At 36.6% G+C, this 60,948-nt stretch overlaps 2 protein-coding genes across 2 annotated transcripts; both read right to left on the bottom strand.

Moving 5' to 3' along the window:
• Window positions 1–1,687: 1,687 nt before the first annotated feature.
• LOC140144340 (growth hormone secretagogue receptor type 1-like) lies at window positions 1,688–2,848 on the bottom strand. Its single transcript, XM_072166165.1, has one exon. The coding sequence runs from the start codon at window positions 2,846–2,848 to the stop codon at window positions 1,688–1,690; it is 1,161 nt and encodes a 386-aa protein (XP_072022266.1).
• A 9,492-nt stretch (window positions 2,849–12,340) lies between these two features.
• LOC140144339 (uncharacterized) lies at window positions 12,341–45,233 on the bottom strand. Its single transcript, XM_072166164.1, has 4 exons — window positions 45,201–45,233; window positions 43,912–43,992; window positions 24,537–24,695; window positions 12,341–14,760 (listed from the first exon to the last, which is right to left on the bottom strand). Exons 1-4 carry the CDS (start codon window positions 45,231–45,233, stop codon window positions 14,659–14,661), a joined length of 375 nt encoding a protein of 124 aa, XP_072022265.1. The 3' UTR covers window positions 12,341–14,658.
• Between the last annotated feature and the right edge of the window lie 15,715 nt (window positions 45,234–60,948).

Here is a 60,948-nt window from a genome sequence, read left to right as displayed (position 1 = left end):
AAGAAGACTTAGTCCCCCGAACTTCGTGTTGCACAGTCTGGAACCCTCGCATATATGTACCAGGTATACCTGAACACTCATGAGCATTGTCTTGTTGCATTTGGATAAAAGATTTTAATCTTAACACGAGTAGGGAAGATGCTGTGGGACAATAACACATATTTAAGTGGACTCATTTATATAGAACATATACCACCTTCATAAACGATTCACTGATTGGTCTCGATCATTTACTACCATTAAATCAATCACGTCATTTATCTGATGCTTGCATAAGAGACATAAATGCATTAACAATTGCAACAAACTAAATATCGACACAATAGAAAGAAATGCATTTTTAAGTGGGGCTCGCAACAACATCAATTATACAAACGTCCATGTCACAAATTTCATTTCAGAGTGATTGTTAAACCAACCATCCTTTCCAAGATCATATGAATTACTCAATAGCTTTATCCAACATTTTATTCACGGATATCTGTAAGTTGATAGACCGGTTGAAGAAACATGTGAAGCACTTAAGTCCAAGGTCTATGGTGCTAATTCATACAATGTACGACAATTTAAGATTTCATCAATCAGCCATATCGTAACCTTCATGGAAAATTTGTTTAACATTGTCTCATTATATTACGATAGTTACCTATAAGCAAGCATACATTTAGTGTTTATTCAAATCCCCGGAAAGTGCCATTTAAAACTTGCCAATAATCATCGTACATTGTTGCTGCTAAATAACCAAAATATTCTTAAATAATCGCATATATTTTACAGATGAGCTGGCTGGAAATAAAGCGTTCATTTGTGCCGTTTGTCTATATGTAATCATTGTTCCAAGGCTGCGGATGGGTAAGAGGTATGGTAATGAACACATTCGTCCTTCTGTGACAACTTAGTAAAAAGCTGTAAAATAAACACCAGCTTATTTAAAAGCGTATTCGCCACAACAGAATGGCGATGCATCTTGCTTTCTTTTTCTTGCTGCTACTGACAGGAAGGGAAAAGCTTTTTTTACTTGGGTGCGAAAAGTTTGAAGTTTGGAGTGGTTTCAGCGTGCATCTCATATTTTCAACATACATGTAATGGTTTTTGAATGTGTATTACTAAGCCCTGGCATCAAAAAGGTGCAATCAATTCAACACCAAACATATATTTTCATTTCCTACAATTGATCAATTGACGAGATGTGTGCGTTAGGCTTCTAGGCCGAAAAGAAATTTCATGTCCATAAGATATAATGCTCTGGTTTGTTCACGGAAGATACGCGAAGCGACTGAAACTACCTCCTGGGTTTTTGCGCGCCTTCTTTACACACGCGATCAAATTTTAACGCACTCCGCACACTTTCTTCGCTCTAAAGTTTTGGTGCTCTCCTCGTCTTTGTTCCGGAAATGAATAATTTATCTTGAGCCTGTGGAGGGGGTGGGGGGGGGTCATAAAATTTCGACCCAAGATAGGGGGTCGTAAAAAATTTGCCCGCGGTAGGTGGGGTCATAAAAAATTTACTCCGGTCACCGACATATTCATGACCCTTTCCCTGCCGAAGAAAATTATATCCCTCTTAAATTAAAATACCAAATCCAAAACTGTTTTCTGCAAATAAATATGATATCATGTCTACCGAAAATTTCTTCACATCCGTGTTGCGTTGTTGGCAGTTACCGCCGATGCGGACGTTGTCATTTCACTGACATTGCGCCTTTTTGGGAGTACAACCAATGGCAGTTATAAATGCTTGTCGATATCGCGCATTGGTAGCGCTGTAAATGAATGGATTGATGGCTGAATTGAACACGGTAAAACACCGCCCAACCCATGCTATAATGTAAACATGTCTGTCATCAAGTACCTTTACGTTTGTGTTTCTTACAGCCAAGTAGTACACATTATAAAACTGAAAAGGCGTCAAACACAAGAAAAAGGCAATGCCATTGATAACCAACATACGCGCCACTGCGTTACGAACCTTTTGTGCTTGATTCTGTGCTTGGTTGTCTCCCTTATTGCGCGTATCACTTACGTCGCGCTGACTAAGACGTCGGACAATCAGACAATACAGTGTGGTATTCAGAAGAAGGGCGATGATAAATGGCACAAATTGAGCAACACTGGAAATGTCAAAGAATTCTGTTTTCACTGAGTAACAGCGAGAACAAACAGCCGGTAAGCGATGTTGCCATTTTACAGGCCACACAATGCAGAACCTGTAGAATACCGACGATTGTGGGGCTACGATAGCTGCAAGTGCAAATGCTATCAACCATGTGACAAATACCATCTTGATAGTACGGGATTTATTGTTCATCATTCGGTGTTTTAATGGGAAACAGATAGCAAGAAAACGCTCTACACTGACCAACGTAACCAGGCATATAGACGCAAAATATGGCACATATGTGGCAATTGCAAGTATCGCACATGACGGGGCATACTTCCAAGGAGTGCCGCTCATGAATTCTGACGACCAAATAAATCTATAGAAGTAGTTTGCTGCGGTGACAATCACAAGAAAGAGATCGGCAAAAGCTAAATTGGCCAAGTAAAAGTTTGTAAGAGTCCGCATTTGACGAACTCGAATCAGCGTCAGCAGGAAAGCAGAATTGCCCAATAAACCGATTGCGATGATGATAGGGAAAACCTTGCTGATCATGATTTTGTCGGTTGTTGAATACAAAAGAAGATCCATCTCTTGTTCTGGGTAATACAAGAGATTGACTTGTACTGCATCTGCCGGGCATTGTAGACTGTCAAAAGGTGTGCCTTTTTCGCTAATAGAAGACTCATTCATATAATCCTCATACGAGTTGTTGCTGAGCATTTCCCCGAATCTTCCAATGTCATCCATATCTGTTGACTTGCTTTCCCGATTTTTGGCTAATCTTGGAAGTACATTCGATATAAGAGTGATATTTATACGATATTTGTTACCTGCAAGTACTGTAGCGACTTCATGGGAGCAAATCTTGTAGAAATTTGTAATTGATATTGAGCAAGAACCATAAATATTTACGTGTCCAGCACTTGACAGCTAAAAGCATAATATGAATTTAATACCTATATGAAATATCTTGATCAAATTAAAAGTACCATTTACGGAAATAACCACTGATCCATGAATTGCGTGGATGTGTACACCATGGTACGACTTTTATATTGTATAAATATGAGTATCCTTATCTGCAAGTAGCAATTTTATGGCATGATTATATCAAATTGAAAATGACTCTTTGAAATCTTATCTTAAATCAATCAAATTCAATTATTCTATATATGTATTGATCTTTAAGTGGTCCAAATATTTAGATAACGTACAAGGAGGAAATTGATGAAACGTGATACGTTAAGGTGAATTTATACTGATCGCTGCTGAAAATGAATTGCATGCTCAGTGTGTGAAGGTGATGTCGTGTTGCAAACTGAGCATGCGTGAAATTTGCTTTTCTGCAAAAGCGATCGAGTATAAATTGTGTGATCTATTTTATTATTTTATACTTTGAAGATGTCGTGACAGTAAAGTGCTAGTGGATAAGCCTTTTATCTTGTTTATGAACAAATAATAAGTATACGTGTTTTATGTTTGTCTGTCTGTTTCTTTCTTTTGTTTTGTGCAAATTATATTATTACGATCTCTTTCTTCAAATCTGAAAGCATATATTGCATATTATTATTGCATTTTAAACTGTATATATGGACGCGTTGGAAGACGCACATTGGACTATTACAGTTGAAATGCATAAACCCTTATAGAGACTAGAATTTGGTATCAGACCTTAATCTTCCACACTGTGGGTGTAGAGTTCAAATGGAGTCACCCATTCATGTAACCTCATTTGATTTGAAATTCACATTCCCTGTATGAAATGAATAGGGGTGCATAGATTTGAATTGGAATAGCCCAAATTTATTATCTATTTTCTTATACAACTAATATTGAAGTGATCTATATATTGAACATATATATGTTTCACCCAAACTGAGCGTATGACGCATGCCGCTGAGCAACGTGACGCACGCGCATTGCCGACAAACAGACATCAAGGCTTGTGATTGGCTGATACGTCATGCCGCTTGCCGTAGCGGCATGAATGCACGACAAGGGCATGAGACAATGAGCGACATAATTAATATGATATAACTTAAATTCCGAAATAAAAAAGTAAACTCAAAATGGAAGAGGAATTGCGGAGAGGTAAAGGATTTGTGGGATCGCATACATGGAGGAAACCAAAGGGGTAAGAGCAGTGACATATCTAGGGGTTGTGGCGCCTGGGACAAGGATATAAAATAGAGCCCAAACCTGTGAATGTACCTATCGAAATGGGTAAAAGATTATGACAAGAATGGGAGAAATAACTGATGAAAACTAAAATATAAATTACCAATTCAATGTATCAGAATAAACATTTAGTGTTTCTAGATTTTGACCGGAGGCACAATATCAATGATTAGACGATTTCTCGTTGCCTAAAATTATATCAATGCGATGATTGGAAATTAAAGAAGGAATCCCATGAAATTATGATTTACATGAATTTGAAGCTTAGCCAAACTGACATAATAAACTGCGAGAGCGAAAGATGTCATCATGACTCGGAGAGATTTTTCGCTTTCTAATAATAATAATAATAATAATAATTATTATTATTATTATTATTATTATTATTATTATTATTATTATTATTATTATTATTATTATTATTATTATTATTATTATTATTATTATTATTATTATTATTATTATTATTAGTGTTATTATTATTATTATTATTATTATTATTATTATTATTTTTACTATTATTAAAGCTTAAAAAGTTACCTTTTCAGAGTCTGAATAGAGCAGCGACGTTGCTTGCGACGCCGTATAGAGATGGATAAAGTTTAAATACTTTAAATACACTAGTAGACCTAGAATTTAATATTTAATTCTCGAATTTAACATTGAATTCGCAGATTTAATATTTAATTCACCGATTTAATATCTAATTCACCGATTTGATATTTTATTCACCGATTTAATATTAAATCGGCTAATTTTAAATTGATAATTAATTATATAATTAATTCACAGATTTAATATTAAATTGGCAGATTTAAAATTTGTTAAATTTAAATGTTATATTTAATTCGAAATTTCCATATTTAATATTTAAATTTACAGATTTATTAATATTCGTATATTTTAATATTATATTAGCATTTGAATTCGCAGATTTAATATTTAATTCGCAAATATTAAATGTGTAGATGCAATGTATAATTCGCAGATTTAATATCAAATCTGCGAATTTAATATTAAATTCAAGAATTAAATATAAAATTTGTAAATTAAATATCAAATCTGCGAATTAAATATAAAATCCGTGAATTTAATATAAATTTCGCGAATTAAATTTCAAATCTGTGAATTCAATATTATATCTGTGAATGTAATATTGAATAAATTAAATATTAAATCTACGAATTTAATATTAAATCTGCGAATTATATATTATTATATTAGATTCGTTAATTAAATATTAAATTTGTGAATTAAATTAATAAGTTGTATCATCCGGGGTGGGGGTCTCCCATTCACATGACTTGCCTTTCGGGGTGCTTTTTCGCCAATTTTTGTAAGCGATGGGTGGGTTTTCACCGCAGACGAAAGCGCCCAGTATGTCATTGAGTATTTTGATAAACATGTTGGTAAAAGTACCCAATTTGGGCAAAATCGGTTGCTTTTTCAAGGAAATTGGTATATAGTGATGGGTTGAAAATTAGGGCCAGAATTACGTTTCAGATAATGGCGACGTTTTGGAGTCGGGCAGGAAGAATCACGTACAAATTTTGTGAGTCTGGCTGGTTGTATTAGAAATATTAGTATTAAAAAATGCCGTCAGTTAATTTCGCAGTCCGTATAACCTTGAGTATGCTATTTGATAATACTTTTCCAACCGGACATTTGAATTACTATTGTAAGAGTAATTAGCCAATCACGGTTCGGTATTTTAATGACGTCATATGCTTTGGAAAAAAAGCTCTATTGGATTCCGCAGTCCTTAAAACCCCCGATTTGAAAGTTTTTATAATAATTCTTACACGGGCATTTGAATAACTGTGGGAGGAATAATTGACCAATCACATATCAGCATATTGATGAAGTCATACGCTTTCCAAAATGTCATCACTGAATTTCCCACCCCTTGGAACCCCTATTTTGCTTTTTCAATTAAAATTTTAACATATGTCATTTGAAATACTGTTGTTAAAATAATCAACCAATATTTCATTTGAAATCCTGTTGTTAAAATAATCAACCAATCACCGTTCAGCAGTTTGATGACGTCATACATTTTTGAAAATGCCTTCATTGAATTCTGCAGCCTCAAAAACCCCTAATATAGTCATTTTACCGTGTTTTTATGCTTTTGATTGTCCGTTTATAATTTTGGCACACTTTGAGGCGATTCTGGCCCACTGTGCGACGCCACCACGGCGTCGTCATTCAGCGTAGTGATTACATTCCTCCGGTGGGTGGTCAAGTGACAGCAGATCGTCATGTTGGGCAGGTCATATCCGGCATCCGGAGGAGAGTAATCACTACGCTGAATGAAGACGTCGTGATGGCGTCGCAAGATACGTCGCTGCTCTATTCAGACTCTGAAAAGGTAACTTTTTAGGCTTATGTCAATATGACAGAGTCCAATATCAGTCTACATGCTGCCTCTATTTTATTATTATTCTTGCAAAACTATATCAATCAACACCTGCCAAGAAATCTTATTTGTGACTGTACACTACGAATCAGCCGAAAAGTCGGCCCCGAATTTTGTTTTATTTCGTGTTTAATAGTAAATAATATCATAAGTTTTAAAATGGTATATCATTTGACTTCAGAAGCGGGTTTATGGTTTGTTGAACTCTGCTCCTTCAACAAAATGGTACTTTTTTCGGTTCTACGTGTGTCTCTTTTTCCACATTGCTGGTAATAAATATCAAACAGTCGTAATTGGCGATCATTTCAAATCATCCCCAAGTCAACGAGCTTCAGGAATGTCCTCTCATTGTTACATACCTAGACAAAATACAATGCTTTGTAACCCACCACTTGAACAGGATTTAGCCAAAGCAAACGAAGACTAAAGCTATTTAGAGATTCTATAGAAATAGGTAGAAGACTATTATCCTCTTCAGCAACAGGAAATGAGAAACATATCGCGACAAATTGAGGTACCTATGAATACGACCTTCACGCACATTTTACACTGTAAGTCAGAACACAATTTGCCGACTTTACGGCTCATTCGTAGTGTACGGCCACATTTTACACAAATATTACACTGAAGCTCTGAACTCAGACCCTAGCTCGCACATGCATTGGCATGTTAGGCCACAGAGAGCTACTCCAAATGGTTACCCTTTGCTCTCCATTTCCTCTACGACTCATAACGAGTATAATACGAATTTGATTAATAAAACCTTCAATTACTATCGATATTGGATATATTTGACAATAGGTTTAATCAAATTATTGTATTTTTACAAACTCCATTTCCTTATTGGATTAATACTGCGTGCTTTACTAACCATGATATTATGAGCTGCATCACTGATAATTGTGTTCGAAGCAAAATTATTATTTGCCGATGACACAGTACAATTTTTTTCCTTCAAAATTTCTATTTTTACACGAATGTTTAAAGAACTTCATTTCTTGCAAAATGCAAGGCTTTATCACATAACTCGTTGGCTGAAATGTCTCCAATAGACCAATTGTGTACAATAATATTGTTTTGATATTTAGTAACAAAATAATTGAATGAACGTCTAATATTTAAGTCCTTAATTTTAAATGTTTTACATGCAGTTGTGAGTGTCCAAAACTGTAGCGCAACTTTTGGGACACCCTATAAAATGTTTCCTTGAGGTTTCATTGTTAAAGCATTATCGTTTATCCACAAAATCGGATACGTACCTTTAACTTTGCGCTCGGACGAATGACCTAAAGCAAAAAATATAGGCTTATATCTTAAGGCAATAATAGATGGTTTGCATAAAGAAACATTGTTCCCCTTTTTATTTAGAGCCAAACAATGATGTAAAACGAAGAAAATTGTAATTTCATTCCCGCGCTTAGGCCAAAAAAATAAAGGTTTGTCTCAAAGCTCACGAGTGTTTTTCTTCTTCTTCATCTTCATCTTCATCTTCATCTTCATCTTCATCTTCATCTTCATCTTCATCTTCATCTTCTTCTTCTTCTTCTTCTTCTTCTTCTTTTACTGCCAGATATGCCCCCTTTTAATTTTGAGCCAAACAACTGAGGTAAAGCAAAGGAAATTGGAATTTATTATCAGTGCCGTTATCGCAAATTGATGATGTGTGTGCGACCGTCCCACGCGCCTGTGTTACAAACATCGCGTACGCGTTCGACTAATATTTCCATCGTAATAATAAACCGTCTTGTTCAGACGGTTTATTTGAAATCTCGGATTTTGACAGGGTATCTTAGTTAACTAAAGTACATTACAAATGTTACAATATGGCTTTAATGCTCACTGGGCACATAAAGCAATATAACAAACGGTTAATTGCTCTATGCTCTCCATTTCCTTTACGACTCGTGGAATACAAGTATACCGATAATGCGAATTGGATTAATAGTGTATTTTTAAAAAGAACCTTAAATTAGTATCGATATTATATATTTGAAAATAAGTTTAATTAAATAATTGTATATTTACAAACTCCATTTCATTATTAAATTAATATTGCTTGCCTTACCGTGGATATGAGCTGCGTCTCTGAAAAACTGTTCGTATCAATGTTGTAACATTTGCTGAGGACGCCTTACATATTTTTTCAGCCTTCAAAATTTTGGATTTTTACACTAATGTACTTAACATATTCTACAATATGTTAAGTACATTTCTTGTCAAATTCAAGGCTTAATCACGGAACTCACTGACTGAAATGTCTCAAATAATTTTGGTTAAATATTTCGTAACAAAATAATCATACTAATGTTAATTATTATTTCAAACCCGAGACTCCTTGCATGCCAAGCAGTAGGTCGGCGACACTGAGCCACTGGTCTTTCGCTGGCAAAGATCTTCAATGTTTTAATCATTGGCTCATTGATAATCACGCATTTGGCTTGAATAGGAGCTAAGTGCAACTTTCAAAATCCGACTTGAAGCCACTCAAGCGTCCATAACTCGACCAAATGATATCGTAGAGCAGCAGAAGAGGTATCAAAATGCACAACAAATTTACTATGGCAGTAAAATGTCATGATCAATCGTGTCAAAGGCTTTTGATAAATCCATGAAAATATCAAATGTATTCATGCATTTATCAATCGCTTCACCGATATCATTAACAAAAATCCATCACAGCCATGTATTAAAGTTGAGTGATTTGCTGGGAACCATATTGTTTCTTTAAAAGTATATTGTTTTTACCCAATAAGTCATATGATCGATTGCACACAATACGTTCAAGTATTTTTGAAAGAAATGGTAAGTCAGATACCCAATCTACATCACTCAGCTCTCTCTCTTTTTCCCTGATAGAAAGAAGGGACTAGCTGTATTAAAGTTGAAATCCATACACCATGTATTGATCTGTAAACTGTCGTACTTCAATGTCATTTCTGTTCATGAATGTTAGTCATATACACATTAAGATTGGTAGTTACGAACATCGGCAAATGATCACTTAAGTTTTTCATCACAATACAGAAGATTGCAGTGCTTTAGAATGTGTAAAAATATTATCTATAAGAGTAGTTATGTAGCGTGCCGCTCCGCTTGTATGAAAGTATGAAACCAGCATAATCCACACCATTTTCTTTTTGTCCTCTTTTAACAGTTTTTTGCGTCTTACGTAAAATGACAAAATCGTTAAAGGTTTGTGTAACGGGGCCCGCTGGACGGTTTTGTATTATTGTATTAGAGATTATTATATAATATGAAGCTTTTAGCTATACCTCAAGTTTTCAATACTGCACAGTAATACTGTGCAAGATATTTTAATACTGAACGGGCGCAAACATTTGCGTTGGCGCTCGCAATTCGTAGCGCGTTACGCTGCATACATATGCGCGCGGAGAGACCAAAGTAGGCGTAATTGATTGAGTTACGCAGTTTGTTGTTTAGTACCGCCGGCAAACATTATGAAAATGATAACTGGTTTCCACAATGGCTCCGGTATGTTTATTTTGATACTTTGGCAAAATGGTATTCAAAAAGCATCGAAAAAGCTTCATATTATATAACAATAATAATATTGGATGGCTTTTTCATGTGATACGAGAATATACCGCACTCGCCATGAAAATACCAAACTCGTCCTTCGGACTAACACAGGTGCATCTCATCGGACCAATAGGCCTATTTTAAAGACATGATTAACATAAATATCATCAGTTATGGCAAGGCCTATATAACCCGTTTGCGTTCACATTTCTCCCGATTAAATTGACGGCCTACATCCAGACACTACTAGACTTTCGGGGTATTTTGGGGTCCTCCAATGTGGTAGCTAAGCAGGACAGGGCTTGGAAGACGCGAACGATGGGTTTTCAGATCATGGGTTCCGAAGTAAGCGTCACGGCTACAAAACAGAATTGGTAGTTGTGTCTTAATCATTGAGCCCGGGTCATTGAGAGACGTATATGGTAGTAGTTTGAAAGGTCAGGACAAGTATTATGGGTAACGGGTGTTGGGTAATTAGAGATAGGCCTATCACGAGAACCGCCCAACCCGAGAACCGCGAAATCTAGTTTAATATATTATCTAAAGCAAAACGTGGTTTTTCTTGATACAGCTTTAAGCTTCCATCTGTCACTAAGGGAACCAGGTGAAGTGCATTATGATACAGGTATGAAATCAGTTGAAAAGATAATAAGCAGCCTGGATGTGACTTTAGACTTGGGCAATCAATAATTAAATGTATACTGCCGGTTACAAGTTTTATGCTAGGGGAACGAACTGATTGATGGAATGAGTTTTGACTCTAAGAATTGTTTTAAAGGGGTACTACACCCGTGTGGTAAATTCGTGACTATTTTTGCATACTTCTCAAAAACTAATAACACACTGGTAACAAAAGTTATGTATATTATTGGGGCAAGGAATCCAATTACTACACTGAAATTTCAGTGACTCAAGACAAGCGGTTCAGTAATGATAGGAAATGAGGTACATTCTAGCGGTACCTCTTTTCTTATCATAAATAACGTACCGCTTGTCTTGGGTCACTGAAATTCCAGTGTAGTAATTGGATTCCTTGCCCCTATAATATACATAACTTTTGTTACCACTGTGTTATTATTTTTTGAAAAAAATGTAAAATTAAGCACAAATTTATCGAGGGGTGTAGTACCCCCTTAAAGTCATTGTATGTGACATGTTTAGATATTCAGACATAGCAGCATACCAATTAAAGACCGAGATAAAAAGTATTTATCGCGTCTGACGTCATCTGTCAATCAAATTCGAGCACGGTTTGTTTACAAGTGTCGTGATGATGACTTGCTGAACGCGGATTTATAACCGGGCGCCTTTTTGTTAATTTTGTACCTTTCGACATGCAAACCATCTCAAAAGTTAGGTCTTCATAGTAGGAAACTTTCTTAACCGAAGGCACCATGTCCACAATGCCTAGAAAAACTGCTTTTTGCCTTGTAAAAGTACGGAATTTTTCGCCATTTGCTGCTATTCCTTTTCTCCGATCAGCACCAGATAGATCGGTCTTCCTTTACGCGCTGATTAACCTGTGTTAACCAATCAAGGATCGTAATTGACAGTGACATCAGACGCGATAAATTCTTTTTATCTCTGTCTTTAATTATAGCGTGAATTTGTTAGATGGAATAACTGATGATATAAGATAAGAACACCTGATAAGCTAATTGATTGTGTCAGTGATACATGCCCGGGTACACATGATGGCAGACATATGTGGCTGGCACCTATACATTTCCCAGCCTCTTGCCATGCTACGGAAGGTGCCGGATTATTATATACATAGGTATATATCAAGAGAAGCATGTTCTGTCAATCAAGCTTCAGTTTTGTTTTTAAGCTAAAATGATCATAAATAAATAAATCATATCTAAAAGAATACACTCAAATAAACTCAAATAAGACAAAGACAACTATTCTTGGATGTTTTATATTTACCGTTTATTTATAGCTCGTATATCATAAAGTTTAATAACTAAGTTTAACCAAATATACTGGGTAATGATATAAAGACTGTACACTACACTACAACTACATATAAATCATATAAATGATTATATAATAATATCCAATGACCAAACCATGTTTTTGATATTTGTAAGTGGCACAAAAGGAAATTGATTTTTAAAGGGCAGGTCTATAGCAAAAACAAGTTCATCTCTATTTGAAGAGAATAATTATTACATTTCAAGTTGACACTTGTTGCATTTTTTTTGTGCGTATTTCTCCTGAAAAGGGAGAAATTGTGTGGGTAAAGTTCAGCCTCGTACGTGTTCTTCCCCCGTTTGAAGCGTCCGTGTTCTCCCCCGTTTGACTGATGCCGTAGGTAAATGAAGCGGACACTTTATCGTGCTCTCATCATACAATCACAATCACTTTGACAAGTTTTACATTAGCAACAATGAGTTGTACTATCACTTACCATAACAATGCTGCATAACAATATGCACGCTATTGTTCTCTTTCGGGAACAAAGCCCACACAGTAATTGTTAGTATGCGTTTGCTTTATAATATTTCATCCAACTGAAACTATAAATCAGATACATGAGTTTGTGGACTAACACGGTTTATATGCTAGTCTCAGATAAAATTCTAAGCTCAAATTATGTATTTAATTTCTAGGCCTAATATTTCTCATGATATTGATATACATATGAATTGTAATATCACAATTGTCTAATATATAAAAAAAGAAGCGGCTGATTTTATCCATATGTTTAAAAACCATGAAATTTGTAATACTTAATTTGGATTTTTTTCTGTGAACAGCAATAGTATACGTTCTGTCCATTGAGAGCGTTTATAGTTCCTTTTCTCACAGCGGGCACATCTCATTTCATGACGTCACCGGTTTTCTAGGCCAAATCTGTCTCGTTCGAAGGAACTCACCGCTTAAGTTGGTTTTTGCGGAATATCAATTTTAAACGTCTTATTTTCTCAAAAAAGGAGTCATTTTCATTGTCCTCATAATATTAGCTTGCCAATGATATGATGTTGTTTTCGCTATAGAACAATAGTGGTTTCAATATTGTTGAAGTGTAATTGCTTTGTATCATGTATGGGTACAACAGAGACCATCTGTGGGTTGGTTTTTCTGAAAAAGGAAATGTAATGTATACTGATTTTGATACTTATTTTAATAGTAATAAATTTCGAGTAATATACATTATTCAAAATAATAATAGTAACCAGTTATTGAAATATTCATAATCTGAGTACATAGTGAAATCACTATTATAAATAGGTGTCATGGTCTTGATGTGTGTTACACACGCTTTTTGCATCACTTCTACATTCGTAGTTTTTATGTCATTTTGCTACTTGTAGATCATTAGTAGTATGGTCGTTGGACATTTTGACCCGGACAAAAATTGGTAAAATGCTGATTTTTGCACCAGACAAGCAAAATATGTCATAGAACATCATATCCAAAATCCCAAGAAATCCTCTTTGGGGAATTCGTTTTATCCAAGATGACCTCGCACAATCGCACACGCTGGCATACATCGCACAGTGTACGCAAAAAAATCGTCACGCTATTGAAAGCTGCGTTCATCCAATTGGAATTCCCACTATAGTATTATGGATTATGTCAAGAAAAAGATATTTATATTTGTTAACATTAACTATTTTCAAAAATCTACATGTAACCTTTTTTGGGACACCCGGTATGTCAGGAAGGTGTTCTGGTCATTTTAAGCTGAAGTACAATGGCATAAACCCCATTTACTATATTGGCCGCTGAACTGTGCTGTTCTATGAGAATTTAATGTCTATAAGACATTGATTCTTAATTGCTCTGTTGTCCTAAACACAAATTTGGCTGATTCCAATTCACCTTTTCGGTAAATCCCATAACCCTTTGCGAGTACACCTGAGAATTCGTCATTTGACGTCACGCCGACTTGCAATGCGCAGTAACTATGTTCGATAAACGATGTGCGCATCGGCGCAGATCGGCGTGACGTCAAATGACGAGGTCTCAGGTGTACTCGCAAAGGCTTATGGGACTTACCGAAAAGGTGAATTAAGTGTACGCTGGGACATGTGTAAACATTCTGCCAAAAATTGGGGTTGAAAACAATCAATCAAATTCATTTAACGATCGTACATTATGGTTTTTGAGGCATACTGCCGGGGGAATGATTCATATTTTAAACACATTTTAAGAATAGAAAAGATTTAATTAACAACTTGCGCATCCTAGGGGAAATCTGATATGGAAATGAATTTGAGAGTCGTAGACAAATGTTCGTATGATAACATTTTCAATACAACAAATTAATCGTAATTATGGTAATAAATGAAAATTTGTGAGCTTTATGATTTCTTTACTCCCTGTTCTTGATATGCGAAATGGAAATCGGGATGAGTTAGAAAAAATTGTTATTCCACATAAGAGTAACATATGAGATTGCAGCCCAAACTTATTTATTCTCAGAATGCCTTTCTTTCTTGATTCTCACGTATTTGCCTTCTGCAAGTATTCTGTCCACACCTTTTGTTAGCGGGTGGTCTTTTCCGTAAATCTGAAATGAAAATATAAAATAATGTGATCAACTGCTATGGTAAGATCTATTTGTTAATTTGATTTAAAAACATGTACATTGCCAGCAAAAAGCTGCAATGTAGTATAATATATTAAAGAGAACAGCATAATATTATGTAAAGACAAGAGTGGGCCAGAATGCTCCCAGTATAAATTATGATATAGGAATATACTCTGGCATTAACGGAAAATTACGCACCAAAGACTGACTCACATAGTAGCGACAGATATCCCGCGAAAGGCGGCGGACGTGAAAATCACAAAATTTGTGCGGCAAAGCGACGGCAAAAGGAGAAAAAGCAAGATTCGGTGACAGGTGAGAACGACCTTCAGCGACAACACGATGGCAAGTGACGAGTGGCTGCGGCAGGAAACGGAGTCTAGCGACCAAAATCGGACGTTGTCTGGATGGCGAGTGACGATGTTTCGACGGAGCCCGACATCAAGCATGGAGGTCAGACGGCTGGCAGCAGATTGACTAGGGACAAGGAACGGCGGCTGACGGTGGATTGCGACGACGATGACGTGACTAGGCGGCCGACATCAAAGCCTGTATGTGTACGGGTCGTATAGTCCACTTTGACGTTCCCACTCTTCACAACGTACTGGTCATCCATTTAAACATATTAATATCAATAATAATCAAAAATATTAATATAAATATCAATAATAATCAAAAATATTAAAATCAATATCAATAATAATCAAAAATATAATATAAATATCAATAATAATCAAAAATATTATCATCAATATCAATAATAATCAAATATATTTACATCAATATCAATAATAGTAATAATAATAATCAACATCCATATCAATAATAATAAAAATATCAATATCAATAATAGTCAAAAATAATCAATAATAATCAAAAATATAAATATTTTTGATTATTAGTGATATTTCTTTTTATATGAACTTCAAAATTGCATCGTGCCGGACGCCGGACACGCTATTGTAATCGAACTGACATCAACGTCAAAAATCACACAAAATCGTGGACCATCGTTTAAAAATCGTAACCCATTGCAGACGACCGTTGCAATGCCGCAGGTACTGGCAAACGACCCGCCATCAACAGTCAACATCCGTCACCCTCCGGACAAAATTCGCAAGCCATTGTCGCACCAAGGTCGTTGCAATTTCGTTACTTACCACAATGTATCGTCAGGGTTCGAGATGCGACGTCACTTGCCGTTGTTTTTTTTCGACTGGTCGTTGACAACGACTACCAACGAAATAGTGACGACCTCAAAACGACTAAAGACGACCTCACACGGCATGGAAATGTCAAAGAAATGAGGGATGCGGTCTCCAACGAAATCTGAACGGAATCACAACTACAGATTTGACATTTAATATGGAATATTTTTTCGCAGAATTCCAAGACTGGTCTTGTAGGGGTCTGAATAAACCGCACGGGCTAAATATTAATTGGGATAAGTCAGAAGACGGTGTAATATAAGTGTTTGACAGAAAATGTGCTTTCCATTAGGCGCTCATAATGTAGTGAATTAGCCTAAAACGGCGGATTTAAGGAGACTGACATGATTTTTGTGGGGGTAAAATTTCTGAATTTGAGCAACACAAATATTCTGATATTATCAAATTTATTGAGGTTTGAGGCGATATTTACTGAACCTTAATACCAATAAGTGTTCGTCAGAACTGAAATGCACTTGTAATCTACCAGTTTTGAAAGTGGGAGAGCTATTTTTAAACTCCTCCCATATTCAAAAAATGTGCACATTACAAGTGTATTTCAGCTGTGAATCCCAATTGCTAACGAAGTTTAAAAAATATCACCTCAAACCCCTATAAATTTGATAACAACAGAACAATGTTGCATAAAGTCCGAAATTGTACCCCCCCCCACAAAGCTCAGATTCAGCCTCCCAAAATCCGCCATTTTAAGCAAATTCGCTACATTATAAGCAGTAGCGTAGCCAGCGGGGGGGCAAGGGGGGCAGAGTGCCCCCCCTGACAAAAAATGAAAGAAAAAAGTGCCCCTTTGACAAAAAATGAAAGAGAAAATCAGGAGGGCAAAGGAAAAGAAAAGGGCAAGGAGCCCCTTTTCTAGCAAAAATTCAGGGCCAAAATAGTGTAAAATACAAAATTTTTCCACGCTACGCGCGCACATTGTAACAGTATAGCCCTTTCCAACCGGATAATGGGCGAAAATAATGTAAAATACCATTTTTTTTCGCGCTGCGCGCGCACATCATCCCAATAAGGCCTTTTCGGGAAGCTCGAAGACATATAGTCTCTATGTATTGTATGATGCAAATGCAATTTTTTTCGTCCGTGCCCCAAAAATTTATTTTGCCCCCCCCTGACCAAGAAAGCTGGCTACGCCCCTGATTATAAGCACCATAATGTAAACTTATGGAAAGCACATTTACTATCAAACAATTATTTTACAACATCTCCCGACACACCCCCATTAATATTTATCCCGTGCGGTTTATGCAGACTCCATCCAGACCAGTCTTGGAATTTTGCGAAAAAATATTCCATATTAAATGTCAAGTGTGTCATTTTTTTTGCCGCCACAAAATTTTCAACGTGCTTAAAATTTGCCGACGGTCGCGACTGATAAATTCGGCCGTCAGCGGTCGATAGCGGATTCGTCAGCGATAATTGACGGCAACACACGATGATTGGCGGGAAATTCAAAATTGCAATTCGCAGCTTAACGTCGCTTTCAATACCTCCATATTCGTCATAGTGTGAGCCAGCCTTTAAAACTTTGGATATAACGTTTTTATTTTACACAAACAGTAACATGATAAGATTACGTCGAAAGCTCACGTAAGTGAACAATTTTAGTTGTGTGTATAGGTTTAAACTCTACCAATAAGATGATGTATGTTTTGTAGCCAATTCAAAGAATTCAATGATGTGCGGGAAATCTTAGTACTGCAACGTATAGTCGCGACGCTTCCCAATTCCAGAATAGTTTTGAATACTTATATTTGAGCCGTACGTCTCTAAAAAGCTCCTGAATGTATTCCTATGACCATGTTGCCGACCAATCGATTTTTTTAAAGAATATACATTCTTGTTTTTGTTATTTCATTAATTTATAATCTATTGATGTTTGAACCATCATCATAATAAGTTACCTGTCCAGCTCAAAGCTATAAAAGCTACATACGTAACATGTTATGATTCAATCAGGCCAAAGGAGGTAATTTTGAACATGTTGTTACTAACATTATCAATTTAACGATCAAGCGTGGCAAACAACTATCCTATTGCTAAAATCCTTACATCCCTAGCATACTTGACTGACACGTCTGGGCTCCAAAAAGGACATTCACCCTTTTCAGTATGTTAACATAAACTTATGTATAGGATAATGGCCAAGGATTAGAACGTGAGTGGGTAAGAATGGCTGAGCCGCGGAGCGGCGAAGCCATTCTTACCCACTCACGTTCTAATACGCGGCCATTAACCGACTTAATACACACCTATGACGTCGCGCTATTGTTTTACCGCTCCATTATTTTTCACGAATGGAGTGTTATTGAAATAAGTTGCTCTTTACAAATTGATCAATTACTCATTGATGCCGGACAATACACTAATATAATGATCGTACTAAATTTTAGGTGCGAGTGCAAAAATAGTCCGACTCAGCTTTATGTAAAATTTCTATAGAAATACCCATCATATCACGATCCAGGTGTTTAGTTCAAATCATCCGTAACCACCTTCTTGAATTATAAAGATTTAAAATGTTTGTTACACAAATTGAATAAACGTAGATTCGTAAAATCATTAAAGTGATTAGACCATCAATAGTTCTTTATGCCCACTTCTAATGTATTAACTGTTGAAGTAGTTGCGTCATGTTGCGTTTAGGTCTCTATTTTGCATAATAAGGAAAATTGGCAAAAAGGTCATATCGTCGTCCGTATTCCATAGTGGCGTATAGTGGGGCGCCGCGAATAAACAACTTTTCAAGAAAATCGGGTTTGAAGAAATGCCAATTTAAAATCGAGTTGTGTAAATCAGACATTCATTATATTTTGTAAATGATGTGAAATTTCTGTAGTAAACTAAATAGATTTTATTGTTATATATTTTTCAAAAGAAATAAATACATACTTTTGCTGGCAAACTGACAATAAAACTATACGTCACTATGGAAAACGAACAAAACGCAATACCCTAACTTTTTTCGTATTCCATAGTGGCGTATCGACCATACGCCACTTTTTATACACATTTTATAATTATGAAATATCGGCAAAAATGAAAAACATCGTATTCCATAGTGGCGTATAGGTCCGATACGCGTACGCCACTATGACATACGATGTTTTTCATTTTGCCGATATTTCATAATTATAAAATGTGTATAAAAAGTGGCGTATGGTCGATACGCCACTATGGAATACGAAAAATGTCACTTTGTAACTATACGCCACATTTAATTAATCAATTACTAATTAATTAGCTAATTATGACTGATGAGACTTAAAAAAAATGAAAGAGAACATCATTAAAGACATATGTGCCAATTTTCAAAAAAATTACCAAAAATCACTATACGCCACTATGGAATACAGCCGACGATATAGCATGTATAGGCTCATATGAAATGGTCATTACAGTTGTCAACCTCAAGAAAACTACACCTATCGCTATACCTGAGCAATGATACTCTTCTCTGTGAATCGAGTTTACGATTTTGGAACAACCATGCAATTATGGACACTATTGTTTATCTTGGATAATTTTATGATGGAATCATTCCGAGGATATATATCGTTGATTCGCAGCAGAAGGACCAAAATCAGGTACGAAAAGGTACGAACATTTTAAATGTACTACAACACATTTTACCTAGGCCTATTATTGTCCTTGAAAAAAAAAAAAAAAACAAAACAAACTTCGCCGCCTTCGACGCGAAATAAAAGCCACCTCAACTTCCAGTCCCCTTCCGAAATCAAATGGAGCGTCCCTAACATTGTAATATTTAATTACCGTAAAATGGGGTAACTTCGGTAAGCAGGGTAACTTTGGTCGTTCAAATATATTTTTAAATGGTCATATTTCCGTACAGCAATATTGTTTTTAGTCATATTTGGTCTCAATTTGTTAAGAAATATATTTGGAAGAAGTCGCTCATGTCCAATTTCTTTGAAAGTTACGAAAATATTGGCATTTTTGACCAAAAATGAGCATTTTTTACATTTTTTTTTTTTTTTTTAAATATCGATATTTGTCAGTAAGCATGCGTCCTTGCTTAATTTTGCATGGGGATAAATGTCACAAAAACAAAACCTTGCCCATATACAGCGAAGATCAATTTTTTTCATTTTCTTTTCGTCATGGAATGTAATACTCTGACCAAAGTTGCCCCAAATGCGGGGTAACTTTGGTCAGGCTATTTTCAACCCCTAGGGCACCCTTTCAAAAGTATTCAAAAATCTTTTTCCACTTGAAGGGGTAGAAGGGAACGCTAACATCATAAAAAAGAGATAATTAGAAATATATTTGGTTTTGTTTGGAAGCAGTGCTTTAAAAACTCTGAAAAGGGCCCAAAGTTACCCGTTTTACGGTATCGGATAGGCCTACTGATCGATGTAAGTAAATATTCAAGCATGCCAAAATACCATCAGATGAAACATCAAATATACTAATGACAAATAAAATTATACAGAAAATAGACCTACTGTGGCTTTTATCATTATTAAACATGCCCGAAGAGAACGATTTGAAAATAAACAAGATTCATAGGCCTAAATACATTGATACAGAATGTGTATTATGTATGTAGCAATGTTGCCCAAAATATGACAAATTATATGTAGGGCCTAAGCCACTGAAAACGTATAAAAATATAAAGAAGGAAAAAAAATGTTATAAAAAACAGTAAGCGTAGAAAGAAAGGTCCAAATAAATAAAAGTAAAGGCCTACGAAGTAAAGCCTAAGTGAGGGTAAAACACATCTTGCATAATAAGTACAACGTACTTAGCCAACAATTTAACCTGCCCGTTTTGATCTTGACTTGCTTTTCACAGATTGCATTGTAAGGGCTCGGATAGCGACGTTTTTACGTATTTTGTTTGTGGCACCTAAGAGCAAATCAGACACATCCTTCTGATATCAAATAATTTAGATTTTTATTAAATTCGCGATACAATACACATTTTAAGGCAAATTATTAAAAATTGATATTTTTGAAATTTAACAGTCCTCAAAGTAAATTGTATAAATCTAACGATGTGCAGTAAATAGTAGGAAGTTGGGTTGAACAGCCGTCAATCATATGAAAATTGTGACCTTCATTATTAAAGATATAGATTTTTTCCTCAAAACACTAAAAAATGTAGGTCTTTTTGGAAACAAATGTTTAAGTTCTATATGAAAGGTCAAATTTTCAATTGAGTCGGCTTTTCATCCCAGCTACATAGGCCTATAGTTTAATTACATATCATTAGATTTATAAAGTTTACTTCGAGGACTGTTACATTTGGAAAAATATAAAAATATGAAATTTTAATAATTTGTATTATATCGCGAATTTCACAAAATCAAAATTATTATTATTATTAGATATAGGGACAATCCTCGTATTCAGCATGCAATTCGATATGTCTGATGTGCTCTCAGGTCCCATGACAATACTGTGCAAATGTTGCTATCCGCTTCCTCAATTTATTGTATTAATGAAATTCTTCTTGTTTTTCGTATCATTGTTTTGCATGAATGAAGTGATGATAACAATACCGCACTTTTCGCAAATACTTGCTTTTCAAAAGTGCAATTGATATTAACACTACATTCGTAAATGCCAGAACTTTTTCCCTGAAAAGTATTTGCTTTTCAGAGAAAAGAGAAAGGCATTTACGAATGGCGTGTTATTGTGATCATCGCTCCATTCGTGGAAAATAATGGAGCGGTAAAACAATAGCGCGACGTCATAGGTGTGTATTAAGTGTGCTTAAGTGTGGATGACAAATAAATATTGAATGCCTGAGGTATAATAGTTAATTCAGTGCCCGGATACAAGACTACAGGCTGTGATTCTCAGACATATGACCGTATTGTAGTGTATTGTGACTGTTTTCTCAGTGTTTAGCACGCAGGGACCTTCAGGTGCGGATCCAGGGGGTGGCGGAGGGGGCGCGCGCCCCCCGTAAAAATAGCAAAAGTAGGAAAGATGGGGCGCGCGCCCCCGTCAAAACGGGGAAAGGGGAGAGAAAAAGAAAAGGAGAAAAAGAGAAGAGAAAAGCAAGAAAAAGAGAAGAGAAAGGTTACATTGCGCGAAATTGAGTAGGCCCGTGCCTAAAAACTACACAGTCGGGTCGATCGAAGGCCTAATAGGCGTAGGTTATAGGCCTCAGTACGCCTGTGATTATTTTAGGCATTGCCGGAGTCAATGCTGACTTCAATCCATGCATGGTTTAGTCTCAAGTCTTACAATGTGTCTCAGCATGGTCAGTGGACCAGTGTAACATTTAAAATTTTGCAAATTGTGTTCGGGCCCTTTTTTGTTTAAAGCAATGATGTAAATAGCTTACTAAAAATGGTGCACCAAATAGCTTCAAGTGGGCCATCATTTTGCAAAATCCCCCCCTCAGACGCCCCTACGTATATGCGGATATGCATAAACAACTGGCCGTTTTCGCTTTTGTTTTGGACACCCGTACACTTTAGGCCTATATTGTTTGAAGTAATGACTTAATGATTAGGCCTACAGTGAATAATGGTCCACGAATGGCTTCGATTGGGCTTTCATTTTCACACATTTCCGAACTTTATCTAACTAAATTTTACACAATTATAGTGTCAAAATCGTCCACCAAATGGCTTCATTTTGCAAAATTTTCCAACTTCTAGGGGGAACATCCCCCCACAGACACCCCTGCGTATGTATAAATAAGTTGCATGTTTCTTTATACTTTGGACCCGGAACTTTATGTTTCAAGCAATTGAATTTATACAATATACTTGTCCACGAATTTTAAATGAGCCGTCATGGTCATTCCACAAATTTTCTGCTTTTCCAAACTCAAATTTTACACAATAATTGTGTCAAAATGGTCCACCAAATGCCTTCAATTAGGTCTTCATTCTGCAAAAGTTGTTCACTTCTGAGGGGCACATCCCCCTCAGACACCCCCTGCGTCAAGTAAGCAATTGAATTTATACAATAATATTCTCAATTTGTTCACGAATGGGAAATGAGCCGTCGTGGCCATTTTACCAATTTTCCGCTCTTTCAAACTCAAATTTTGCACAATAATAGTGTCAAAATGGTCCCCCAAATGGCTTCAATTAGGTCTTCATTTTGCAAAAGTTTCTCACTTCTGACGGGGGCACATCCCCCCTCAGACACCCCCCTGTGTCGCGCAAGCGCGCCGCGATGACCGCTTCGCGGCCATGGTTCGTCGCATAAACATATTTTATTCATGAAATACTACCGATGTGAAATTTTCACCTGATGTTTTGCTGAATATAACAGAAAATAAGGCCTAATATTGCACTTAAATACCAAGTTTGAAAGCCATACCTTTAGAGTATTTCATATAAATAGCAAAACAAAATAACGGGCTTAACCCTCAAAGTTCCAGGTTAAACGATGATCAGCTCGTAATATTCGAGATGTTCGGGTTTTTTTTACTGCGCACGGTTGTTTGATGGCATGTAAAATGGAGTCATTTTAAAGAAAGGTTGAACAATGATGGCGCTATTTATCTTACATCTTGTTTGCATCTTTACAAGGGGCAGACACTTGTATAATGGTATTAGAACATCAGCAAAAGACTAGCAAATGACAAGGTAATTTTCAAAAATCTTTATTATGAAATGTAAGGTAAAATTAAATTTAAAATATATGTAAATGGCGCCCTCAATTTGCACACAATTGTATAGTTTATAGAATAAAAATTACCACAAAAAGCAGAAAAAGATGAATAATTTGATATAGAAACAAAAATTTAGGTTAAGAATTGCTACAAAATATAATGTGTAATACAGTTTATTACTGTGATAGCTGTTGGTATTATTCAGGTCTAAATTTAACATTATATGTGACGTGTCATGTCAAAAGGAGACACTTTTGGGCAGGTTCGTAAATGGAGAAATAGCCAAAAATCTGCCCGGGTGTGAGTTTTTCACAATTTGAGTTTGTTGCAAATTTATGATATTAATAATGTTTAAAATATTGTCTGATAGTTTCAGACCGGAATATAACTGGCATCTTGTATTTTTTGAGACATTTTCAAGGTAATTCCTACTCTCAACATTGTCAATAATATTTTAAAGGCCGATATCTCAATTTTCAATTTTATAATACCATAACTTACGAACTCAATATCTTCGCTTAGGAATGTCTGATTTTATTGGGGTAAACGGCGTTGTGGAGCAAAATATCTCTGTATTTAAGATATGCAAAAACCTCAAAATTGATAACCTGCCCAAAAGTGTCTCCTTTTGACATGACACGTCAATTATAATGTTTTGTGAGAAAAATTAATAAATGATCACATCAAACAATGCGCGAGTCAATAAAGTCCCAACTTACGCCCGGGTAAATTCACAAAAGAGTGCGTCAGTGACGTAATACACAAAGCGTAGGTGAACATGCAGTATGTGTATACAACATTCTATAACAATCATCGATGTTATGAGTCCCACAAGTTAGCGTGGTGGTGGATGGCGCAACCACCCCCATTTCGTTAGACCAAATCGCAAATCCCGAGTCGCATATAACCATATTTTATGCATACCTTATCATGGATAGCCTTGCATTTTACAAACCAACCATAGGCTTCGTAGTATTGTTGCCTGTCCTGGTATAATAGCGCAATATTATAGTAGAGGTTGCAGGAGAGAGAAGATACTTCCCCGTAAGCTTCATTCCCAATTTCCATTGACCGTCGGAACAACTGCAACAAACCGTTAAGCACAATAAGTAGTTAAGATCTTATTTATCTGGTGTGTTGACACTGTCGCATAGCAGCTGCAAAATACAGATTAAATAAAAAATTCCCTTTAAAACCGAATGTCGTTAGCAAGGTAATTTCCAAGTAGGAATTACCACAAAGATGTATACATTGTTTTTAAGATAATGTACTCGTAAACCCAAAACAAATTTGCAAAATAATCAAATAAAAATGAACGAAAACGACATAGACATTAATTTATAATTCTGTATTATAGTCCAGGAGCAATAGTCAGGTGGTGTACTTCAAGTCCCATGGCCTTTTGCTGATGACAATGTGCCACCTATCCTAACATGTTGTTTAGGTCCCGAGTAACATATTTATATATGTTTACAAAAATCCAGATGTAGCAACAGGCGGCCATCTTGTTTTTCAAAATGTTGTCCATTTTGGCTATAAATTTCCAATATTTTTGAACTGGCCCTTCCCATTGACACAGTAGCAGTTGTTTTGCAATGAATGAAAATAATTCATATTTATTATATTAATGGTTTATTAAAACAATGCACTCGCAGCAAAAAGCTGAATTACAACATCATTTACATATCAAAAATTAGGCTTATTTATATCATTTTGTCATGTAGTAGCACTGACTAATACTGATGATTTTAAAATTCAAAATCGACGCCAAAAATTAAAAATGGAAACCAAAATCAATTTATTTCCTTCCAACATACACCCAGCAAACACAAAAACGTTTTAAAAACGTTTTAAATAAGTAATATTTTGTCTTTTGGTTTAGGAAAAAAGTTTTAATAACATTAAAATGTCGGGCTATATAAAGGTCATGATAACGTTTTAAAACGTTTTGCATGAAAACACACTACAGCAATATTTTTAAATGTTTACAAAAAAATGTTATTGTAAACTATTTTTGCAAAAAATTTTCCAAAATATTGTTTCAATACTTAAATAACATTATGTTAAAATATTTGAACCCAGCAAACACAGAAATGTTCTTAAAATCTTTTAATAACATTTAAATGTCGGGTTATACGTTATTGAAAATATCAAGTTTTCAATAATGTTTTTGGAATATTATTAAAACGTTTTAATACCCTTTATATAACCCGACATTTAAACGTTTTCTGTAATACATTTTTGTTTGCTGAGCAGTAGATTATTAAAAATGTTTTTTTAAGGTTATGAAAACGTTTTATACTCTTAATATACCCTTTATATAACCCGACATTTAAACGCTTTCTGACAACCTTTTATAACCTTTTGCGAATGATGTCGAAAACGTTTTGTGTTTGCTGGGCAGTGAGCTTACATCAAGCTGGTAAAATAAGAGATTGGACACACGACATGTTTATTAAAATAATAGCACACAAAAGTTCCATACTAAATACACCCCCCCCCCCAGGGGTTCCAGGAAAGATTGTTGAGTTTGTGGTCACATGTTCGTGTTAGAGGTCCAAAAAATATAGTAAGGGGTACTGGGGATGGCGTTATGTCTCCCAGGGTTGGGATGAGGGGTACCGAGCATAAAGGGGAACCAGATGTGGGGTAACAGGTACACAAGATGGGGTTATGGTCCCAAAGACGGATCACTGATGGGTCTCGGGGACGTAGTTAGGGGTTCCAGGAATGGAGTTAAAGGTCCCATAGTTGGTGTTAGAGTTGCAGGGATAGGGTGAGTGGTACTGAGGATGGAGTTAGGGTTACCAGGATTGGGTTAATTGTTACTAGGAACAGGATGAGGGGTTACCGGGCATTGGGTAAGGGGAACCGGATGTGGGGTTACAGGTACCAAAATGACGTAATGAAAAAAAAAATGTTTTAGGGGGAAATGTTAGCTTCGTTCGATATAAAAAAATTCTGATTGGATGAAGGGAACCCTTGATGTTTTGACAATTAAAACCCAATCACAGCTGCCTAATTTTCCACTCGATCTCACACAGCTCTTATGATGCTATGCACTCAACCGTGTAGTATAAACACAGACTGCATAGAGGCTAGATTCACTGTGTTTGGAAATATCTGTGTACTCGGGTGTATCGAGGTGGAAACTGTGCGTAGATGTATTTATAAGAGAATCGTTTTTGTAGTCAAACCTTTTCATATGCAGGGAAGCATTGGATAAGAGGAACAAGCTAGTATTACTGGCTATTGGCTGGCCCCGGCTCCGAGTACATCAAACTTAGCGGGATCATAATTATCATTATCATGAGGAGATTGATGAGGATCGACATTTAAGGTGGAAGTTACAGATCTTAAATTCAGTTAACTATATATAATTAAAAAGCCATCATACAAAGTGAATTAATATAGGTGAACATTTGAATGTGGGGGTGGGTGTGTAGAGTGGTGTGTATTTGCAGTGTAGTATGGAGTTTGTGTATGTGTTGGTATATTAATTAACATGTTACTTGCTTAAACTTATATTTTGCAATGCTCAGTGTATGTTTACATAAAATAAGTTGAATTTTGCGGCCATTTTGAATTTTGGCGGCCATTTTGAATATCAAAATAATCAATATTAGTACCTACATGTCATAAATGATATCATATGCCTAAATATGACTCTGTCATATCTTTAACTCTTCAATCAAAAACGGCATTGTTCCTGACAAATTAAAAATTGCCAAAGTAACTCCAATTTTCAAGTCAGGGGACTCCCATGACTTTTCAAATTACAGACCCATCTCAATTCTTCCAGCTATTTCTAAACTACTTGAAAAGGTTACCTATAACCGAATTTATGACTTCATTTCATTTCACAATATCCTTAGTCCCAAACAATTTGGTTTCAAACAAAAACGTTCCACCTACATGGCTATCAATGAACTCTACACCAAAATTACCAATTATCTAGATAATAGGCTCCATACAGTTGGTATTTTCCTAGACCTTAGCAAAGCCTTCGATACACTTAACCATGAAATTCTCTTAAATAAACTTGACACTTATGGTATTAGAGGCACTGCTAATAATTGGATACGCAGCTATCTTAATAACAGAAAACAATATGTTGTTTTCAATCAGATTTCCTCTCATATGACATCTGTCACATGTGGTGTACCACACGGATCGATATTGGGCCCACTTTTGTTTTTAATTTATAATAATGACCTTCCTCTTTGTTCCAACAATGCGGACTTCAACATATTTGCCGATGACACCAATATTCTTTTTTCACATAAAGATAACCATGAACTAGTAACCATTTCGTTCTGGTTTAAACTAAATAAACTTTCCTTAAATATCAAAAAAACTAATTTCATGATTTAAAAAAATAAATACAGTAATATTCATAACAAAGATATTAAAATTCTCATAGATAATCATATTTTAGACAAAGTTCACACAACTAAATTTCTAGGCATATTAATTGATGACGATGTTTCATGGAAATCTCACACTTCCAATGTTTCCAAAATGGTCTCTAAATATAATGGTATTATCCGTAAGGTTCGTCCCTATCTACGTCAGGAATCATTACATACACTTTATAACACCTTTGCTCTCCCCTACTTATCCTACTGCAACATTATCTGGGCTGACAAAAATAATTCCCATATAAATTCATTATTCCTTATACGAAAAAGAATTATTCGGACATGCACCAACTCTCTTTGGCTTGCCCATACAGACCCGCTTTTTAAACAACTCAATACTCTCAAGGTGCAAGATATTTATTTCCATCAACTCGGAACATTTATGTTCCAATACCACCACAATCTCCTCCCAAAAGATTTGTCCATTAAGGAATTTTTTAGAACTAACAAAAGTATTCACCATCACCACACTAGGCAAGCCAATGATTTCCACGTTAAAATGTCCAATACCAAATTGGCTGATAATATAATTAGTATTCAAGGAGCCCTTTATTGGAACTCACTTCCCCAGTCTTTAAAATCTTGTAGTTCAGTACCATCTTTCAAATCCAACTCTAAAAAAATCCTCATCAGCACATATGTACAACACTGATTAGCCTACACCTGCAGTTGTTGTTTTTGTTTGGTATTTTTCCCTTCTCATTTTTCAGGATCTACTTGCATAAAATTAATTCAGTATATATGTTCCACAACAAATCGGACCCGTTTGTCTGTCTGTTTGTATTGTTCCAGTCTTTAGTTATTATTATAATTATTATTATTATGTTATATTAAAAAGCTATTTGATAAATTTTGTTAGCTCGCTTGGCCTTGTATGCAGATTATCACTAATTTGCATTTCATTGTTCTTGCTATGCAGAACTATACACCATTTACCATGTTAATTTATCGTTGCATTAAATACCTTGGTGTAGATTTAATTTTCCAAAAATTGCATTAAATATATAGTTACTTGCTATGTAAGTTATAACTTAGCTCATTATATGTTGCAAGTGCACGTGCAATCATGTGCTTATGCTTTCACCCGGGCTAAATACGTTTTTGTTATTATTGTACCGTAATACTTATGCCATGCCTGAACTATTTTATATTATAATGGGATTTTACAATCCTTTTACACCTACTGTGTAGGTTTGGTTGTTATTTTCACCATCATTACTCATTGATTTATAATTGAAAGCATAGCTCTTGTGATAATAAGTTTATACCTAACCCACAAGGCATATATCTTGCTATTGTATTTATTATTATTCTAAAATTTCGTTTATCATAATTATTTAATACTAACTTTTGTAAAGGGTGCCACAACAACACGCTCTGCGTTCAGTGGCATCCTCATCATTTCACCATATTATACGATGTTTGTAAAAGCTTTTTTATCATGTTTATATTGTAATTATTTAATGGATAAATTTGATGAAATAAAACTGAACTGAACTGATAATTCTACTGTTTTGAAAAATAAGATGGCCGCCTTCTGCTAGATTTTTGTAAACGTGTATAAATATGTTACTTGGGACCTAACCAACATGTTAGGATAGATGGCACATTGTCATCAAAAAAGAACACGGGATTTAGTTGGCCACTAGACTACTAGTTTGACAATTATATCATCATCAACTCATCGTCTCTCATTCTCTTTAGTACTCTGGCATTTCCGATCTAGTTATCGAGTCAACTGTGAACTGACACCAATTATTTTTCGGAGTGTACTCCTAACGGAGTCACATTCATGAATCACAGGGAGTCCTATGAGAGAGACACATTGACTCCCATTTAATACTTAACACTGAATTCTTTAATTTTGGATGTAATTATATCCACTTTAAAAAAAAATCAAAGAACTTCATTTTATGTGGCAAATATGATTTTGAATTTCCAAATCATTATCAAAATAGATACAATGTTTTAGAACAGACTTGTTGCAGTCTAAAAAGGGTTTTTTTTATTGTTGTTAACAGTATTATAACAGAGTGGACTTGGAACAAATCTTTACTTAGCATACGGGCGTATCACACCAAATCAAATTAATTTTTATTTTCAGAAAAAAACATGGATAAAAAAAAGTAAGCATTAAAATGAGCAGAAATGTGCATAATTTTGGCTAAATTTGGATTGGTCATGCTTAATAAATAATAATAATAATAATATGAATTTCTAATGCGCACATCTCCACCAAATCAATGGCGCTCAAGGCGCGATACAGAGATATTACCTTACACTACATAATAAAAATTAATTTGCATTACAACTTAATCTACACATGCACACCAATCAATAGGTGAACAAAAATATGGTGATGCACATCAGTAAAATGCTTCTTTCATTAAATGAGTTTTAAAGAACTTTTAAACTGTGCTAAAGATGTACTTAATAAAATGTGGGTTGGCAGAGTATTCCAGAGACGTGGTGAAGCAATTGAAAAAGCCCTGTCCCCCATGCATGTTTTGAACGAGGTTCGCAGAGAAGTGATTTGTCACTGGAACGGAGCATACGAGGAGGGTTATATGGTCGAAGGAGACATTTGATGTATTCAGGCGCAAGATCATTTAGTGATTTAAAAACAATGAGCAACAATTTGCACACAATTCTGTAACCAACCGGCAGCCTATGTAACTCTCTTAAAACTGGCGTGATGTGAGATCTCTTTCTGGTTAAAGTGACCAAGCGCGCAGCAATATTCTGCATACGCTGAAGACGTGCAATCTGACCTTGAAGAAGGCCAAACAAGAGGGAGTTGCCCATATCAAGCCGGGAGGTTACAAAACTGTGAACAATTTGCTCAGTAGCATGAGGACTTAAAAGTAGGCCTACTTTCTTATTCTACCAATGTTACAGATATGAAATGAAGCTGAACGTACAATACTAGATACATGAGTATTAAGAGACATTGACGAGTCCAAAATAGCGCCTAAATTACGTGCATTCAATGAAGGAGTGGTGTCAGAATCTCCTATTGTAATATTATGTGGGACATTAACTTTTGACAGCTGTTGTCAAGAACCAATGAAAACAAATTAATTAGCGGACGTCCTAGAACTGACCGTTTAGCTGCAAACATTGCAGCGGTTCAAAGGGAACTTGCAGCTAACCCCAGAGTCAGTTGTCAACGTAACAATTTGCCGGCCGAACATACCACGAACGCAAAAAGTGCAAGCTTTCTTGTAGATAACATTTGACAAAAATTGACAAAAAATGAGGTCTGAGGTTACAATTGCTTTTGCGCATATTTGAAAGCTGCATATCATGACGAACTATCGTAGCTTGAAATTTAAATTGTTTATGTTTGATTTATTTGGTTGTGTTATATAAAATTGCTGAACAAAGTTGTGCATAATATTATACTGAGTGGTTCTCATTCTCTATCGAACTCGGTATTGCAAGTGATGCGACGCGACAGCTAGTAGGCCTTCGCCTGGACCCTTTGATTTAAAACTAGCGTCACGTTTTTGATTTAATACATTTTTGGATAGTTTTTTATACTCTTAAAAGAAGATGTTCTTTACGAATACGTGAAACCAATTTGAAGCAGACTTTTCAATTTTGAGATATGAACTTTTTTAATTGGGTAAAGTTGTTTTTGGCCCACACTGTAGTGATGGTGTACATTATAGCTGCATGGTGAGTTTATCCTCTAAATAGGAACAATTTCACGGCTTTACCAGACGCGTAATGGTGCGAGTCAATTAAACGTCATTTTGTGCGTAGGAAGTTGTAATTTTAAAGAAACTGCGATAATTTAAAATGACTGCAATGTTGCAATGAAAAGCAAATCCACCAAACATTTCATATGTAGATTTATAATACACTAGATTTCGCGGTTCTCGGGTTGGGTGGTTCTCGTGATAGGACTAACTCTAATTACCCAACACCCGTTACCCATATAGGCCTATATCAGCCCTGACCTGTTTAATTTAATATTGCACCCCGAAAATAGTCATGTTCTGCTGTAGGCCTAATAGGCCGTGTTGAAATATGTTGAAAATAGGCCTATTGATCACACCTGCAAGATTAGCCACACTGTAATGCTTTCCGATGCTCGCACTTCGCCTGTCGGTACTCCGCGCACTACGCGATAGCGCACGCGACTCGCACCGCGAGCACGCGTTAGAGAGCCGCGGGCACGCGATAGCGCGCGGACAGAGGGACTGACGGACGGACATGCCATGATTAGTATTATGATTGGTATTCATTCGCCTGTGGCATTGAGCCAATTTGTCCTTGTACTATAAACACCGATGACAACAGTTTTTGTTAAAAAAACTACTGTATTTTATCCGATGTAATTGCAGACCCCAGTCGTCCCATAAGGTACCCTATAACCCTAATCTAAAGCCAAGAATTCTCCGCGTTGCGGAAATTCCGCGAAAATCGCGGAATTCGGAGTTAAGCGGAAAACGCATTTCGGAGAAAAACATTAAGCAAAAATGACCAAGAAAAAGAAAAAAAATACAATTGAAAAGAAATAAATAAAATACTAAATGAAATTTGTGTGTCTATTGAAATTTGTGTGCCTATTGAAACCCTAACATACCCTTAAGGGTGGTCTGAACCCTGGAATTATGAAAACTTTCGGGCCTCATAACTGCTAAATTATTAGTCTAAAGAATATAAAAGTATACATTTTTAGAATGGAAATGACTTGATGAATTCATCTGTGAGGTCCAATTTGGGCCAAAATGCTCATTTTGGAGAAAATCCCAAAAACAGGTTTTTTTTGGCCCAAATTTTTCGTGCAACGTAACAAAAAATTGTTTTGCCAAAAATTGTTTTATTAATTTTTAAAAACTAGATAAAAATATCTAGGGACCGTTTTTTCATTTTTTGAATTTTGACCAACTTCACCAAAAATATTTGAAATTTGGGCGAAAATCAGGCTTTTTATGATTTTTTGAAAATTTTGCATTTTTGACCATTTTGGTGCAAATTTCTCAAAGTTGGTCAAAATTCCAAAAAAAAAAAAAAAACGGTCCCTAGATATTTTTATCTAGTTTTTAAAAATTAATAAAAAATTTTTTGGCCAAACAATTTTTTTGTTAGGTTGCACGAAAATTTGGGCCAAAAACCGTTTTTTGGGATTTTCTCCAAACATGAGCATTTTGGCCCAAATTGGACCTCACAGATGAATTCATCAAGTCATTTCCATTCTAAAAATGTATACTTTTATATTCTTTAGACTAATAATTTAGCAGTTATGAGGCCCGAAAGTTTTCATAATTCCAGGGTTCAGACCAACCTTAACAGGCACACCTAAATCAATTCCTAATCATATAGCCTAAGTGGGTGCTCCTTTTGAATAGATAATGGTTTGGACATTCAAAATCATATTTGCCACACAATGTGAATTTACTTTCTAGTTTTAAAACAAAATGGACTTAATTATTCCAAAATGAAAGTACACTGTGTTACTCTGTACATTTTATTAACCCCTTTTGATATCTGCATCAATTTGACTCCGTAGACCAGTCTCTTTGACCCTCCAAAAGAGTTATCTTCACTCTCTCAGATAGAAACTTGACATTTTCATGTACTCAAATAGCTGGAGAAACTACTTAGAGTCGAACGTACTCTTTATTGGCTGCACCAGGCCTGTCTGTAGTACTTGGGCATTTTAGAACCAGTAATCGAGTCAATTCGGCACCTTTTTTTCTGTGTGTATCCATAACATTTCATCAAATGGGTACACAAAAGTTGCCAGAAAACTTTTATATGTTAAGTTACAAAGGTTCTAATATGTTTTAATAGATTAGATAACATTTTTACACAAGACATTGCCATATAATGTTATGTGTTGACAAAAGAATTTTTAATAATATCTACAAAATGTTTAAAAACATTTAGTTTCATATACGAGGGTCATTCAAAAAGTTCTACCTCCATCATCACATCTCTGTTATCTAACGTGCCAGGATATTGAAATTACCCATGATTATACTCTACAAAATAAAAGTTACTTGATTAAAATGTGATTTTTGGTTGTTTAGAAATGTTGGTCAAAGCTAATACAGATTTGGTACGTCGGAAACGGTTAAAAACTGAAGCCAAAAGTTTAGTAAGCAACTCATTGCAGCTTCTTTAGATAATCTACATAAAAATGCTTTCAAGATGCGGTTGTCCAACTGCTTACTCAGGATAAATATTTTGTTCCTATTTGATCTCTCTGACATGCCTTGGAACTTCAAAACAAAACAAAACACATTTTAAATGAGAAGAAAACATCAAAGGTTTCAATAGACCACCCGATACAGACAATAGTACACATTGACCAATATGTACTACATACAAATAGTAACCATTAGGCAATGTGCAAAATTATATGTCCATATACTGCCGTGTATGCAGTACCCATTTCCCAATGTTACTAACATGTACTACAGTGTACTTACTAGCCAGCGTGGACGAGTTAGTCACCGCCCATGCCGATTGCAGCCTTGCAAACCAAATTTTGCCCAACCCTATATTGTAGTGGCCGATATTATGGGCGCATTACACCAAATCACTGCGCGAAAGGTGCAATTGTGATGAGTTTGTTTGTTTGTTTTAAATGATCTTCCCGTAGGAACTCGACAACAACCCATAATAGGAGAGGGTTACGGCCCGCACTACCCCACCCTCGGTCTACGCCAAGCTGGCCCAACTAGGCCAATTTCTACAAACTTTACGTCTTTCAGGAAATGCCATTTTGTAAGACTTGCATCTTGACAATCCATTTTGGACGGTACAATATTTGCTCTAGCCTTTTGGGTAACGAGAAAGGACTAACTGATTCCAGTCTCTAACAAGTTCCAGTTAAAAGTATATGGCTACTGGAGATGATGTCATGCGCGTATTTGGGTGGGGCTTTGGGTGCGCCAGCCTCCCGGTGTAAAAGCAGGGGGCGGCTAAAACTAAGGGGCGGTGGAAGAAGGGGTGGCAAAAAGTGGGGCGGCGAAAGAAGAAGCGGCGGCAAATAGTATTAGAAGAAGAAAGGGCGAAAAAAATTTGAAAAAGTATACAAATTTGTGACTATAGCCTACATTTATTGCTTTTAGGGCGCTAGCGCCTATAATCCTTATTTTTTTAAATTTTTTTTTCTCTCTTCACTTTTTCAAACAACCTTAAAAAATTGGGTCAACCTTTTCGAGCTGTTGACTAGGGGCGGAAAATTTTCTTCAGCCCCCCGGGATCCGGGCCCGGGATAGGAGCGGCCATGGTACGCCACTGGATGTGGCATCCTTAGGGACCATGTTCTTCGTGAGGTTGGCATGTTCTGATTTAAATGAAAGATGCTAACCTATTAATGACTAAAATAGATATGATTTTATACCAATCGATTTCACAAGAAAAGTAGGCCCTGTCCAAATTACTGCTAAGGGGTGGTGCAATAATTATGTGTACCCCCGGGGGGAGAATTCTCAAAATGGTCTGCCAAAAATCGCTTGCCCCCCCTTAGGAAGAGCCAAAAAACCTTTGCCCCCCCCTTTCGACGTGCCAAAAACCTTTGCCCCCCTTTGACGTGCCAAAAATCTTTTGCCCCCCCTTGCACATGCAAGATTTTGGGGAAACCACATTTAAAACCTTAAAGTGTCTAAACATATAATGCGAGCGCAGCGAGCAGGAAATTTTGCATATTTGAACGTGTTCGTAACGTTTTCCTACGCCTTTTAGGGCGTAATATAGAAACGGTGCCCAAAATATCTGTGCCAAAATTGCTTGCCCCCCCTTTCGACCTGCCAAAATCACTTGACCCCCTTTCGACCTGCCAAAAATGCTTGCCCCCACCCTTTTGGCCTGCCAAAAATCTTTGCCCCCTATAATTCACCCCCTGGGGGTACACATAATTATTGCACCACCCCTAACGGAACAAGTTTTAATACTAGTTTTGGCGTTGAAATAGCGGCGTCGCTTTTCAACATTTTTTTTTTAAAAACTGAATCTGTAAAGTTCCCAAAATCGAAGCTTAACCTTAATTAATACAGGGATGACGTTAAAAAGTGTAAAATATTGTCACGCCTGGTAGAAAACGCCGCTTAAAAAAAAGTTGATTTTTACGTGCTTTTCAAAGGGGAAGTTATTTGGTGGTCTGCGCCCTTATAGTACTTATTTTACCCAGAATGCAACTCGTTGGCATACTATATTCCCAGTAATGACGATACTTTTCAATATTCATGATAATGACGTCACAAATATGCCAGATTCCAAAATCTTATAGTAGGGGCTGAGCAATAATTAGCAGGCTGGGGGGGGGGGCGTAAATGTCCAAATACGGTGATTGGCCCACCCTCCTGTTCTTGGCCTGCCAAAAATCCCCATGCACATTGCAAATTTTTGTAGTTGCGGCCGCTTTGCCCCCCCCCCCCCCGGGCTGGACAAAAAAATTGTCATTATTAGGATTGCATCCAGTGGCTTAGGGCTGTGCAATAATTATGAGCCCCCAGGGAGGGGTAAAATTTCCAAATGGTTCGCCAAAAATTGCTTGCCCCCTCTCAGACCGCCAAAAATCGCTTGCTCCCCCCCCCTCACGGCCCATCAAACATTCTTTGCCCCACCCCTTGCGCATGGGATCCCAATTTACAAACCTTAAATGGTGCAGATGCATGTTGCGAGCGGAGCGAGCAGGAAAATTTGCGTATATAAGCGTGATCCGTACTGTGAATGCGGCACACCTGCATTATAAATTAAACTACCATTGGTCACATTTCAATTTTAATTTAGTAGTAGGGAAGGGATCAGACTTCACACCAAAGATAATTAGATTGGCTTCAAGAAACACAAATATCAGGTAGCCGCTGATATGGTTTTTGCAGTTAAGTGTCAGGGATCATTTTCCCCCGACTTACAAACCAATTGGAGCAACTTTGAAATTGACCTGATCTTTGACCTCAGATGACCTTTGTGGTTTTATACTCCCCAAGTTATGAGATTGTTTTCCTAAATTACAGTTCCATCGCAGCATCTTTAAAACTGAATGGCGAGCAGTCCAAATTTTGAGCCATACATCATCATCCCCCACTTTTCTAAAAAAAAGTTGAGATTTTTATAGCACTGGAAACCTCTGGAAACCTCTGGCTACATAATGTTTATGTACAAAATATTTCTTGCAGATTAATTCGTTTAGCAAAGATATCGTGAAATTTGAATGTTTGTCATCGGCCTGGTCATTGGCCCTCAGACTGTGGTGGAACTCACTTCCCGGCACCATCCTAGTCTCACCGTCTGTTGAGACTTTCAGGGAGCTGTGGCGGCATCAATCTAGTCTGCAGCTATTGGTTTTTTACTCGCACACTGTACTTGTATTAATACACACACTCACTCTTGCACCACTCATGGACAAAGTCCTCGGCTATACATCCACATGTGGAACCTACTGAGTACAGAAGTAGAAGTGTAGGAACCCATGGATTCGACCACTGTTGATTTGACCCATGTAACATTGTCTATGGAGTATGGAGCAGTACACATAATCATGCAAAAAAATAACTCACAAACACAAAATCGGAATCAACTTAAATTTTGGGAATAAGCTTTTTTCGCGGATATCTACTGAAAAATGTCATGTATTAAAAAGAAGATGATAGGATCACGAAATACTACCCTCGTTTAGTTGCCGAGCAGGCGTTGACGAGTATTTTCGTAGAAGTAGAAGTAGAAGTACCGGTACTCCTTTAATTTGATCTCGTGTGCTAGCTTTTAATGTTTGAATGTTTCCATGTTCTAGTGTATCATGCGTATTCTGTCGGTCGGACATCCGGGCATGAACCGGCTGACAATAGCACTGCACTGGAGTGAAAACAACATTCGCTGAACTCTGCTCTGTCACTTTGACTTTGCCCTGGCCTGTACACTATTGACATGATTGAGTATTCACTCGGTCGGACATCCGGGAACATTGTCCCCTTCGTCCCCTTTGCACAAGCGTGTGCATAGCAACCAGCTTGAGAAAGGGGAACTGCACATGCGCACACTGGTTTTACAAGGCTATTTCCCCTTTGTGACGTCAGCCCGACCAAGAGAATTGTGCCAGGTTCGACTCTCTGCAAATAAAAATTTGCGATAAGTTGTTTTCACTCCAATGCATAAATGGATGTGACGTGGCCCCGACTAGACGTTCGCTTTTCGTATCTCTTTCCTTGTTGGAAAGGTATTTAACGTTGACGAGATAGGAACATGTACCGAACATCCGGGACCTACAATGTACTCTGCCCTGTTTGGCTGAGTAACAGTACATGAACATGGTCTTTCATGTCTTTTGTGCCTATGTAAATTAGTCATTGTGTAAAGCTGTGTTTATAGTTTATACCCATACATGTAGGTTACGCATCATCACACTGTCTGAATCATTGTCGTTAACTGCACAAGTTATGTGTGCAGTTCTAGAGAACGTTGACCAAACAGCGATTCATGCGCATGCTCAGCAGGCAAATACGACGGCGATTTAGTACACTGATCATGTGTGCGATTCAGATTTCTGCAAAAGCGATTGAGTATAAATGCATCTTTAGAAATGACTGGTGATTGTGTGTTCTGAAGTGGGTTTTATGGGGTTTTATCATGTTAATTAGTGACCTGACACACATTTGTACTATTTCGGCTCGATCAAGCATTGATTTTTTGTACTGGATCGTTCAAGCATCTCCAACAAATTTTTCAATGTAAGTGCCTCTGGCCCTAGTGGAAGTAAAAGCGGATACTATGGCCAGAGTTCTAAAACTAGCCCCGACCGAGAGAATTGGGTATTAAAAACCCTATTCCTACAAATGCAGTACGTACACAAGTACGCAGAATTCGGCACCCTCAATCATTCCCGAGGCTACGCATTCACATCATTGTGTGGTTGTGCCTGATCAAAACCGCGCAAAATGACAATTATAATTATACCTTAGGTATATCCACGACAAACGTAAGGAAAATGGATAAATTACATAGAAAAGCTGCTACTACGTACCTCTCCGCACAGGGTCCTACCCGATTTCGTGTTCGATCGTCAGTGCATGGAGATCGCCATCTTGGTTATCACTGGTAAAACTGGCTGGTTCCCGAAACATTTCCACATCATATTTTAACGGAACTCTATGCTGACGAGAATTGTACGGTAGTAGCATTAAAGAATGCTACTATCCATATGCCAGTATATAGACATTATAATTTCGCACATTGCCTAATGCTTACTATTTTTTTCCAGTACATATTGGCTAATGCGTACTGTTTAAAGAATCGCCTGAATAGACACACAAATGTTAGAGAAATTTGCCAAAATTCAATTAGACCATTTTTAAGGGTAATTCGTAATTACGTCCTTATTTTAAGCAATTATGGATACATCTTGACGTGGAAATAAGATGAAAAATTTGTTAATAATCTTGTATATACATACAAAATACAAAAAATAAATCCGCTATCACAGACCATGTAGCGGCCGGGCAATCATGTGATCAACTGGGATGACGCGAGCATATAGGACAGAGAGCAAAACAGAAATAGAGGACACATAAAAGAAGCGAGTTGGATTCGGAAAAGGGGGGCCAACACACTCAACCGGGATAAAGTATCTCACTTTCTGCCGCACATCTATGACCAGCTCCTAAAACCCAAAACAGCGCCACCAACGTCAAGCTCCTACAGGAAGCAGACGAGGAGGAGTGGGAAAATTGGTCAGTCGGTTTGTGAAAGTGCTACGATGTAGCACGAAATGTCATTGTTAGTTATGTTTAACATCATTTTACCAAATAATCAATTGGATTTGTTTACATGAAATTTTACAAATGATTTCAAAGAATACTTTTTTTATTCCAAATGATAATGTTATTAATTAGTCAACTTTTACGCAACTTGTACAAAACATTCCGACGCATAGATTTCACGTTTTATGCAATGTTATCATCGTTTTAATGTCTACATTATATTACTTGTTGGATGTAAACATTCGGGCTATTTATATACGTAAAATGAGCATTCCATCTTTACCAAATTTGTTATTCGACACAACGCGGGTGGGGTGTGTTCTGGGTATGTGTGCGTAAGAAAATGGCGACTTGTTTGAGTAATAAAACAAAATATGAAAGTGACAAATTATGGTATTTTCCAACATTTTATTTATAACTTAATAACCAATTGCCCTTAGAAAATGTCAATGGAATTGTTCATATAACAGCTTATGACATGCCAACAGTGATTTTCTCTCTAATTTTGAGTTTATTATGCACAGCGGTTCTACCTGTTGCTTAATTTATTTAATACCAGAATAGGTCTATATAAAGAGTGTTTCCTATCCTGGACTAGGATGATCAATGGCAGCAAAGGGACTTCCGTCCTGAAACTGCAGCTTATCACTGTTGCGACAAAACACGTAAAGTCCTTGGCTTAATTGTGAAAATGAATCTTATTATTATTATTATTATTATTAGTTTTTTCAAGCATCTGTATCTTAAATTATTTGTGCCATATTCATATCGTGTTGCATATCAATGGACAGCTACAATACTCCCCTTTACAATGATACCCCATTTGAAACAATAACATTTTTCACGGCTGAGTACATGCATTGTGAATGTAGTGGGGTCTCAAAAAGAATATGCCAAATTGACCATTATTCCGTGCTCAAACAACGCTAGCCACTAACCTCAATAGCGGGTGGAAAACCACAGACAGCCACAATAGTCAGGCACCTTCTTCTGGTGCTGCTCACCGCGACCTGGTTACACGTTACTATGGGATGGCATTCAGTCCGGTCCGACTGCCTGATCAGGAAGTACTGCCGAATCAGGCAGCATGTTGCCGAGTTAGGCAACACAGGCTTTGGTAACCCTTCCGAATTCGACAGACTAAGGACTAAATTGTTCATGGTGATTTTAAAAAAGATCGGGGGAAATTTTACTTTGACACACATGAGCTACATGTAAGTTGACAATTTTTCACCGGGCGAAAAAAATTCCACCGGGAGAAAAATAATTTAAATAAAAAACAATTTCTAACGGTTTTTTTAAAATTTGATTTATTAAATATGCAAATTAACTTTATTTTAACTAAAATTGATGACAAATTACTACTAATTGTACATTCATTGATAATTTTATATATTTTACCTACTTCTTTACTCTAAACCAAGAAATAACGGTATATCAAAAGATGCTCTATTTGAAATAGAGCATTGCATTGTGGGATATCATACAGCCTGACTCTGCAACATACTGCCTGATTCGGCAGTACTTCCTGATCAGGCAGTCGGACCGGACTTTTCAATGTGGTTTTATATGGGCTTTTCTGGCACGCACAGCGCGATCAAGCTGGTCCCACAAGTGTTCAATCGGGTTGAGGTCTGGCCCCGGGTCTGGCCTGATGGCAGGCCATTTTGCCCCTACTTCCATAGTCTGTACGTAGTCGTTGACTACCGTGGGTATGTGGGGCGATGGTGTCATCTTGGAGTATTGCATTAGGTCCCAGATTGTGAAGTTATGGGATTGCAGCTTGCTGCACAGAATAATGGTCAATTTGGCAAATTCTTTTTGAGACCCACTACATTCACAAGGCGTGTACTCTGCCGTGAAAAATGTTATTGTTTCAAATGGGGTGTCATTGTAAAGGCGAGCATTGTAGCTGTCCATTGATATGCAACACGATATGAATATGACACAAATAATTTAAGATATAGATGCTTGAAAAAACTTTCCAAACTTTTGTTGAGGAGTTTATATGGATATTTAATATTTTATCTTGTTCATTGTAAATCTGTAACGTTATTGTGTATTTCATTTTCATATACTTTTGTTTTAGGGACTTTTTGCTTGCTGGCCTGGGGTTTCCTTTTGCACCAGCACCACGTGTTGGTTTTGGTGTATTTTGTGCAATAAAATAAATAAATAAACTAAAACTAAACTATGCTAAATTTCATGATCTGACATGTGACAAATTTGTAAGGAGACCTTCACATCATTCTTACCGTTTAAAAAAAGTTTGATCACAAAGCTGTGTCGTTTGATTAATACAGTGGGCGCTCCCACACCAAAGTGGTGTCGTATACACCCGCACTAAGGTATCAACAGAGCATTTAGGTATCTATTTATCAGTATAGTACTCATGGCAAATCCTTTGCCATTTTATGTTTGCGTAATTCGAGTGGAAGGGTGATTAATAGTTACGTAGTTGGCGAATTCGATAAGGCGCTAGAGTTATAATCACAGAGGATGGATATCTTGTCTTTGTCTTTGTTCCCCACACCAAGTTGGTATACCTGGCTCGAATCTTTCTATCAAACTAGCGGTTTTGGGTAGGTTTTTTTAGCTTTCTGTATTCTTAAAAATGTTCATTCATGTTACGCAAACTTTTTATCATTTTACAGGCCTATCGAAGTGCAAAGAATAATTACATGATCACATTATTAATGTAGACCTCTAGCCTCTGGAAGCAGAAATCGTTAAGTCATCCTAACAGTAACTGTTATTTCCATCAATGGTGACAAGTTTTAAACTGCAATACAGTGTGTGTAATTCTTTCTACTCTATTATGCAGTGATGATTCTTCCAGCAAGGAAAGATTGATCTTGGTGGGGGTGGGCATTTGTAGTTTACATACTCAGCAACTTTCACTGGTGCTCGTACCATCCTTGACAATTATTATCGGGACACTTATGGTTAGGCCATGTAGAGTGCTTGCTCAAAGGTTGATATCCGATACCAATAGAAGTTCAAAGTTAAGGTGGAAGGTTCGACACCAATTAAAAACAAATAGGTTTAGCTGACAAGTAACATGACCAAAGGTAAACTTATAATATTACCATGCCGTAACAAAGCTGTAATATATTGCAAACATCATATTGCAACATTCACCATGGTCACGTGTCAAGAGGACTACATACTTCCAGGCTATTAGCGAATGTGATGTCCTGGTCACATTTGGGCTGTTATCGGGCTGTGTACGCCCCTTTTGCAGCATCTTTGTCATCCAGTGACCCATATTTATTTTTCAAACCAATCCTCTTCTACTTGCAACTGTCACCCAAAGACCCAAACTTTTATAACTTGAATGATAACTTGCAGTGCTACTTTTGTAGCTTGTGATTAAATAACAAAAGCAATTTGAAGCCATTTTGAACACTTAATTCAATACTCATTAAATTCTTACCCAATGAACCCATAATTTAGTCAATATCTCACCTAAATGCCCCTTCTTTGCCTTTAGAAATGTCAGTCTTATTCATGGATCGATTTTGAAGTGCCCCATCCCACCGGGTAAAAGAACAACTTTAAAATTTAGGTATCACAGTTATTTGTATTGTACAAACAGAAGAAACAGGTCCAGTAAGAGCAGCAGGAATGTTGGCAAACAAATAGTTTACAATAACATTTCACCATTTGTTGTGATTTTTCACATAAAACGTGTTAAAACGTTGTCCACTCATGACCTTTATATTAAATGTTATTAAAACGTTTTGACCAAACCAAAACACAATCATAACAGGTTTATAACATCATAAACGATTTTATCATAAACGATGTTTTCTTATTTACAGGGTATATGTTAGGGTTATGGTAATGTTTATGGTTAGGGTAAGGGTAAGGATTTATTACGACTATATTTATTATTGGGTTTTCGGACTAATGACCCTTCTGACTATCGCCCAGTATACCCGTCTGTCTGACTGGCCTTCCGGAACTGAAACTATTCTTCTGCATTGTATACCTATGTAAGAATCTAGACGGTGTGTGTTCATAGCGCCGATTCATCGCTATCAACTTTTAAAAAAGTAGAATGAACTTATACTCTACCAGAGATATGTTTATGGGTCTGATTTGCACCTTCAGTACAATTCAAAACTTAAACTGTACTTTGATTGAGATGCTTACCTGCTCCTTTTCTTCAGATCCCGGGTCTTCCAGAGTTGCTTCAACCGTAAGGCTCTTTGCAGCGTTACCTTTAGCATCCAGCTGTAAACCAAATATCAAAACGTAATGCAGCTTAAGTTAAGATTGTGACCTATTATGAAACAATGCAAGGAACATAACGATGCTGCACGTTTGTGACTCCGTGTACGTGTATAGAACTGCCAAGATGCCATTTTGTCATTATAATGATATACTGCTATTGTAACACTAAACTTTTACCTGAGTTCCTACTGAAACGCATAACACATGGTCTATAATAGCATATCTACAATGTGGGACAAAATAGATTGTGCACCTTGTAATATAATAGCCATATTTTCGTTATCATGGAATAACGCTTTTTTTAGTGTCAAGTCTAAACATTACCCTAACCACCCCAATACATCCCCCTCCCCCCCTGCACAACCAATCAATTTTGGTATTACATAATTACATATTACATAAACAGAATTTCCGGATTCAACATTGATCGGGGGAACGGTTGCTCATTTGCAATACCGTAATAATTTCATTCCAACCCTTTTGTCCTGGGTTGTATTAAGTAGCGTAGCCAGCGGTGGGGGGGCAGAGTGCCCCCTGACAAAAAAATGAAAGAAAAAGTGCCCTCTGACAAAAAATGAAAGAGAAAATCAGGAGCAGGAGGGCAAAGGAGAAGAAAAAGGGCAAGGCGCCCCTTTTCTAGCAAAATTCAGGGCCAAAATAGTGTAAAATACAAAATTTTTCCGCGCTACGCGCGCACATTGTAACAATAAAGCCCTTTTTTAGCCGGATAATGGGCGAAAATAGTGTAAAATACCATTTTGTTCGCGCTACGCGCGGACATCATCCCAATAAGGCCCTTTTCGGGAAGCTCGAAGACATACAGTCTCTATGTATTGTATGATGCAACTGCAATTTATTTCGTCTGTGCCCCCAAAAAATTATTTTGCCCCTCCCCCCCCCCTCACCAAGAAAGCTGGCTACGCCCCTGGTTGTATTTAAACCCTATAGTTTCCTGAAAAAGCCACTGTACAGGTATCAAACGTTTAGCGAAATCTCCCAGTAAGAAATTGAATCATCTTACAGCGGCGAGCCGCTATCAGATCCAGGGCCTAAAAATTTTAAACCAGAACTGGTCATGTCCAAAATTGATGTTTTGAGTTTAAACATTTGATTTTCTGAAAAAATAAAATTAAAAAAGCAATAATTCACTAATGTTCTCCTTAATATGATTTTTGTAATCCTCTGCCACAGCGACATTGTAGGCCTACAAGTTTATCAGATCTTGCTTGATCTGGAAACATGTTATTCCACATTAGGCTATGATACTTTAATTCTATTAATATATTCGTTATTTCTTGCTTTTAAAACACTGATATAGCCAGAATGAAGTCAAGTGACTCTCGACGTGGAGTAAACTAGCACTGACTCTCAAAAGGAGTCGCCTGACTGTCACAAGAGAGCAAGTTGACTCTACCCGTGAAGCCTACCTGGAGTCGGACTGACGACCCTGTAATGGAGCCGGGGTGACTCTATAAATAGGATCTGTGTTACTCTAGAAACAGAATCCAGCCACTGCGTGACTCTATTATCTAAAATGACTCCATATTGGGAGTCAAATGACTACATCAACGGTGACTCTTTAGCGGAGTCAACAATATTTATGACTCTTCAAGGGGGAGTCAGATGACTCCCAATATAGAGCTATTTTAGACATAGAGTCGCATAGTGGCTCTGCTCTGCTTTTAGAGTCAGCTTGACTCCAGTTTGGCTTTTAGTGAACTTTAAAGAAAGTATAAATCTTTTATCCATGGATATACCCTTAGTGATATTTTGAATTAAATTGAAATAGGCTCATTTGTATATCTAAAACCAAACAAGTTGAAAACCGTTAAAATGTGTTTTCTTTAAATAACTTTCCTCCAGATGAATGTGTTTTACTCACCTTGGTCTGGGGCGGACATTTTAAAAATGAATTTAGGAGAGCAGCAACGACATCACTTGCATTACATTCCAGATGTTAAATCTACATCATATGCCAAATTTGAGGAAATTCGCACGAGTCCGTTTTATTTTAGGGCCATTTGTCTATAACTGGTCTTTACATGTAGCCCTATGGAGAGAGTGCCCGTTGAGGGCGCTATAACCCCTATTTTAGGAACAAAAATGTGATTTTAAAAAAACGGACTTGTGCGAATTTTCTAAAATTTTCAGAGTATGTAGTATGAACATGTATAAATATAATCAAGTAGTTGCCCTACCTGCTCTCCTCCAAAAAAATAAAAAGTCCTATACCTCAATGATAATGAAACCTAGGTGCGCTGATGACACATTTTCAAACAGATGTATTAAAGTATGCAATAGGAGAATATTACAAGATCAATTATTTTAAAAGCCACCATGTCCAATTTACTATAGGGCTAGGCCTAATCTGCCAAATCAGTTGGCATGGACTGTTCATGATAAAATGGTGGACGAAATCTAATAACTTTGAAGTGCGCATAGTGTGTTTCTCGACAAACGACACAGTTTAGAAAACAAAAATAAAAGAACCCATTACTTAGACGCCTAAGGCACATCATTAATTAGCCTGATTCCCAACACATTGCTTCTGAATTACCTTTATCTCATTTGATCATGTACATCCAAAGTTACAGTCATTTATATGAAATCTAGCAGATTACATTGATTTAAATGGAATTTTTTTCGGACCATCTAAGATTATTGTGCCACTCCCCGAGGGGGGGGGGGTCACTCCCATTGTGGCCTATACACCATCCGCGATAATGAAAACGCGTAGTTTTTCGTGGGTAAGCACGATACGCGCGTAATGCGTTTAGGGTGTCAAAAACATGAAATATTGGGAAAAGGGTAGCAAAATTGCAATTGCTAATACGTGGAAATGATATTTAGGGTATGAAATTTGATGCAAGGAATAAAATCCCTGTTTAGGGTGTGAAAACACCTATTTAGGGTATTGTTTTAGCCAAGGGTTATAGGGTGCTTTTCAAAAGTTGATTATCGCGGATGGTGTACAGCCCACAATGCGAGTGACCCCCGGGGTGCCACTCAGTGCATCCAGGCGGGCTCGTGGATACCGCGAGGCACGGTCCCTGTTTTTACCGAATTTTGCCGTATTATGAAATGGTTGCCCCGATATTTTATTCTCCCGCACTAAAAATCTGAACGACGCAAAATATTTTTCAACACTTTTTTGGGTTAACAAATTGCTAGTGGAACAGCAATAACCGATGAAAATGCACAAGCGCCCCTTTCTTTTATTTTGTTCGGGCCCCACGCACATAGAAGCTAGTGGACGGAGGGGACACGTTCACCCCCTATTTTATTCATGGAGGGAAGTAATTATAGGGTAAAAGTGCAATTTTGTTTTGAAATTGACTCCCCCCCCCCTCCTTCTTGTCGGCGGGCCTGGATTGCCACTGTATGCATTACAGTATGAACTGCTACAAATCCATCTAATATTGATTGCAAAATTGATTGTTATATTCATTTTAATGCTATCAGAAACTTTCATTTATTAGAATAATTTTCCATCTGAATTACCAATGTGGCTTGTAAGAAAATCAGTATCAAATTGCAAATTGAAGTATTATTTATGAGTATATCTATGAGTAAATTAACTATGGAGTTTTGATTAATGATCAAATCATGACTGTTGGTCAAAATCTCGCGGACTCTTTCGAGCTTGTTATTCAGTGCAGTGAGCCGACTTGTGTTGTGCTTTCAACCATGGGATTGATATGTTCAGTGGTCATCACTAAATGAATGGTAATTGAAAACATTTAAGGTTACACAAAGAAACGTATAAAAACGTATAAAAAACGTATAAACTTGTTCCCTAAAACAGAGTTTTCTCAGTAATCAAATATCGTAGCAAGTGAAATGTTGGTGCATTGGACGTAGCTTAACATTATTTTTATGTGTGTATACAAATTTTTAGAATAAATTTGAAAATCCTTCGTTTAAATCGTTTTTACGCACCATGTTCACAAGATTAAAAACGTGTTCCTTGACGTTGTTTTTTCAAATGTGCGCCCGTATAAAACCACGCCGAGTGATTGTTTTCTTTTTTGTATTGAACTACAAATCGATCAAAGAAATAATGTTGCCATGGGGAAGAACCAAATACAGTACCGATTAAATTTTAAAAGGCCGTTTTGGGGGAACATTTTCGAGAATCTTGCTTGAGAAAACACTGTTGTAATAGGCGGTGTTTCGATTTTATATGAAAAAAAAATGAAATTACGGACCAGATATATAAATAAATGGTCGATAATCAATGAAATGTAGTTAAATTACAGTTGAGCCTGTAAAGAAGTTGGTGATTAACGGTATACCTCGTCTGGGTATACCTGGTATTTATCTTAACAATTTCTTTAGAACTGCATGATGTCTGACAATTACTTTTGAATGCCTTTTTTGACTGAATACTTCCGATTAACAGCGAGAGGTATCCTCTCAGAAGACAGCGTAGATCGAACACGTTTCACCCTTCAAAGCATTACATAATATAAAATCACATCGTTTAAACTCATCTATTTTACCCATTTTGCGTATCGCTCAGGTATCTTTAAGAAACGTCTTACAAAATCGAGAGATCCCAGAGAGATCCGGTGACTTACATAATCTTCATAAAAAGAAGTCTGGACAATGAATTGAGTTTAAAATCATCATAAACATTCAGATGGGTGAGTCACTTGCAATCAAGCCCCATAATGGGATCCGATAGCCACGGTTGCACAGTATATTTTGTGGGACATAAGTGCACATAAGACATATCGAATTGCATTCTGAACACGAGGAATGTCCTTCTGATATCAAGTTTTTTTTTTAATTGGCGATATAAAACACATTAAGGCAAATTATTAAAAAAACATATTTTTTTTATTTTTCAGAATTAACAGTTCTCGAAATAAACTTGATAAATTTACTGATATGTACTCATAGTGTATGTAGCTGGGAGGGAAGTCCGACGATCATTTGAAAATTTTGACCTTTTGTATTGAAGATACACATTTTTTCCCAAAAAGACCATAAATTTAATTTGCCATAAAATTTGCATTAGGCCTATATCGCGAATTAAAAATTTTTTTTTTTGATATCAGAAGGACATTCTTCGTATTCAGAATGCAATTTGATATGTCTGATTTTGCCCTCAGACCCCACAAAAAACTGTACAAAGGTGGTTGACCGACCCTTTAATCTTAATATATTCATGCCCGTTAACCGCATAGCATAAGACACTCGTGAGCAGAAACGTTTACTTTTATTATAATATGATGTATCCAGCCCTAAAAAAAACTAATTATATTAAAGCCAATTGAACTATGTTCACTGGTAAAATAAATGAAATAATAAAAACATTACTGAATAATGAGCAGTGCTATGAATATGAGAAGAACCATTTTATAATTTTTTCTTTGAGCTGCAGCTGGTATACGGATATATTAATGTTCGAAGGGGATGATTACAATTCGATAATTACTCAAATAGCAGAGGAACTTATGAGCAGTTGGAAAATGCTGAATATTTTGCTTTATTCAAGTTGGTCAATTGCTCCTCCACTCTATTGTCTTCAACTCCTCTCCCAAGCTACATATACACGGTTACTTTTTCATAAAACATTCCTATTGTTCTCCTTCTCCTTGGTTTTTTCATTTCCATCTCACTGGTGGTTTTGTAGTCTTTGTACTCTGTGGCAGATACCCCTCATTTCCTCTCAGCCCTGATCTCCAATGTTTTCTATCATCTCAGCTGGTATTCTACCATCCTGCTGCATTCGCATTTTCATTGACTCCATTATTGCTGTTATCCTCTTATTCAAGATATAAATACACCCACTGTGCTTTCTTCTTCCAATAACACAAATGGTAGTGGGCTCTTCTACGTAACATCCGTTCTCCCTAGCTCGTCATTTTTGCATTGAATTATTTTTAACCTGCATGGGTATAAACTCCATAAGTAGCAAAATTGTGGTTTCTATTGATATCTGCCTCTGAGTAGTGTTAAAACTATTCATGCTGTCCCTGCATCTTGACCAGTGTCTCTTGATTTCTGCACATGTAACACCACCTATAGTTAGTGGATAGTGGAAACCTTCTGCAAACTTCCACAAGCATTTCTCCTCTATTATTCCTGTTTCCGAGTCCAAACCCTTGCTTGTTTTCCGTGTTTGCCTATACTAATACTATAGACTCCCATAAGGCCTCGTATCCATAGGCTGTTCACTTGAGGCGTGTGCCCTTGTTCCGTGTTTACTTTTTCCCAAGTGACCTGCCATACAGACAACTGAACCTTTGCTTTGCTTAGTGGCCGCTACGGCCAATAAGCAAAACAAAGGTTCGTTGTCTGTGTGGAAGGTCACATGGGAAAAAGTAAACACGGAACAAGGGCACACGCCACAAGGGAACAGCCTATGGATACGAGGCCTAATGGTCATGTATCACTACCTTCTCATACCTCCCAACATTTCATCATACATCTTATTTATTTATTTATATATTTATTTATTTATTTATTTATTTATTTATTTATTTATTATTATTTAATTTTTTTAATTTATTATTGAATTTATTTTATTATTAATTTATTTATTTATTTATTTTATTTGTTATTTATTTATTTATTTATTTATTTATTTATTTATTTATTTATTACGGTATAAAAATACAGTAAAAAAACGGAGACAACTGAGACTATACCTCTTCTTCGGTGTTTTGTTTCCCGCTGGCCGTTGGCCTATCCCCCCCTTCTCTCTACCTTAATTGGGAGCAAGTCTTGAGGCACCTGTGATACTCACAACAGGCTTTTTGATATCATCAATTCATCATGCTACTGGTGTTCCTCTTCTTCTTTGGCATTGAAACATAATTTGTGATAAACTAGGCTCAAACAGAAACGTATAATTTTTTACAAGGTCATTTCTTAAAATCTATCCACCAAAGTGAACCAAAATTACACACAGGATTACTTCAATACTCTACTCTAAACACATGTCAGTAACCATGCAGTTGCCCAACTACCACAACAATCAAACTGTACTGCCTTGGAACAGATTTCTGGAAACATGTCACAGTTCATTTGGCGTGTGTGTAAAGCAATTGTAACAGCAATGTGGACTTTCCTGTCTCAGGATTGCCTCTTAAAAATAACACTCGTAGCAGATCATTGGAATGCTACCCAGCACATGGTGGACACATAAACTATTGATGTCTGTGTTTGGGTATAAAGTGACATTCCCTCCATTTCTATTTGTTTTGACTTTTTTCCATTTGTATATTTACGTGTCATTAGAGAAGAGTATTGAAGTAATCCTCTGTGTAATCTTGGTTCATTTTGATGGACAGACTTTCAATATTATGACCATGTGAAAAATAACATGTTTCTTTTTGAGCCAAATTTATATTGTCTTAATTCTTTAAACATGGGTGTCTGATATATCCAAAGATAATTTTGTTTCCTACGTGTGATGTTAGCTCGAAGTGTCAATTCCGTCCCTTTTTCAGCACCCAATCATTTTTGTTCTGTGATCGGTCCAATGTACCCTCCGAGTCTCGAACGTATATGCACTAATATCGTAAATACATTATATGGTCTTCTGTTCCGTCGATTATCTTGATCGTCCGTGATTCATTGGTGGATATTGCAAAGGGAGCACGGTGGCCTAGCGGAACGGGCGCTGACTCATAATCGGAAGGTTGCGAGTTCGAGCCCCGGCGACGCCATCGTGTTGTGCCCGTGAGTAAGGCGTGATTACTCCTCTCCACCCAGGTGTTTAAATGGGTACCGGCATTCTTAAATGCTGGGAAGGTAACAGACTCGCTGTAGAGGAGGTGTAGCGATCCCCTATAGCAACATTACATGGAGGAGTCTGGCCCAATCGCCAATGAAAGAGAGATGGGCACTCGATCACTCTTTATACAGGATCGTCTCCTTTACCTTTACCTATTGCAAAGAATGCGGCTCTCAGACGGCGAACTTTGAGTGACATTAAGATTCTTAAATGTTGACATTAAGAAGATTTGAGGGTTTATCTTTCTGCTATTTCTTTCCACATTATGACTTTTTGGGCACAGTTTAGCAAAACAAAGTGGCCCTGTTGGTGGATGGAGCGTACCCGCCGATCTCCCTGGCTATGCTAACAAAATCACCCATTTTCATGTTGCTGACAACTAAAATGTACTACCAAAACTATTGATTTGCAAATAAATGTATGTTGTCTAGTTTTTTCAACACAACAATATTCATTATTCATTTGCTGCTGTTTTTTAACACCTGTGCACGTGTTCGTTGTTAAATGTATGCTGTATTGATACATGATTAACTTTTTCTTATTTCTCACAAACTATGATCGCTTACCGAGAGGAAGCTTTCATCCAGAATTCTCTTGGACGTCTTCAGTCCCAATAACTGGCACGTGATAGCGCTGTTGGCTATTCTGAGCCATTGACACCAGACGGTGTCAGACGCTATATTGATACATATTATTGGTTTGGAATGGTCGTTTGCAATTTTTTAACCAAATTCAAATAAGCTGGATTATGGAAATACTAAAAGAAACTAGAACATTACATTCAGTACCATGATATCGCCTTAAATCGTGTATAATATATAGGAGTATTAACGAGCGTAGGGATACTACTAAAGATTTTGCAGGGAGTAATCTGAAAGTCAACCGTGACCTTCCTTTCACAAATAACTCATTTTAAGTTATATTACAAAGACAAAAATGAATAAAAATATTACCCATTTCACTCTTTGGTAAGTTTTATGTTTAAAGGAACCCACAGTAAACAGTACTAAAATCAATTCATGGTTGGTTGAGCCCAAATGTTCTTAAGCCACAAAATTTACACTGTATTATTTGAAATTACAATTCTTAACATCAAATCTACAAATTTGCAAAATGTTGCGAAGTTATACGCCATTTTTTTTTCTGCAAAAATGATTTTTAAAGGATTCACCATATTGTAAAACCGGACATAATACTTTGAACATTGATACTTTAACTTTTGAAAAACAAAATCCAACATAATTGTTTTATTAAAATATGACGGTCCCCTTTACGTTTACTTCTAATTTTATACAAATTAATAACAAAGATTCAATTTCAAACAATGAAAAATTAACATAAGGTCAGTGTAAATATAAAGGTAAAAACCGGGGATGAATCAGGAGTGCTTTATTATACCGCCGCGAACCCGCGGTCAATTCAGCATCGAAGTGGTTACGTAATTCTCTTGGTTACCGGATCACGCTCCTTTGGTATGCCTTCGAGTGCCATATACTTTATGTGGTGATCATTTCGATCGTGGTTCATTACTCTAGCGCGTGATCCCGTTGACATAGTAACATTACGTAACTTCGATACTGAATAGAGGTTATCCGTGTTCTATAAGCTGCATATCCTATCAGCGACTGCTATACCTTGTTTAGGATTTTCAAAATAAGTACATGCATGTGCAAGCATGACTATTTCAAAATAGCCCGCCAAAGTCATGCAAGTAACTCCGAGGTCGTGCATTGAATTGGTTTGAATGAGGAATACTACGGGAACCAGCGCCTTTTGTTAGAAGTCACACATGAGTAACGTGGATAACCTCTATACAAGAAGTAGCCAAAGAAGATTATCACCACAGCACCACAATGTATCATGTTTTTGCAAAATACCCAAAAATGGGTACCGATGCATGCAAGTTCCCATTGAGCATTTGAGTTTTTGACCCCTGCAAGGCCAAAAAACTGATTTGACCCCTGTTGACCCTTTCTGTATTTTAGCTTGAATATCTTTTTCTACCCATGTTTTCTGATCTAGAAACGTTGATTAGAAGTTGATTTCTGACGGTGCACGCTAGGCCCTTCTTCCAACTAAATTAATGGTGTATTCTGGGATTCGGTGAAAATCTTCTTTAAGAAGTAGCTATATTGATTCAAAAAAATATAATGCCTGCATTAATTTGGAATTGCATTGTAAAACCACCTATACTGCGCCCAAAAAGTATCCGAACACTTAAAACTAAATTAACATATTAACGTCACTACATCTAAATTGCAAGATAATTTAGTCGATAGATGGAGAATTTTGTTCTGCGTACTTTGATACCTTATTCGGCACGATGCGATTTTATTCCACTATTAGATATACTCATGGGAATGACAAATGGTCGAGTTTCAAAAGTGACACATTTAGATATTTCCTCCATCAAGGCGATTTCTGCTACCTTTTGCTAGGGGTTTAAGCCTAACGGATGAACCTTCACTCCGCTGTGATCAATATCTGCGTGCTTCGTGGGAAAAGCCAATGCAAATTCTTGTCACTTTTGAAAAGCTGTCTAAATTGCTATAAATTAGGTAAATAAAGTCGTATCGTTCCGAATGAGGTATCAAATTAAGCAGCACAAAAAAAATCCTACAGGTTGTATCAAAATGATTGGTACCCATCAGTTTCCAGTGATTATGGACATGACACATCAAAATGCAACATTACGATCTACATAATTTTTTGATTAATGTCATAAACAGTCATATAATAATAAATTGTGGTTATTTCAAGAGGATCCAATGTTGCATTAAGAAGAAGCAGGCTTTTCAATAAACGTCAAAACTGATGGGAACCAATCATTTTGATACAGCTTGTATCGACTACTTCATTTTGTAATATAGTTTTAGTGTTTTTAAGGGATCTGGAATGAGCGTTTTGAGCGTTTCGACAGTATTTTTGTGGGACATGAGAGCATATCAGACATATCGAATTTTATTCTGAATACGACGAATGTCTTTCTGATATCAAATAATTTTCATTTTTTGAAATTCACGATATAATACAAATTTTATGACAAATTATTCAAATTTGATATTTTTCACATTTTTGATATATACCAGTCCTCGAAGTAAATTTTATAAATCTAATGATATATTCTTAAAGTGTATGTAGCTGGGAGGAAAAGCCGACGATCAATTGAAAATTTTGACCGTTCATATTGAAGATATGGATTTTTTCCCAAAAAGACCTAATGTGTTTTTGGTGTTTTGGTCGTCGGCTTTTCATCCGACCTACATACACTTTAAGTATAAATCATCAGATTTATAAAGTTTACTTCGAGTACTGTTAAACATCAAAAATTTTGATATCAGAAGGACATTCTTCGTATTCAGAATGCAATTCGATATGTCTGATGTGCTCTAATATCCCACAATAAATACTGTCCAAACGTTCATACCCCATCCCTTAAGAAATGGCTTTTGTTTTGGGCGCAGTGCATATGCATTCACAGATATTATGCATTGAACGTCGTTCCCCCTTCAAGCAAAATCGAAGCTATTAAATTTTGTGCTTTCAACACGTGGAATTCATACCCCAATGTTGGTCCAAACTTGATGATGGAACGGTTTTAAGGGGGTAATACACCCATTGATTTTTTTTTGCATTTTTTTGCATTTTGTGAAGAAATTACAAAAAAAAATTGGACAAAGTGGTATGCAAAATGAAGGGGCAAATCTTCCCGTTTTATTGGTGGCATCGGTATCAATGTAGCTTACATGCTTTTGAAGATAGAAGCCAAAAGGAGGTACATCACTGATGATTTAAATTCACTTCATTTTGGAAAGCTTAGTATCAACGGATTTCGTTAAAATTTTGGATATGTGTTGCTAACACATTAGGGAAATAATGTTGATATGTAAAATGGGAATAAGTGGTCACTGATTTCTTTTATGACTTCATGAACTTGGTGCTCCACAACCGAACCAGTTAAAATGCTTCTATTTTCAATGTCGAGCTATATTTTGTATTTTGAACTTGCAACACTATGTCACTGAAACTTAATTAAGCCATAGGTAGCAGGTTACCACAACCACACTACAGCAATGTTGAAAAAGATTGTATTTTTGTCACCTATACCACCATATTAGGTAGTTTTCCGTAAGCTTAATTTTTGTGATTTTGGTAACTATTTTATATTTATTTGCCCAATCCAACTCAACTAGGCAATCTTAATTGTACTCACCATTTACATCCCAAGGTATTTTAGTATATCCACCTCACACATTTCCATTATATATCCAGTAACAGACAAAGTATCAAAATTGATGCCTCATTATGACCTGAACCAATTGACCTATAACCTGACCTTTGATGACCTTATAGCCTTTTTTAATCTCTTTTCCTAACAACATATTATAGAAGATACATACATGGTGTGGTATTAAATTGTCTATGTGGAAGAGATTATTTAGGCCTATTTAATTTATTCAGTGTTATAATCAGTGAGTATATTTCTATAGATAGTATAACAAAGGATTTAATGTATTCTATTCATGTATTCTATTTGGACATGTTCAATAGAATAAATTATAGTTTGTTATGAAACACACATCTCAGTTACCAGGATACAGTAAACAAAAAAAATATATAGGGCTAAAATGATTTTCTAAAATGGTTTAAAACCACTTTTTATGTAGAGATATTTTATAAGTTCAGGACATGAGATGATGAACATATTTATATACTTTATAAATTTGCAACAAAAAAAAGAAGATGGGTACTGATGAAAATCGGGGTATTAAATCGCCTTAAAGCCAATTTTTTTTGTGATCAGTTGTTGTGGAATAACACCATCAAGTCTTCCGGAATGTATTAAAATTTTTCACTATAAAAAATTGGCCCGTTAAAGGGGTAAAAAAAACGTACGTTGGTGTGCCCACATTCTCACTACAAATCTTGACAACAGAATGTTATCGAATAAAAGATTCAAATCAAATCAAATCAAATCAAAATAAGTCTCTGCAAACTACGTCAAATTATTGCTACGGATGTATTCTACATGAGCATTATGCTTTAAGTTTTATTGGACAACAAGCAATAAATAAACATAAACATGAACATAACCATAAGCAATATTCATAAGGTGAGTTTTAAGAGATGATTTAAATGATTCAAGAGAAGGACAAGCACGGATGTGATGAGGTAGAGGGTTCCACAGATGAAGAGCTGCTACCGCAAATGATATGTCCCCCATGACCGGGATGTTTATGAATACATAAATGTTACCAATATTTTGCTAATAATCAATTCATGAATTTTCAGTGTACTTTTTTTGCAGCATTTTGCCTGGAAACTTGGTCAAAGTGTTTCTAAGGTATTATATTGTTTACCCGCCCCTAATGTGTATCTACATACATTTGTATAAATGCTAATTATTCAAACATTCAAAGTAGAGGGTGGGTAGACAATATAATACATTAGAGCACGTTAGAAACAGTTTTATCAGGTTTGAAGGCAAACTTCCTTAAGCCATGAATATTTATACATCGAGTTTTAGCACAATACAAAATATTGGCAAATATTGCATATACGTGAGTACTTTCAAGTCATATTAGCTCATTAACTACATTGAATATTGATAAAAACAATAAGATACAAAGAAAATTAAAATGCATGTATGAGGAAAACCGTACGTCCGATTTGTTCAAACAAAAGGCATATTGATCAGTGTATATTATGTTTGAAACATGGTATAGCATTTTAAGAATGCCTCATGACCCACATGATTACACTCAGACGCTGAGTGACGAGCGATAGATTGATTTGTACTTATTGAGACTAAAAGCATCCCAGTACAGTAAACACACATATTTTAGAACGTTTAAAATAAAAAAAAATAAACATTTGTCAAAACGTTTAATAACATGTGAATGTTGGGTTATTATAAAGATCACAAAACATTTTAAAAGTTAACATTTTGTAAAAACAAAAGACTACTTGGCCTATATTAAGCTAAGTGTTAACAAGCTGCGATTCTACTAATGGTTGCAACATTTTGAAAGAAAACCTTTTGTAAACTTTTAAATAATATCAGTTGTAATTTTTTGTGGCAACATTGAAATAGTTGTTTATGTTTTATAACTTTTAACGTTTCTTTGGCAACCTCTATGCGCGAATGCATACATTTCAAAATGTTACAAACACGGTTTGTGTTTGGCGGGATGTTTAGCTTCTGCATAACTATAAGCATGATCCAGAAAAATACAACACCTTCTAGATGGGATTAAAACAATATTGTGCTGTTTTACCAAACAAAACATAGCTCAATCCTGACAATGCGAGTCAAAATTTCAAATTTGGATAATTTTTAGAAATACGCACCGGAAACATGTTTCATGGTGCTTTTGTATGCTGTGACAATCAAGCCACAAATTCTAAATATCAGTCTATGCACTTTAATTTTTAGTAAAAACATTTCTATTCTACTGTATAAGTTATAACCAATTAATATGAAATAGTAAGACTTTAAAATAGTACCATAATATCTTATCCTATGATCAAGATTTTGAATTCTTAGGCTTGGGTGTTCAAGCCTTTGAATTGTGTGACAAAAGTGCATGTTTTTATTGCCAGGCAGTTAGTTCCACCAACTAAAGGATAATTTTAATCACAAGTGTAATATATCGGGAATACGCCCATCCCTACAAATTATAATACGGACCTGATATCGCCCAGGACGTTGCCTTCGACCTGTTGCTAATCTCTGGACTCTATACCACTGAATGGTAAGTCCCACCTAAATACATAATATTGGCGACGAGATTCATTTTTATGGAACCTACAGCAAAGTTTCAGGTGACGGAACTGTTATAGCACCTACGGATAACTTGGCTAACGTACGACGGACATTTTGGAACTTTAAAACAGTGATTTACGATCGCGAATTTTTGACTCGCGAGCAGACGACACACGACGTAACTGCAGAATTTTGCACCACAGAGATAAGCTTATCAATCGACGATCCACTCGACAATCGCGATGTCACGAAGGCCAATTTATGAGGAATTTAATGATCAGGATGGCGACATTGAGTGTTATTTGGACTTTGGCTATCGCAATATTTTATCGCTATGGATATTGCATGCTGACACGGAAGATAAGAGTAGCGTAGGAAATAATGTGTACAAAACATTACGGGATGTCAGCTACCCGGATCCGCCTCATGGTAAGACCTACAAGGAATTAGCAGACCTGTTAAAGAAGCATTATAGACCACAACGTTCAGTAGTAGCAGAAAGATTTAGATAGAGATCGTGTAAACAACAACCTGGTCAATCTTTCAGTGATTATGCTACCAACTTGAAGAAATTAATTGCTTCATGTGAATTTCAAAGAGATCAGTTGGAGCAGAATTTAAGAGATCAGTTCATTTGTGGGTTAAGATCTGAAGATACGATAGAGAAATTGTTGGGTCCCCAAGCAAAGTATTATAATTTTGCTCAAGCGGTAGACATGGCAATAGCTGAAGAAGAGGCAGCGAAGAATGTTAAGGATATCAGCGGTAAAACGCCATCAACGGTAAACAAAATAGAACATGGACGTGGTAACAACAGAAGTTCTGGAAGTGGACGGGGGAGATTTAGACCCAAGTTTGGTCAACGGAAGTCAACCACCAACACGGACAGCAGACCCAACACTGAAAAACGCAAGTGCTACAGATGTGGCTTGACAAATCATTCGCCAAACGAATGTAAATACAAGAACTTTACGTGTTTCAAGTGTAATCGAGTAGGACATTTGAAATCAGAATGTGGTCATGCAACATCAAGCTACCATACAAAACAAAACACAGTACGCTACGTAACAGAAGACGATGAACAATTTGAAGATTTTCGTGAGGCTACTTTCACCATTACGACTACAGACGATAGTGACGACAAACGAGACGACACGCATGATGACGACAAACAAGATAACGCGCAAGACAGTGTAAATTACACATTGTCAAAACCAGTCTTCCTACCGGTGGAAATTGAAGGAGTGAATTTACAGATGGAGTTGGACACGGGAGCAGGACCGTCGATGGTCAACGTCAAGGATTATCTGAAGCATTTCAGTAATTTTCCATTGAAACCAGTGTCTCGTCCACTACATGCTTTATGCCGGTACACCTTTGAACTTGACAGGAGAGATCAATGTTGATGTAAAGTACCAAGATCAACACGCAGGATTACTTCGATTAGTTGTTGTAGATGCAGACAGCTATGCACCACCATTATTTGGTAGAGATTGGCTAGCGGATATAATCTTAGACTGGCATAATTTGTTTCCACAACAAGGTTAATACAGTGTCAAGAGTTCATGCACGGTGTCTGAATTGAAGCAGAAATATAGTGAGGTATTTCAACCAGGACTGGGTACAGTGAAAGGTATGAAAGCAACACTTCATGTGAAGGAAAACGCAGGTCCAGTATTTCACAAAGCACGACCTGTACCGTACGCCCTACGTCCAGCGGTAGATAGAGAATTACAGAGAATGCAAGATGAAGGTATTAACGTTCCTGTAGATTTTAGTGAATGGGCGACACCCCTGGTTTGCATACCAAAGCAAGACGGAACGGTGAGATTATGTGGAGATTATAAAGTCAGCGTCAACCAAGCTATACATACAGACGAATTTCCAATGCCGACGCTAGAAGAAGTTTTTAGCAAGATTTCGGAAGGTGAGAAATTTACCAAAATTGACTTGAAATGTGTTTATCAACAGATGTTGTCAGATGACAAATCTCAAGAATTGGTGATAATATCCACATGGAAGGGGTTATTCCGCTATACACGTTTACCCTTCGGAATTTCCTCGAGTCCTGCCATTTGGCAACGATTCATGGATCAAGCTTTGGCAGGATTGGATTACACATGTGCCATCATGGATGACATTTTAGTAACAGGAAGAAACGACGAAGAACATTTTCACAATCTTGAGAAAGTACTTCAACGACTGCAGAAGTATGGACTACGAGTAAAACCAGAGAAATGCAAGTTCATGGAACAGCAAGTGGAGTACATGGGTAGAAGAATCTCAGCTCAAGGAATTCAACCTACGGATCACAAGATCAAAGCTATCAAGCACCATAACCGCAGAATGTTACGGAAGTGAGATCATTCCTTGGCATGGTGAATTTTCAAGCTCAGTTCGTACCTCATCTGTCTACGGTGATACATCCACTGAATGAACT

The sequence above is a fragment of the Amphiura filiformis genome, unplaced genomic scaffold (assembly GCF_039555335.1).
Source record: "Amphiura filiformis unplaced genomic scaffold, Afil_fr2py scaffold_50, whole genome shotgun sequence".
Lineage (NCBI taxonomy): Eukaryota > Metazoa > Echinodermata > Ophiuroidea > Amphilepidida > Amphiuridae > Amphiura > Amphiura filiformis.
Note: the sequence above shows the minus strand (reverse complement) of the source record. Positions and strands in the feature narration are given on the sequence as shown.

Bases quoted from the DNA above. Each gene is read 5' to 3' on its own strand.
- LOC140144340 (XM_072166165.1), bottom strand. From the start codon at position 2,848: ATGGATGACATTGGAAGATTCGGGGAAATGCTCAGCAACAACTCGTAT.
- LOC140144339 (XM_072166164.1), bottom strand. From the start codon at position 45,233: ATGTTTCCAGATCAAGCAAGATCTGATAAACTT. The intron at 24,696-43,911 runs GTAAGCATCTCA...GGTTTGTTGCAG, and splicing joins GATCTGAAGAAAAGGAGCAG to TTGTTCCGACGGTCAATGGA. The intron at 14,761-24,536 runs GTATGCATAAAA...TTTTCATTTCAG, and splicing joins GCAAGGCTATCCATGATAAG to ATTTACGGAAAAGACCACCC.